Genomic DNA, 54488 nt, shown 5'->3' on the forward strand with positions numbered 1-54488 from the left:
ACAGGTTTCATCTGTGTAAACAGAGGTCAGAGTGTGAACCAAATTTCCAGATTAGAGAGGACAAGGCTACAAACAGACAGGAACTACTAAACCAATGACTGCACTACGAGACATCAGGTGGTGGGTGGGCAGGAGGTGAAGTAATTTCTGAATAAGCTCCAAAAGTAAGCAAGGCTGAGGTATTACCTCCACCCCATCTTATGTGGCAAACTGAAGATACATACCCCAACATGCTATTCTTTTCATTTTCTATGTTTATTATTCCAAGGTCAATTTGATTTGATGTGTATTCAGAATGTAGTAAGAATTCCTTCCTGGTGTTACTTATATAACTCAAATAAAAAGTTTGGGTTTAAAATTGTAGACTTTCCTTGGTTAAAAAGCATATTTGAATGACAATTCACAAGGTAACACAGCAACAGCTAATAAGCATTCTAGGAATGTTTACTTGTGACAAACTGCATCGAGGGAGAAAAGATGTAGAAAATAAAAGCACAACACATATAAGGTTTCTTCAAGTGACTAGTAGAAGGCTTTGCAGATGCTCTCTTGCATCATTCTCACTGATATACACAGCAGGTGACATGTACAAGTATGAGATTAACAATTTCACACTCTTCCTCTTCATCCTTGTATCACAAGCCTCTTTGACACACTAGAGATTCCATCATGATAAACTGATCTTTTTCGCTCCAATTTATACCATCTGAAAAATTATCTTAGGTAGCACCTGATATCAGCATTAAATGCTTGCTCTATTTTATCATCTGAGGCATGTCACTCCAGGCTTGAGATTTTTTTTTGGCAAGTTCCATCCATGAGGGCTGATCTGAAGATGAATGAACCACCTTCTTAAGTGGCTTTATATCTTCCTTGTCAACTGGCACTGAAGACTGAGCTGTGTGAAAAAACAAACAAAAATTATACATCCACTTTATAGTAGCTTGTTATGTAGCAGGATTTACCCCTATCATCAGCTTAATTGACCTGCCACCAGATGCCGTACCATTATGGGCTAGAAAATCTTTAAGGATTCTACACATGACAAGTATTTTTCACATAAAATCTCAATATCAGTGATGAAGGCTATTCTGTAGTGTGTTTGTACCAAATCGAAAGTCCACACTCCATCAGTTACAAGATTTGCTAGGATTGCTTCACAGAAGTGCTAAACAAAAAATTCAGTTAGCATCCCTAAGGCTGTTTCACACATGACACAACAGCAAACCCTTTCTTCCCCACCACCAAATGTACATCCATCAGGAAATTGCTGACTCTTGACTCTTTAGTGCCTGGACCTGTATGATACATTTATTTGCCAACAATCCTATTCACACTTCATGTTTTTATGTGTATGCTTTAAAAATTAAGTGTGTTGCAATCCTCACCTCTCCAAACAGGTGCATAACTGGGTCCACCAAACAGTTATGCACCTGTTTGTGCATAACAGAAATCTCCAATCCTGTGAAGACATAAAAGAAGCGGGAAACACTGTGTGTGTGATGACAGGGCTACACACAACCTACATCTATGTCAGTATTTGAAGTGCTTGTTTCCATACCAGAGCTGTGATGTGACAGTAAGCCTGCTTTTGGCAAAGACTCCTGCAAATCAGATTTTGTATCTTTCTTCTGTTCTTCAGAAGCGACTGTGGGTGGAAAAGGCAAGAATGCATTCCGGGCAAAATCTGTCTGTTGTCTCACAGGTTCCTAAATCAAAAAAGGGGGAGGGGAACAAGACAGCACTATATTAAATAATTCAGAGAACCTCTGTGGGGATTTAACACAACACAAGAAACTCAGCAGCAAACATAATTCGCCTACTCACCAGTGAAACAATTGTGTGGTTTATCACACATGCTTGTCCTATTTATGCTAGCTGAGTTGTAAACATTCCATAAAGTTTTAATGTTCTGTGGTTTCATAAGGCTGTAAAACTGTTTTTTACTGTGGTAAGATTTTGAATTATGCAATTAGTAGCTCTTGGAAACAGGTTGTGATCACCATAGCAAAATTATTTAAGGCCTTCTGCTTTGCTCGACTAATGAGGACAAATACAAACCAAGCCTAGCACAAATAGCTTCTCATATACTGTAATGGACAATGCTGTGCCTTTGCAGCAGTGATTCATACACTTCCTTGAGGTGATGGGTGGCTGTATTTGCATAAATCTTTTTAGCCAAAAGCAGTCTCTGGAGTAGCAATTTTCAACCAATATGCCACAGCACATTGGTGTGCCACAAATGGTCTGTAGGTGTGCCATGGGGGTTTAGGGAATGGTTATTTTTTAGTAGGACCATTGGGGGATGTGAGCCCCCTACCAGCAGCACAGTGTGCCTTGTCAATTATCAAAAAAACTGATGGTGTGCCTTGACAATTTTAGTGTCTTGTCAGTGTGCTGCAGATGAAAAAGCTTAAAATCATGGCTCTGGAGGCTCTGTGTTTGACTGGAAGAAAAGGAGGAGGAAGTTGCTTAGGCTTTCACCTTCAGCCATTTTCCTTCTCAAAATTCTGCCTTTGTCCCAGTTAGTTTCACACCCAAGTTTAACTGAACATATAAATATGTGCTTATAAGATGTGTTTATTATCTTGAAGGGGAAAGGAAGACACATGCACTTCCGAAATCAGTTGAAATTTATAATTGTTCTTGGTTATTTTCATAAGCGTGATGACTCAACTTCCTGTACAACCCAATCTGCATGGGGAAGTCTACAGGAAATTCTGCAAAACTGAAAGCTTCACTGTTTAGAATGGCCCAACGTATCAGAATGAGCCAACTTGTTTTAATATACATTAATTACTAATTTGGCCAAAGTTTGTTGCAGTCTGGAGTCTGATCCAAGGGCAAGTTCTGACATGTGTAGAAATAACTCTATGAAACTCAGGAAAATGCAGGTGGTTTTGGTTAACCCAAGTGTCACAGTGTGTGCTTTTTCACAATACGACTGCATCATTTAGTATAACAACAGTGCAATGCAGAAACTCTGCTTTTATCAGGAAAGTTTTATGGAAAGAATATGACAGGGCGAGAATTTTATAAAGCTGCACTACTATCTCATGCAAATCTAATTTTTCTGCATATGAAGTTCTAAATCTGAATTCTAGCACTGGCATTAAGAATCAAACAGAGATTATGTTTTGCATCTTTCTCCATATACTGAAAATAATTTATCTGGAAGCAAAAGGCTTTCATTCTGCCACAGTTCCTTACAAAGGTTTACTATGGTTATATAAAAAATATTTTCCTCACAAAAAGAAGATACAGTATCCAGAATTAATTTTATGCAGCAGGTTTTGATCCTGCAAATACCTGTCTATACTTTCAGTACATATGCGCCAACATGTATGTGCGATTTATGTATTCTACCCTCCCTGTTAGCAGATTCAAATTCATAGATTTTTAGAAGGAAAAGCATGCATTTTTTCTATGTACTTTCCTACAAGCTGAACCCCAATTATTGGTGGGCCTCAATTATTATGGGGGGAAAAAATTGGTGATCTCATATTTTATCTTCTTCCTCTAAAAGGACTTCACAAGCACTCCTCCTGCAGTAGATAAGCATTTATTTATCCTTTATCAAGGATCACACCAAAACTAACATCACTTAAAAATCTAAAAGACTGCAAGGATGTAGAAAGGGGAATTATGTCAGAGAGCTGTTGCCAACTGAAACAGAGAATACTGGGATGGAAAGACCAATGGTCTGTCTCAATATAATGCAGCTTCATATGTTTATAAGATTCCATATAGACTGTCCAGTAGCTGCTGTGACAGTCACTAAATAAAATTGTCTTTGACAAGACTGCTGGTAAGTTGAATGAGAAGCTTTGCAATCAACTACAATTTGCACTTTTAGTGCCGGCAAGCATATATATCCAGTAGTGGAAGCATGAGAGAGAGGGAAGATATCTATGACACCTGCAAGCAGGGTACCCTAATCTTAACAAAAGCTAATAAATAAGCCTTGACGTGTTGAACACCTTAGGATCAGCTCAATCGCCAGTGTGGCATGGCAGCCCGCACCAAACTTTGACTGAAGCACCAGAGTTCAAATCTCCACTCAGTCATGAAGTTTACTTGGTGACCCTTGGCCAGCCACCATCTCTAAGTCTAATCTGCCCTACCCAGTTGCTGAGAGGATAAAAAAAAATGGTTAGAAGACTATGTACACTGAGCTGAGCTCCTTGGGCAGGATAAAAATGTAATAAATTTGCACAGCAGCACCTAGAGCCCTGGTGCTGTTTGCCCAGCCTCCTCAGATGGGCTAAGGGCAGAGGCGGGAAAATTGAGGCAACCCATGGGCTGCTGGATTGATTGGGGCATGGCATGGCTGTTGCTGGGGCCAGCAAGGTCACCCCAGCTTCAGTCCAAGTCTTTTCAGCTAGCCCCACCTGCCCACCCTATGTCAGTCTGAGAGTAGCTGGTCACTCCATGGGGGGGGGTAGGAATTTTTGGCTGGTAACCTGATATTGCTTTTTTTTTTTTTTTACTGCCCTGGACTGGTATTTGGGCATGGTGTTATAGATGTAGTTATTCAAAGGTTTCCCTGAGTGGGGCAGGTAGCATGCTGGGAAGCGAAGTGGCTGGGAAGCCAGGAATGGGGGTGGTGTGCATGCTGAGGTAAACAAGGTCAGGGAGTGAGCCAGGACCGCTCTGACACCACTTGTCCAGGTTGGTAAGGTTGGCTGGAGAGCCCATTGGCTGGTTAAAGCAAGAGCCAGCTCATGGCTTAACCTGTGCGGGTCAGTGCTGGCCAGGTGCCTCAACCCCTTGGGGTTTGCTGGGATAGACTAACCCTGTCTCTGATGGAGTGACACCTGGAGTCAGTGTGTCATGTCTATGGGGTCCCAGGGGAGATAAATGGCTAGTGCCATTCCCCCCCCCCCCAAGCGCTTAGTGGCCAGCACACTTTGGGATTTTTACTAGCTTAATTTTTCCCTGCTGCAGGTTATTTTTATTAATTCAAAAAATTGCAATCATCCCGAGCCTCTGTCTCATGTCCTTCTTTGGGGGGGGGGGGTGTGCCTGGGTAAAAAAATAGTTTCAGAGCAGGGGTGGAGGCTGCTCTTCATTTTGGTTGAAGTCACAGAAACAGAATAAGTATAATAAGTGCATTTACAGAAGATCTTTGTGAATCAATTACACAAATGGACTAAACACAAAAGGCCATTGTAATACTGTACACAAATCAAGCATGGATTAACTGTGATCACCTCTACTTTTTCCTCCTCTCTGATTTGTTTTTCTGCATCTGCCTTATCCTGAGCCACTGGTTTCTCTTCTCTGCTAAGCTCCTGTTCCATGACTTTCTGCTTTTGTTTCGCTATGGTAATCCAGGCTGGCATTGTCTGGCTTTCAGTTTCTCTTGCAGTATCTGCAGCAATCACAGGAGGAGGCACACTTTTCTCTGTTGAGAGAATTTGGGGGAAAGAAAAGTTATTTGAGAGGAGAAATGAAGATCTTCTCTTGTTCCATTTTAGAAACATTCTCTAGGAATGTTCAGTGATGAGCAGAACTTGCCTTTTGGTACCCAGAAATAACAACTAAGGAGAAACCTCTGCACATCAGGAAATGTGCTCTGAAGACTTTTAACAAAGCCTGCCAAAGAGAACCAGACCAGAGTGTCAAAACTCAGAAACCCTTAATGAGGCCCAGAGCACAGCCAGAAGTGAGAAGAGCTAGGATGCTGCTGATCTTCCCACTGCTTTCTCTTTGAGCTTGTTGGAAGGACTCTCTCATATACCACACATATGATTCAGACTTCCTTCCAGGTCTGTGAGCAAGTAGCTAAATATAAGTAGTTAATCTTGAAGGAAGCATCAGATAACATATCAAATCCAGGGGGTATGATCCAAGGACTTATTGCCCACCGACTCTGCTAAGTTGTAAGGGATCTGGATGGGATTTCTAACAGGCTTCGCTAAATATTGATTACTGTGAGACTCAGGAGGTGGAAGAGGCTCAAATAAGCTTTACCTATGATCTGTGTCAGACGAGAGTTGAAACAAAAATGATTGGTGGAAAATTTAGTATAGATAGTGCACAATTAGCCTGCAAAATTTACTGCCACATTGCATGACCATGGGCCAGTCTTAGCAGGGTGTATCTCCCAGTGTTGTGGTAATAAAAGAGGGAATGTTAAGGAATGTTCCTTATGTATGTAACATGTTATGTAACATGTTCCTTATGTTAAGGAAGGGATAGAATCCAGCAAAGTAGAGATTGAAGGTGGGTCCGACTCCACCGTAGAATCTCTGTGGGTTAAATTACCAGGCTTGTGCAGCAATGTAATACTGGGGGCGTGCTATCGTCCTCCAGACCAGAAATCTGATGGGGACCTTGAAATGAGGAAACAGATCAGGGAGGTGACAAGGAAGGACAGGGTTGTAATCATGGGGGACTTCAATTATCCTCATATTGACTGGGTCAATTTGTGTTCTGGTCACGATAAGGAAACCGGATTTCTTGACGTGCTGAATGACTGTGGCTTAGATCAGCTAGTCAAGGAGCCCACCAGAGGACAGGTGACTCTGGATTTAATTTTGTGCGGTACGCAGGACCTGGTTAGAGATGTAAACGTTACTGAGCCATTGGGGAACAGTATCATGCTGCGATCCGTTTTGATGTGCACGTTGGGGGAAGAATACCAAGCAAATCTCTAACAAAAACCCTTGACTTCCGACGGGCGGACTTCCCTCAAATGAGGAGGCTGGTTAGAAGGAGGTTGAAAGGGAGGGTAAAAAGAGTCCAGTCTCTCCAGAGTGCATGGAGGCTGCTTAAAACAACAGTAATAGAGGCCCAGCAGAGGTGTATACCGCAAAGAAAGAAGGGTTCCACTAAATCCAGGAGAGTGCCCGCATGGCTAACCAGCCAAGTTAGAGAGGCTGTGAAGGGCAAGGAAGCTTCCTTCCGTAAATGGAAGTCTTGCCCTAATGAAGAGAATAAAAAGGAACATAAACTGTGGCAAAAGAAATGTAAGAAGGTGATAGGGGAGGCCAAGCGAGACTATGAGGAACGCATGGCCAGCAACATTAAGGGGAATAATAAAAGCTTCTTCAAATATGTTAGAAGCAGGAAACCCGCCAGAGAAGCGGTTGGCCCTCTGGATGGTGAGGGAGGGAAAGGGGAGATAAAAGGAGACTTAGAGATGGCAGAGAAATTAAATGAGTTCTTTGCATCTGTCTTCACGGCAGAAGACCTCGGGCAGATACCGCTGCCCGAACGGCCCCTCCTGACCGAGGAGTTAAGTCAGATAGAGGTTAAAAGAGAAGATGTTTCAGACCTCATTGATAAATTAAAGATCAATAAGTCACCGGGCCCTGATGGCATACACCCAAGGGTTATTAAGGAATTGAAGAATGAAGTTGCAGATCTCTTGACTAAGGTATGCAACTTGTCCCTCAAAACAGCCACGGTACCAGAAGATTGGAGGATAGCAAATGTCACGCCTATTTTTAAAAAGGGAAAGAGGGGGGACCCGGGAAACTATAGGCCGGTCAGCCTAACATCCATACCGGGTAAGATGGTGGAATGCCTCATCAAAGATAGGATCTCAAAACACATAGACGAACAGGCCTTGCTGAGGGAGAGTCAGCATGGCTTCTGTAAGGGTAAGTCTTGCCTCACCAACCTTATAGAATTCTTTGAAAAGGTCAACAGGCATGTGGATGCGGGAGAACCCGTGGACATTATATATCTGGACTTTCAGAAGGCATTTGACACGGTCCCTCACCAAAGGCTACTGAAAAAACTCCACAGTCAGGGAATTAGCGGACAGGTCCTCTCGTGGATTGAGAACTGGTTGGAGGCCAGGAAGCAGAGAGTGGGTGTCAATGGGCAATTTTCACAATGGAGAGAGGTGAAAAGCGGTGTGCCCCAAGGATCTGTCCTGGGACCGGTGCTTTTCAACCTCTTCATAAATGACCTGGAGACAGGGTTGAGCAGTGAAGTGGCTAAGTTTGCAGACGACACCAAACGTTTCCGAGTGGTAAAGACCAGAAGTGATTGTGAGGAGCTCCAGAAGGATCTCTCCAGACTGGCAGAATGGGCAGCAAAATGGCAGATGCGCTTCAATGTCAGTAAGTGTAAAGTTATGCACATTGGGGCAAAAAATCAAAACTTTAGATATAGGCTGATGGGTTCTGAGCTGTCTGTGACAGATCAGGAGAGAGATCTTGGGGTGGTGGTGGACAGGTCGATGAAAGTGTCGACCCAATGTGCGGCGGCAGTGAAGAAGGCCAATTCTATGCTTGGGATCATTAGGAAGGGTATTGAGAACAAAACGGCTAATATTATAATGCCGTTGTACAAATCGATGGTAAGGCCACACCTGGAGTATTGTGTCCAGTTCTGGTCGCCGCATCTCAAAAAAGACATAGTGGAAATGGAAAAGGTGCAAAAGAGAGCGACTAAGCTGATTACGGGGCTGGGGCACCTTCCTTATGAGGAAAGGCTACGGCGTTTGGGCCTCTTCAGCCTAGAAAAGAGACGCTTGAGGGGGGACATGATTGAGACATACAAAATTATGCAGGGGATGGACAGAGTGGATAGGGAGATGCTCTTTACACTCTCACATAATACCAGAACCAGGGGACATCCACTAAAATTGAGTGTTGGGCGGGTTAGGACAGACAAAAGAAAATATTTCTTTACTCAGCGCGTGGTCAGTCTGTGGAACTCCTTGCCACAGGATGTGGTGCTGGCGTCTAGCCTAGACGCCTTTAAAAGGGGATTGGACGAGTTTCTGGAGGAAAAATCCATTATGGGGTACAAGCCATGATGTGCATGCGCAACCTCCTGATTTTAGGAATGGGTTAAGTCAGAATGCCAGATGTAGGGGAGAGCACCAGGACGAGGTCTCTTGTTATCTGGTGTGCTCCCTGGGGCATTTGGTGGGCCGCTGTGAGATACAGGAAGCTGGACTAGATGGGCCTATGGCCTGATCCAGTGGGGCTGTTCTTATGTTCTTATGTTCTAGGGAAGGCATGGTCACTGCCCTAAGCTTCTTGGAGGAAAGTTTGAATGAATAAAAGAATAATACTATCAGAAGTTCAGGAGCACCATTAAAAACAGTAAATTGTCTCTTTAGTTCAATATGTTTCAATAGCCGGGGAGTACTATTTATACTTTTTCTTGTCCAGGCACCAAGATGCATGGGGGGGGGGGGGAGCTTCAATAAGAACAAGTACATGAGGCTGAGAAGAGGGGGAAAAAAACCACACAAAGGCTGCTATATTTTTTATTCGTTATTTGATCTGGTTCTCTTCAAAAGCATGCATGTTTATAGACTCATTTTTACATATTGCGCTTGGATTACATTTCCCATCTGATTTTTCATTCCTATGAATCTCTAACCTTAACACAGAAGCAAAGCTGCGTTGGAGTATTCCAAACACAAGCTGTAAAGCAAATATTTTTAGAATGAATGCAAATACTTTTAGAAGGAAAGGCAACACAAAATGATACTACCATTTTTAAATCCACCTTTGGAGACTTGCATTTTACTTTTATAGATGATTTGCCAAATTGCATGTTGGAAAATTTGGAGTATAGGGTTATTTTTAGCAACACTTTGTTCCTGAATGAGAACTTTAGGGTACACCGTGCAGGATCATGTTCCTTAAAAGGTGAAGAGTCTTATGGTGCCCCAGCAGAGGAAGAAGCAAATACAGTGTCCAGAATTTTTGGGAAAGGAATTGAAAAATGGCCATTAGAATAACATACCACCCCTCCTCACTGTATTCTAGTACAATTCTGGTACAAGAGCTAAACTTTTCTTTTTGTCAGCCTATTTACAAGAAGCAAATGCGGAAGACAAGAGACGGAAGACAAAGAGGTAACTACTGTCTATTTCACTACCTTGCATTTTTTTCAGTGTGACAGAATTGGATATGGCCACTGGGAAGGCAAAAAGGAAAGTAACACAGGACTCTCTCTTCCACCTACTTGCCTGTCCTAGCCCACCACTGCTTGGGAAAAGATTCAACTGCATTCATGGGTAGACCAATGCTAAATCTGCCCCATGATGGTCTTTGGCTGATACTCTGTTGCAACTGCCTCTAGAGTGAGCTATTACTCAAGAGGCAGTTGCAACAGAGTATCAGGCAGGGACCATCATGGTGATTGCTGCCAATGTCTGCAACTGCTGCAACTGTGATTGCTGCCAACATCTGATATAGGGAAGGCAAAAACTCAAGTCCCATTAGTGGAAGGCGTTCGACACGGTCCTTCACCAAAGGCTACTCAAAAAAATCCACAGTCAGGAAATTAGAGGGCAGGTCCTCTCCTGGATTGAGACTTGGTTGAAGACCAGGAAATAGAGTGGATGTCAGTGGGCAATTTTCACAATGGAGAGAGGTGAAAAGTGGTGTGCCCCAAGGATCTGTCCTGGGACCGGTGCTTTTCAACCTCTTCATAAATGACCTGGAGACGAAGGTGAGCAGTGAGGTGGTAAGTTTGCGGACGACACCAAACTTTTCCGAGTGGTGAAGACAAGAAGTGATTGTGAGGAGCTCCAGAAGGATCTCTCCAAACTGGCAGGATGGGCAGCAAAACGGCAGTTGCGTTTCAATGTAAGTAAGTGTAAAGTCATGCACATTGGGGCAAAAAATCAAAACTTCACATATAGGCTAATGGGTTCTGAGCTGTCTGTGACAGATCAGGAGAGAGATCTTGTGGTGGTGGTGAACAGGTCGATGAAAGTGTCGACCCAATGTGCGGTGGCAGTTAAGAAGGCCAATTCTATGCTTGGGATCATTAGGAAAGGTATTGAGAACAAAACAGCTAATATTATAATGCCGTTGTACAATTCTATGGTAAGGCCACACCTGGAGTATTGTGTCCAGGTCTGGTCGCCGCATCTCAAAAAAGACATAGTGGAAATGGAAAAGGTGCAAAAGAGAGTGACTAAGATGATTACGGGGCTGGGGCACCTTCATTATGAAGAAAGGCTACGGAGTTTGGGCCTCTTCAGCCTAGAAAAGAGACGCCTGAGGGGGTACATGATTGAGACATACAAAATTATGCATGGGAAGGATAAAGTGGTTAGAAAGATGCTCTTTACACTCTCACATAACACCAGAACCAGGGGACATCCACTAAAATTAAGTGTTGGGAGAGTTAGAACAGACAAGAGAAAATATTTCTTTACTCAGCGTGTGGTTGGTCTGTGGAACTCCTTGCCGCAGGATGTGGTGACGGCATCTGGCCTGGATGCCTTTAAAAGGGGATTGGACAAGTTTCTGGAGGAAAAATCCATTATGGGTTACAAGACATGATGTGTATGTGCAACCTCCTGATTTTAGAAATGGGCTAGGTCAGAATGCCAGATGCAAGAGAGGGCACCAGGATGAGGTCTCTTGTTATCTGGTGTGCTCCCTGGGGCATTTGGTGGGCTGCTGTGAGATACAGGAAGCTGGATGGGCCTATGGCCTGATCCAGTGGGGCTGTTCTTATGCCTACCTAGGGGCCTCATGAAATTCTTTTCCATCTCCATATTCAACAAACAACTGCAGTTCATGAGAAAGAAAGATGTTGTTATCTGTGTATGTTAAGTGAATGGGTGGAAGTGAAATTCATGTTTAACTGCGTAGGGTTTACTCCAGACTGTTCCTGGCTGCCACACCGCCCTACCAGCCAACAAATGCCAGGGTGGCCAGTCATGCACCATTCTACACACCAAGGCAAGGAGCACTGCATGCCTGCCAGGCCCTGTCAGTGGCACCACAGATACTGCTGGCCACAATTTTCCTCCACTGATACTTCAGGCACAAAATATGGGCCAGAAGGTATGGAGCTCTGCTTTTGAAAAATGGAAAGTATGTATGAAACCTACATATTCTTCAACACTGCCAAAGTCCTGTAAAGAAGCATTGGATAATATATCTTTATGGCCATGTTGCACTGCCAAAGCAATATACACCTTACAATGCCATTCATTACGAAGAATCATGACTACTCTGTACCAATGCTATAGTCACCTGCACTGAGCTGGGGGTTGGACTTCAAGATTTCTAGGGCTGCTTCCAACTCGAATATTCTATGGTTCTATTATTCTAATGATGGCCCAGTGCTGCAGACTATAGGATCATAATTTAACATACATGAATTTAAGATACAAAATCCTCTTGAGTTATATGGAATAAAAACTGTTTATTCAGTTGTGGGTACAACAGCAGAACAACAAGTTGTCTGTATCAATGGAAGCTCTATTTGCAAAGTACAAAAAATATTTTAAAAACATCTTAGAAGAGGCAGAGCTTTACCTCTTACATTGCATTCACAGTATTATTTACATATCCCTTAATTCTGGAGGGTAGTTGCCAACTGGCATCCAATGCACTTCAAATGGAAGCACAGAGGACTACTGTTAAAGCTCACTTCTACAGTTTATTTTTAAAGAACAGGAAGACCACATTTGCAAAAGCTTTGAGAGCTGAATGGACTTAGTGCCTCATTTTATGAACCACAGCACTGGCATGATAGTCCTCAGATACCAAGTGCAGTGACACTGATAGGATTCTGCCACAATGCTGTCTCAGTGGAAAGATGTAGGTCAGTGGTACTAAGCCAGGAACACAGCAGCACTTCTTGATGCTGTTGTGTAGGAGAGAAGAGGGCACAGCATAGCACGCTACCACTCAAGTAATAAAGAACATGGAATTGCATGCAGAAGGTCCTAAATTCAACCCATGACATTACAATTAAGAACAGCCTGTGCTAGTCTAGATGGATCAATGGCTGCATGCATTGCATGCAGAGTCCCAGTTCAATCCCTGGAATCTTCACATAGGTCAGAGCAAAATTCCTGTATGAAACCCTGAAGAACTGCTACCAGTCTATGTTGACAATACTGACCTAGATGGGCCAGCGGGCTGATTCAGTACAAGGCAGCTTCATATGGTCATCCATCACTGTGGGATCAGCTCCAGAGTGAGAACAAATCACCTATGTTCCATGAACCCTTTAGTCGTCCTGTGTATGTACAAACTTTTGTATACCCACAGTTGTATAAACAGTTCTAATGGGAATATACATGAAAGCCTGTAGAGCCTTTTTGATGTAAACAGGTCTTTTCTCACTACTGCAGCTATGCCTAAATTTACTCATTAGGTTGCCCATTATACTGGGTGAGGTGTGTTAATACACATTATTTTAGTTTAATATTTCTGAATGCATTTCATTGTTAGTCAAGTGGTGAATCACTACATGAGGTCGATCCAACAAAGTCAATAGGAAAACAAAGATCACACTCATTACGATTTATTGCTATTTTTAAATTAATATGTAGTCTTTCGAGACTGAAGGTTGCCAATACAATGTGCTAATTATTATTTCTGTCCGTTAAGCAAATAATCTTGAGGCTAAGTCTCTCTTAAAACTAAAATTATATATGTCTGATTCAGTATTATTTTGACACTTCACAAATTTAATTTCATTCTTTTAAGCATTCTTAAAGAACAGAGTGAGTAGGGTTTATACAGTCAATGAAATGACTGCAGTTGCACTCCTGTGTGAATCCCAATGAACACAAGCAGAACTTACTTCTAAGTAAACATTACAGACTTGAAAACTAAGTAAACATTACAGACTTGAACATTACAGAAAAGCAAACATGCTAAACATGCTCTAAGAGAAAAGGAAATAGAGAGATGATCCCAAGCCAAACTGTAGAACCAAATATTTCAAAACACCATCTTATCTTACTTTATCAGTCAAGATCAGTTCAAGACTAGAAGACCATTGCACAGCAGGAAGTATTTCTTGCATTTTTAAAATTTCAATTTTTAAGAACAGAATAATAAAATCCAACCTAGGGAGAAGAGTGGAGACTCTTTCAAAGTCTCTTTGTAATCAGACATAGGTGCTATTTTGCAGCCCAGCCCTACCTAAATCCTAGTGTGGTGATGCAGCTGCACCAGTGCAGCTTCCAATGCACCTCACAGGGGATTTTTGGCTGCTTTAGTTCCCTGATCCTGGGATAAGCCCCAGCAGTTGCCATGGGGAAACTTGGACCTGCATCTGGCTCGATCACTGGTACAAGCTGGAGTTGCTCTGTGAAGGCATATCAGGCCCGGGAAGGGGGTTGGATTTGGCATGTGCTGTGGACAATCCCGCCCCCTCCTGGATCTGATCCACCCTCCTCCCTGCCTAGTCACCACTCCCTTCCATCTTCCCCCTTCTTGTTCCATATTTCCCATTTAATCTTGCCTCCCTCCAACCCCCTGTGTGAGCTTACCTGTCCCAGCAGGTGTCCATGCAGCAGGTGTCCATGCAGGAAGCCTCTGTGGCCTCCCCACCATTGGGCCTGCAGCACACATTGGCAGAGGCTGCTTTGCAATAGCCATAAGCAGCCTCTGTCAACATGATGCTAAATATGCCAGTGGTGGAGGGGGTTATGATTGGGCCATTAGTGAACCAGATTATACAGTTAAAATTGCCCTTGAGGAATCATGTGAAACGAGGAAGCAATTTCCTGAGGTGCCGCCTTCATCTTACAATCAGCTCCACTGGCTTGAGCAGAACACTCTCCTCACCTTGTGGTATTTTAAACACCTTTGGAGCCTTCTGTGTTTTTATAAAATCTGCTAGTTAGACTAATTATCACTGTTTCCACCAGAACTTGACACAATGCTTGTAAGTATCTCAGCTTGATCAAAGGATTCTTACATGCATCAGATCACCAACATGCACACAAAATTTAAAGCTTTAGACCAGAGCCTTTGTATTTTATACCTTATCTATTCTTTGAACTAGGATTATAAGGAAACAAACTACATTTTTGCCACCAGTGAAATATCAAATGTCCAAGGTGACTCAGATGAATCAATCTTATCTACCTCTTTTCTCTGCTCACCATTTTTTTTTTAAACACAACTTGTTTCTATATGAATACTAGGGTTAAAAAAGAATTGTGTGCATAGAGGCCAGCTTAGCTCTGCTGAAGGAACCAAATATTTCCCTTTCCTCTAAGAGTGCACCTAGGTATGCAGAATTTGAGTAGTGAGCTCAAGGTGGAACCACATTCAACCTCTTTTTGTCAGACATACAATCTTCTCTGAAGCACTGAAGTTAGGGAAAATCCTTCATGACAATAATGAAGCTACTTCCCACAGATATTCTTTCAGGTAAAAAAAATGATTTTTTTTTTTAAAGGATGCTAAACATGTAGTTCATTAGATAAACTCACAAGGTGCTTGTGAGGAAAAAAAACAGACAACATGGTAAGAGGAGGAAAAACAAAAAAGAGGAAATCAGTGCAAGTTTCAGAAGCAAGTACACGTCATTTAAGAAGCAAAGGCAAGCTTTGCTGCCTTTGAAAGTTTTCATATTTTCTCTTCCTGGAATCAAACCATATCTACATAATCTCTAACCACATTGAGTGTTGCCAGGTGCTGCAAATCTCAGGCCTGCCCCATGCAAAATGTCTGCATACTCTTCTACCAATAGATTAATAAAAGATTGTCTGTACCTACTGTCTCTTGAATTAGAGATCAAGATAACTTGCTATATTAGATGGCAAAATGCCAGCAATAACAGGCATTCTGCCATATTGGGAGATCTAAAGGTTAAAATTAGGTGGATTGAGTAGAATTCTAGTGAACACAGGTACAGTACTTCTGTTTTTGCCGTATGACCCAGGAAATGCACTGTTGTGCCATCTAATGTCTTCATCACTAATCTTTTCAAAAGACCTAAAGTAATTTCATGCCAGAATTATGAGAGCTGGGGAAGTTTTATTTGCGTTCTGAATAAACCCAACTTTGCTTTCTCAGAGTGAATCTGCATTAGGTTAAGTTTCACTGATCTAACCTGAATGTGGGAGGTGTAATGGATGTAAGCTGACACTTGAGTAAGTACAGCTGGAATCGGACAGACAGATACAAGGATTTTATTTTGCTTTGAAATTTGTCTCCCAGCATGAACATTTGCTATATTCAAACTCGGGCTCTTTCACTGCCCAAGCTACTACAGTATAACTCCTCCTACAATTCCCTGTTTTATTTTCAGTACACTTGTGTTTTAAGTCTTCATCTGCCTGTTGGTTGGATTCATTCAGACCTTTGCCCCCTGACCACCTGGAGCAATGACTACAGTCTAGCTTCTTGGGATCTTACATGTAACTGGGGCAGAGGCTTTCAAGGATGGTCTCTCTCTGCCTAGGTTTGTCCTTGTGGTGGCAACAGAGTATCATTTTAGCTGCGGGCAAATGAGGGAAGGAGAGAGATACCAGTATGGGACCACCACCTCCCACCCCAGATAACCACAGTGCCTGAAAGCAATTTATTGTATGCAGTTATTCCAGGTCTCCTGAAGCAGCTATGCTGACACACTGTTGAAAAGTTTCACAACTTCTAATTCCTTGGAGGTCTACAGAGGAATTCTAGACCCCAAAGTAGCTTGAACTCAGGCTTTTTGTTTATAGTTAGAACTCTATTGTTTCTGGACCTTGCAAATACAAAATGCTTCCAGAAGTGCTATCACATATTTTAGCTGAAAACTTGGCCTATTTATTGAAAGCAGCCCAGAAAGTCATTCATGTGAGCCCAGAGCCCATCCAATATTCTCATATTCCCCAACTTCCCCAGGGACAGGAGGGATGGCAATAGGAAGAGGTTAGAGTTTCAGAAGCCCTAGAATAGAGGTGTCAAACCTGTTTCATTCAGATGGCCAAAGTTAGCATTAAAGGGCTGAAAATGACATCATTAAGCAGATGATGGTAAGATATAAGCACTTTGTTCTCACATAGAAATGCATTAGCTTTAAATGTCAGAAGAGAAAATGTGCAAATCTTGTTCATGTTTTCAAGATATGAGTGAGCCCAATTATCACTCTGGGAGACTCCAATTATAATGGGGACAGATAAATTGCTCCCAGGGTCCACAGTCATCCTGTAGGCCTTGTATTTGACAACCATGCCCGAGAACGTGTATGGAAACACTTTGGATATCTCCCTTTATCTGGGAATTTAATTCCACGGTTTGATTTTTATATAGCTATATCTAGAGGATGACAGAGGGGCAGAGAGTTTCTCTAGCCAATAAGTTTAAGCAATGTTTCTCAAACTGTTGGTTGGGAGCCAATTTCAGGTGGGTCCCAGAGCGTAGCAGAGGGGGGTAAAGGGGGTAATTTGTACCCAGGCCCAGGGTCAGAAAGGGGGCCCAGGAGCCAAAGGAGGGGGCCCGGAAAGTTCCTGGAACTTGACATTTTCCTATCTTACCTGAACTCGCTGCCAGCACATAATGCTGGGGCACAAACACAAGCATGCAGTGTTAACTGCTATTGCAAGCCATACACACCAAACCCAGAAAAGCATCAATGACCCTCCTTAACACAGTGTCAAATCTGGGAGGAAACAGGCCTGCTACAGTAGCTTTTTGGCATGTGGATCCCATAACCATGAAGGAGTGTATAGAAGCTCAGGGACCCAGCTGTGGGGCTACAGCTGCTGCAGAAGTTCATTTTGATCCATTCTAATGTGAGCCTAAATACAAGGATGCTAATTTTCTGCAATTGATTTTCTAAGTTTCAAAAATTTTAGAGAGACTTAGGAGGGAGTTTGGTTTTCCATATTATTTCATCTAGCTGCCAATGGTGCATGATCAGGTAGACTTGGGCTCTGCATTAAGAAGCCTAGTAGACCTGAGGTCCAAAGACTATTGTGGCTGTCAGCACTCTCCCCCACCCTATTTTGCCCCCTGTTCTGCCTGCCCCCATTGCCCCCCTTCCCCTTTGAGAAGGGGCCCAGAAGAAACTTTGTACCCCCTGCTAAAATTCCTCTCATAGGCCCTGTGGGTCCCCATTCATTTCAATATTTTATTTTTAATATATTAGACTTGATGCTACCATGGCATGTGATTGCATCTGGGGAAATATTCCAGACCTGTACATTTAACAAGCTACTATGTATATTTTAACAATGATAGAAAATGGGACTTACCCCTGAGTAAGTGTAGGTAGGATTGCAGCCTAGGATAGTTAAAAATTTTCCTGCTTGATGATGTCACTTCCAGTCATGACATCACTTCCGGTGGGTCCTGATGGATTCTCATTCTAAAAAGTGGGTCCTGGTGCTAAATGTGTGAGAACTACTGAGTTAATGTAATTACCTATACTTCTTAAACATTACCGCCAGCATACGAAATGTAAAGTTGCCAAGTTCTATTGCTGCCAGATTCAGGAAACATTAGGAAATATATCCTCTTTCCCCCTTCAACAAGCAATGTGTGGTGCACTTTACAGTTTATGTTTTGCTATTGCAATAATACCCTAATGGCAATTTTTAAAAAAATCTTTCAATTGAAATGTGTTTAGACATTCAAATGTGTCAGAGAAATCTTACCAGGCACTTCAGAGGGACTCTGTTTCTTCTCCAAAACTGGGTCTTCATTTTTTAATTCAGGGTATTTGATCGCCTTTTCTTGCTTTTCTGGGCATGTGTTACTGCCAGCAATAAGGAAGTGTTGCAAAACAGGCTTCCTCGGCAATGGAGGTTTCGTGCTACTCTGTTCAGCAGACTTTGTTTTTGTTCTGAGGTTTTCGTTTAAAAAGCCACCAATATCAGCAGTTTTCTTGATCTCTGCCTTTTCACTTTTGGGTAAAGATGAAGCCAGCTCCTTTTTCTCTAAATTAAACTCTGCACTGTATCTTTTAATCTCCTTGGATTCCTGTGAGGAGTTGTCTTTGTACTTCACTGACAAAGACGTAGACCTAAGTTTGACTTGAAAGGGGTTTTTCTCTTCACCACCTGACTGGCCAGCACTCAGCTGCTGTGGCAGACCAGTGCTGGAGTTACTCAGCACTGGTTTTGAACTCACAGTCTGGGTCAGGGTATCAATCATTGGTCTGTCTAGTGTCCTATCAGCAACCTCCGGCTCTGAAGGTGATGCCTGTTTGTTAGTGCTATTATTCTTCTCTTGAAAAGTGCTCACCTTTATATCCTCCTTCACCTCATTTCTCGAGAAGTCTTTTATTTTAGTCTGCAATACCTGCCTGCTTAACGGACTTTCGCAAACCGTTTCCCTCATGTTCACACTGCTAGTCCTTGGCCTTTCCCGAGCTGATGACACTGAAAATTTTCTCAAGGGACTGAGCTCACTTGCTTCTTTTGCTGTTTCCACACCCAAAATCAATACACCAGGTAGTGCTTGGTGACTGTCTTCCTTATTAGACACAGGCAGCTCATCAGTTGGTTTCATTTTGTCTAGAATCAAGGAAGGTCTGTCTGTCTGAGATGGTGGAGCTGCCCATGAAGTCTGAGATGCATTACTATTCTCAGAATAGGATACATTTCTAAGCTGGGAAGGACTCTTTGGTAGAAGATTGCTGGAATTAGGCAGTGAGGAAGAGCCCTTATTACAGATGTCTTCTACAAGTGCTTTAGCATCCTTCAACGCAACTTTGTCTGTGCCATCTAATGAAGGGAGACAATCATTTTTGGCCGAGTCATCAGGCAGTATGTCATCCTTTGAAGGCACATCATGAATTGGTTTTTCTTCTTGGCTTAAAATACTAAGTGACATTCCACTTAAATTCCCAGGAGATATCTTTAACGCTTCAGCCTGTGGCTTTTCCCTCTGCGACTCTTCTTCTGGAGTAAGATTCAGAGTGACGATATCTTCTTTAGGTCCAGAAGACGATGATATCATGTGTAATAATTTTTGCACAGTTTTACAGTTGTCTGAATTGTTTTTATAAGGAGGCAAATCCAATTCAGAAGCAGAGTGCAGTGTACAAGTCTTTTCATTCTGGTGGTCCAAGTTGTGCTGAATGCCTTTTGCAATTTTGGTTTGCTTGACGTACATTGCATTATTTGAGTTTTCTGTCACTTCTTGATGGCTGAAAAAGTTACTTTCATAGGTCAGTTTATCCGGCATCTCTTTCCTTTCAGGTTCATCTTCTTCATGACCGCTGCTCAAGTAATTCTGAGGCTCTGGCAGGTTTCTCTGCAAGAAACAAGTAACAGAAATTCTTACTTGTTCTCTATAAAAACAGTGCTTTCTGCTCACTGCTCAGATGAGAGAATCATTAAAGTAACAGATGCTTACCTCACCCCAAAGAAAGACCCTGCGCCAACTGTCTTAAAGTGAGCCATATATCCATTTTTACTTACTACATTTTAGAAATTATGCAACAGCCATCAGGGAAACATATCAATCTAGAAACCAGCTCTCCAAAAACAACAACTAAATGCAAAGAACAAGCAAGTTGAATGCAAAACAAAACAAAAAACTCAGTTTCATAACTTCCTAGCTCTTGTAATGCCTATTCTCTAAAGTAGCTTTGATTGCTCTTTTGAAAAAAGCCAAACCAAACCCAACACAAGTTGAGTGAATATACACATTCAGTCCATTAACTTTACAAGCTGTGAGAATATTAAATCTTTTATACTTTTATGTTCTTTTTCCTTCTTTCAAACAGAACAAATGCTTCCTGAAATGAATAAGTAATGCATTTATGAGGAGGTGTTGACTGATCTTCTGAGTGGCTTTTGTATAAATAAAAGTGTAGGATTGGCAAAATACACAGAATGATTTCATCTTTCTATAGTGCTTGCATTTCTCTTTATAATTGCAATTATTCTGCAGCAGTTTGGATGTGGAGCTTTAAAGCAAGTCTTTCCATTCTGCAGAGGTACACTTTGATCCTGGGTTGCTATGATTCTTTTACAAACCAAGTGACCATGAAACAAGCAGCCCAATCCTAATTGGGCTGCCTGTCCTGCGGGACAGCAGTGCCAAATTGGCTGCTGCTGTATCCCAAGGGGCCAGTTGGAGGTCTCTTCAGTATAATGGAACATTGGTTCTCTTACCTCGTGTCGGGCCCTAGTAGTCCCTAGAGGTCTACTCAAATCTGCACCAGCTCAATTGGTGGTGCACAACCTAGTAGATCTGTGTAGCTGTTCGAGGCATAGGAGGGGTTTAGGATCTGGTGGCAGCCTCTGTTGCCTTCCCTGTCCCCCTCTTGGCCCTGAATTGCCCTCCTACCAGCTCTCCTGTCACCCAGTTTCACCCCCTCCCCACCTTCCCTCTGCCCTGGAATGCCTCCCTGCCACTTGGTGGGGAACTTACTACACTGGCTCCCAGTGGTCATCCAACCAGCATGGTGCTCCCAGCTGCCATGACGTTCCTTATGGTATGTTTGTGACAGCCATCTCCTCATCACTGCGCAGGAGATCAGTGGGATAGGACTGAGTCATAAGGCCCCTAGTAAAGTACAAGTCAGGTTCCAGAGGTCTGTACTTATGTCAGAATGTACTTGCGTTGAAAAAAAGCTACAAACATAAATCAACAGAATGAGAGTCCACAAAAAAGAAGTAAATAGTTCCACAAAATCTGTCCCTTCTACCTTGCTCATTTTCCCCTCTTGATGGTGTCTTTTGAGAGGTATTTCATAAAGCATATTACCTGTGCTGTTATTAACAACAACAACATGATTTATTACACTTTTCAATTGTACCCCTGAACAATTCAAGATTCATGCACATTTGAAAGCATGTGGAAAAGGGTTGCAGCTTAATCCTACCCAACTCCTTTCAAGCTGATGTAGCTGCACCAACAGAGCTCATACTGCTTTCTGAGAGGGAATTCTGAACCATGAAGGCCTCCTTTTGCCCAAGGTAAGCTCTTGCAGCCCCGCTACATCTACTCAGACCTGCACTGCTTACTTTCCTGGCACAAGTCTGAGTGGACCTGGAAAGGCAGATCAAGGCTAGGAAAGGAGATAGGGTATCAGCCAATATCACCCCCATTCTGGCCTTGATCCTCCAGCCCCAATCTGTTCCCCATTCTGTCCACTCCCTGCCTCTGTCCCACCCACCCCCAGGATGACTTACCAGCAGCAGGGGACGTGAATGAACTGCTGGTACAACTGCATACAGCAGTGGCTTGGCTGCACAAAATGGTATGTTGCATTTTGCGACAGCCATAAAGGATTGTACATTGCCAGAATGTTTGTTCCAGCAGTGTAAGGCCATATTACGAGTGGGCCATCAGCCTCAAAGCACATGTATGTAAAATGTCTCAGCCTCGGATCCTGTATGGCTGGGAAAGACCTCTACCTGCAACCTTGAACATAAGAACAGCCCCACTGGATCAGGCCATAGGCCCATCTAGTCCAGCTGCCTGTATCTCACAGCAGCCCACCAAATGCCCCAGGGAGCACACCAGACAACAAGAGACCTGTGTCCTGGTGCCCTCCCCTGCATCTGGCATTCTGACACAGCCCAATTCTAAAATCAAGAGGTTGCACATACACATCATGGCTTGTAACCCGCAATGGATTTTTCCTCCAGAAACTTTCCAATCCCCATTTAAAGGCATCCAGGCCAGATGCTGTCACCACATCCTGTGGCAAGAAGTTCCACAGACTGACCACACGCTGAGTAAAGAAATATTTTCTTTTGTCAGTCCTAACTCTCCCAACACTCAATTTTAGTGGATTTCCCCTGGTTCTGGTGTTATGTGAGAGTGTAAAGAGCATCTCTCTATCCACTCTATCCTTCCCATGCATAATTGTGTATGTCTCAATCAGGCATCTCTTTTCTAGGCTGAAGAGGCCCAAACGCTGTAGCCTTTCCTCATTAGGAAGGTGCTCCAGCCCAGTAATCATCTTAGTCGCTCTCTTTTGCACCTTTTCCATTTCCACTACGTTCTTTTTGAGATGTGGTGACCAGAACTGGACGCAATACTCCAGGTGTGGCCTTACCATCCAATTGTACAATAGCATTATAATATTAGCTCTTTTGGTCTCAATACCTTTTCTAATGATCACAAGCATAGAATCGGCCTTCTTCACTGCTGCTGCACATTGGGTCGACACTTTCTTTGACCTGTCCACCACCACCCCAAGATCTCTCTCCTGATCTGTCACAGACAGCTCAGAACCCATTAGCCTATATGTGAAGTTTTGATTTTTTGCAAGCTTGGAGAGCTGGAGAGACAATAATGTGCTAGTGGACCAATATAGAGCAACTTCCAATGTTCCAGATACAACTCTCATTAAAGTACAAGAAGGATAAAAAATAAATTCAGTTCAGAGTCATTTTAGGTTACTAAAGAGGAGCAGATGATGACATTAGAACAGCAATGGAAACAAAGATTGTGCATTTTAAAAAGTTCTCTCCTTTAAAATGTGTCAGTTACCAAAGGTGGTCGTCTTATTCTGCTAGATCTCTGGTTCCGTGGTTTCACTAAAAGCTTGTGCTTGGCAGCTGAATTATTCAAGCAAGCTGAGAAATCAGGCGGAGCATCAAAGTCAGCAGGGGGCGAGAGGCTGTTGTCAGCTGTTTGCAGAGCTACAATTTTAGCACTTGACTGCTTAGGGAATAGCTGGCTTTCTGTGGAACAAGATCTCAGTGGGTTCGATGTGACCTAAACAAGAAACCCCAAGACAAAATAAGAGTGTCAGACAAAAGAATGAGATTTTGAAGTTTCTAAAGCAGTTTAAAATGTCTGTTCTATCAGTAATGGAGCCAACAACGTTCCCAAACAAACTATGCAGTGATAAGAGCTGCTCAATACTTCCACCTCGCACAAAGGTTACTCTCCATATTGGGAAAAGGCATGCACTTGGCAACTTGTACATGGCTCCATCAGAGTATCCTTCTGGCCATACACACAAATCAGAAAGCCATTATCTTCTGTCCAGGAATTATAAAGTACATGGAAAGGTTAGTGCAATGGGTAGGAGTGAGAGCACTGGAAAGCCTTCCTCCCAAAGACTTGCTCCCAGATTCCCGACCTCCCCACCTACACAACATTTATTTGTACTAAAAACTGCTATATTCAGGGAGATGCATGGATCATTACACACAATTTATGATGTCTGAAACTATCTCCCAATTTGTACGCATGTGGCTCAAAAGATACTTGCAAGAAAATGCTCAAATGTCCACACTTTTAATGACAGAAAGATCAACAGTGGAGTACAAAAGTACAAAGGAAAATAACATACCATGCTTAAAAAGCAATACAGCGTGAAGCTGCCTACACTGCTCAGAGCATAAGGCAAGGTTCAATGTACCATCACCAGCTCATTTCATTTAACAAATAGTGAAGAACATTTACACTTGGACACCAGTATCCGATCTTGCTCACATCCCTGATCCTTCTGAGCCACTGCATCTCTGCCTAGTCCTTTCTCCCATGAAACTCAAGTTGATCTCCTATCCAGACACTAATCAGCTCCACTTTTTATCCTCATTATCCATAAACCCCTGCAGATAAGGAAAACTGGATGCTTGAATCCACAATTTTATGGCCAGCCCCAAGCCAGGAGGCAGCGCCAGTCAAATGCTGCCCAGAGGTGAGCGAGATTGCTGCTCAGCAGCGCATGCTTGTGGAATGGGGGGAAGACATTCCAGCATGGGAGGGGGGTGGGATGGGGAAGGAACCAGTCTGGGAGGGTGATGGGACCAGGGGAAGCCTCCTCTACTGGATCCTATCCTCTCTGTCAGGCTGAAAAGCCTGACACAGAGGTTCTTGTCTGGGCTGGCAAAACAGCCAGCGCAGACTTGAGAAGCCCCATTGCAGGGCATGCACCATTACACAGGGGTTCTTGGTGCCCACGGGGTACAGTGGTTGCCATTTTGGAGCTACAATTCTTCCAAGTACTGGGAAGCTTAGAATTGGGCTGCCTGTCCCATTAAACTTAATGGAACTTAGGTTTGTGCATTATGATTTCTTTAATCAGCTAACAGTTCTATTATATATCAGATACATTTTCAAAATTATTCATAGCATTCAAACTAGCCCTTCTAAATGTAATTTAAATGAAACCTTTCAAAACCATAGAACTGACAGAGAGCAACCCCCCACCCCTACTAGTGCACTGTCTCTTCCATTATCTACTCTTCTGCTATCTAATTTGAGCAGGATCAGTGACGGGGATTTTATGTTACTAAAATGACAGGGATGTTATGTTCTTAAAACATTCTTCATCTTCAAGAGCAGTGGAACACTGACTGTTTATGGAGAAGGGTAGCCTTTGTAGCTGCACATCAATTATGGCCCAACGAGCCAAACAAATCAACAGCAACCGCAGAGTTATAGCTGCTGTAAACTACTAAAGATCAGTGGTTTATGCTGTAGAAATTTACACTATGAAAACCTGACACATTCTACATTCACCATGCTTTGTGAGAGGTAAACATAACCTGTATGAATGCTTAAGGTATCCAAAAAGTCCTGTAAACTAGCTTCAGATCTGCTAGTTACACCTCTGAGAGCACAACCCTAACTTTGCACTGGACCCGTGCAAGTCCTGGGGGGGGTCGCAAACATCTGTAAAGCACACTTTCGCCTCATGTGTCAGCTGGGCCAGCACAAGGACATGCACTGGCTCCATGCCAACAGACTGTGGTAAGTTTGCACCAGCTGAGCTCGGCTGGCATAGAGGTCTGGGGGGCAAGGGGAGGGTGGGGAGGAGGTGCTCTGGGGCAAGGGGAGGTCAGGTGGTAGGCAGGCCCATAGGCAGGCAGTGGGAGAGCAGGGCGGGGGGCAGAACCTGGCACTTGTGCTGGATCCTGACCCATTCCCAGGCAGCATGACGCTGAGCTGCTCGGATCTGCGCCACCTCCTTAGGTGGCACAGATCCAAGTAGACCCACTGGGGCCACTGCAGACTGACCTGGGATAAAGGGAAGCAATTCCCCTTGCCCCAGGCTGAGCTGTTTTCAGCCCCAAATTTGCACTGCATATGGGGCAGCCATGCTGGCCTCTCCATTCCAGCACAAGTTAGGATTGCGCTGTGAGTGACTTTGGAATCCTTGAGAAAAAAAAGAGGCCCCAAGTTTGCAGTTCTCCATCAAGCTGTCAGTCTTATCTCTTCCAACAGTAATTCCAGGCTCTCTAACCTATTGCTTTTGTTGGTGATGTGTGTGTGCCTGAATTATAGGCAGGAATGGTTTCATTTACCTAGATGTATTTTGTATAATTATATTCATCCAAAACACAGTTGTTTGCAGCTAACAGTTTTATTACTGCATTTTCTTTAATTCAGTATACCTTCTATTATTGCTCTTAGTATATTAATCTCAATAAATTACTTTTGAATTGAATGAGTCACTTTCTATCACTTTCTTATAATGGCAATTTGTGGGTATGTGCATTGAAACAAAAAACTACAAGATCCCTAGACAGGCATGTTTTGGGACACACGTAAATGCTCAGTACATGTGTTTCCAAAGCATGTATGAATACCACTGCAGTGGCAATGGAAGTACCAGTCCAAGCACTTTTGCATTATGTTCCAGAATGGCTTCTGTCTCTGACCAGTCCTGGGGCTGGGCATTTGGGGTGATTTAAGCTAGACTCCCCCAAATCTACAGGCAATCCCGGACAGAGTGTGGTGCATGCAATCCGAATCAAAATCAAAGTGGACACCCCAATATTAAAGCTCCCACAGCCCTTGCTGAAGTTTCAGCCTGCTTAACATTTTCCCCCAGTATAATTTAAAAGAAGAAGAAAACCTAGGCCAGTGCATGTATTTGAAGTAACATAAGCTTTGGTCCCAAGTTATCATTTGCATGTGTAAAATTATTCAGTTTCATGCCGCTGTGAAGTTCAAGTCCTCTTTGGCATGCCCCCACTTGGAAACTGAGGGAAACTGTTTACCAGGAAGCAATGATTTGCAGGTTTGAAGCTGTGCACAATGAACCAGAGTATTCAAGGAGAAATTGTGTAAAACGTGTTCATAGTTATACTCTGAAACCACACTGGGTCTTAGAGTACACTTTGTACATCTAGTATAAGGAACAACTTAGATCTTTTATTTCCTTTCTGTATATCACTTCCTTTCTACCTCATCTCCAGGGGGAAAAAAACCCATTTTTTTCTTTGCACTCTCCATACTTGCCTTCTGTATGCCTAAAATATCTCTAGCTCTTTTCCAGCTGAGAAAGACTAAATGGGCACCTTTTCAGGGCTACTAAAACCACTGTTCAATCAGTAGCATATATGCCAACAGACTGAAGATAGACACCTATTATACACTCCGACTTCAAGCACTGGAGGGAACACTGACTGGGCAATTATTCTGGCTCATACAGGCTGGCTGACTAAATTCAGGCCCAGATCTCTCAAACAACAAGAAAAATTATCAGTAAAGCATTTCAGCTTAGATTCCTAGGAGACTGAACCATGGAGGAGTATTTGGAGACAAAAAAGGTGACTGCTGTTCCTCACATTGCCTGTCTGGTCACATGACCCTGAGCACATGACTCAGTCCTCCTTTAGGAGTAACTTTTCAGTCAAAAAGTTGAAAGAGCAGGGTGAGGGCAGTGATGAGGGACTTCGACTCTTTCTGTTGTGACTTACTCCATCAAAAAGTAACATCTGACCAAGATTGTCTCTAATTCTGGAGGCTAAATTCATTGGTGGTTGAAATCTCAACAGCAGGATAAAATGTGTTAAATAACAGTGTAATCCGATGCTGGTCATTGTGGTCAATGGGTCTTGCTCTCCAGTAAGTGCATATAGGACTGCAGCCTAAAGACCCAATCCTATCCAACTTCCCAGCTCCGGTGTAGCCACAGTGCAGTCCCGTGGTAAGGGAACACATGTTCCCATACCTTAAGAAGGCCCCTGTGACTGCCCCTCCACCACAGGATGCAGCACACACCCCACTGGCACAGCTGCACTAGCACTGGAAAATTGGGTAGGATTGGACCCTCAGACTCTCCCAATATCTAAAAATGACTCTACTTGAACTACTCGAGAGTTAACAAATGCCTTTCATGAATATCTCTTAGGAAAAAAATAATAATTCAACCTCTACTTTCATAACATTTAGCTCTATACCAAGGATCTCAATATATACACAAGGATCCCACAGCTGCAACACTTGCTCTTTGTTGTTGCCATTATGTATCATTTTCTTGGTCTTTAATATATGCATACATAGGATTAAGTTTACCTGTTCTTCTTCTTCACTGCCTGTTCCAGCTAAACTCAAAGAGCTAAGATGCTTGTGAGAATCAGAGAACTGTGGGGTGGAACGAGGAGAAGGTTCAGTGACGGATGACAAAATGAGATGAGATACACACAGAAGCTATATGCTATACAAAAGTACACACAGGCTACAAGCAGAGAATCTCTACAGAGTTATAAGAATTAGTAGGGATCCTGAAAATATAAAGATGGAGGGGAAGGAATACTGTTTAAGAAAAGTTAATGAAAAATAACATTAAATGACTGCACATTTCTTAAGTTGCAGAAGAGTATCAACAGGCAAAGATTGGTCATCGTTTTGCTCTTAATCATTGTTGTAATTGCTTTGATATTTTTCAGCCACTGCTACTATATCTCAGTTCAATGCATCCCTAAAGAATCTGCTACAATAAATAAAGCTTTTCCAAATAATATTCTACAGAGAGGCATCTTAGAACTTTCTGATCCTTACAGCTGTCACTTTACGTTTGTGCATCCCCCCCCCCAAATAACTTTCTTTTGACAGCGTCAGGTTTGACATATTGTTTCAAATCACTTGGTTATGCAGTTTTGTTAAATGCTTCACCAACTTTTCTCTGAATGGTTATTTACTACAAAATTTAGAGTACTGGGAAGTTAATTTAACTGACAAACACAAAGAAACAAAATTACTGTTTTCACCTTTCATTCAAAGTAATGATTGGAAATGATATGCCCAGTGTATTTTACCTTTGCTGTACTGGAATTTAGAATTTCCTGTAGTAAAGATGTTTCCGGTGGACTTCTGGGTAACCCATCATCCTCAGAACTCATCCCAGCATCATCTACTCTTTTTGAAGGAGTTCCAAATGGGGATGACACTCCTAATTTCCAGTTCTGCTGAAGTTTCAACTACAATAAAAAAGGTTGAGTACACTGAGCATTGCAGTGTACACTGTGCACTGCACACTGAGTATTGCATTGTATATCCCTTTTTATCCAAGGGCTAGATCCTTAATATATATATATTTTTTCTACATGAGCATTCCTGAATTTTTCCAGATATGTGCTTGTATGGAGAAACATAATGTATGAACCACAATTCCCATAACCACATTGGATCTTTGATTACCCACAATAAGGCAATCAGAATGTAGGTTGTGTTGTTGAGATGCAAGTTATGTGACAGAGTGGGATTTGAAACAATACTTACCTTATCACCTGAGTTACACATTTCTGTTGACTGCACTGCTGTCAAGTTTCTTAGGGACAAAAAAAATACCTGAACGTTGACTTTTAATCTGAGCCTGATGGTTTGTCTGGTAGCTAAAGACTGGAGTTCAGACAGCTTAGGGGGAGACAACAAGAACAGCTGCTAACTATGCTGTGGTACACTAGTTTATATATTATGTTTTTCCACGTAAATGGAAAGCCAAGGAAGACTAAGACGGCCTGCAAAGACAAAAGATGCATGCACTCTAGGGACCAATTTGTCTCAGTCCTGGTTAGTAAGAGATTCTGGTAAGATATGTCATGAGGGCAGGGTAAGTGCAAGAGATTAGGATCAGGCTAGGTAGCTCTTGGTGGACTTACTATCACAAGCTGGCTACAAAGCAATTCAGAAAAGCAGCTAAGAATGTTGCTCCAGCAATTGTCTGGAGCCAACTGAGAGCTTTAATAGTCCTGCAGTCAGGGTGTGTTCTCTAGCTTGCCCCCCCCCCCACAAGTTGTTCCAACTTAAGGGGCCATGCCCTATTCCTCCCTCTGGTGAGGTTCAGGAGTCTCCTGATGCACCTAGTTGGAGGATAGTAGTGGCAGGGTATTCCCCTACACCTTGGTGGGTCTCAAGAAGAGGAAAGTCCATAGTCAGAGGAGCAGGGCAGGGTTAACTATTTGGTTGATGTAGGTATTGACACCTGGGGCTCCCCTCCTATGGAAGCCTCCAGGAAGGAAGGCATTTCTGAAGTACTTTCTGGGCATGGTGTCTGCCCTCAGTCTCCTCCATTATCCAAGTCTTAATGGTCCAAGCTCAGGACCATGACAAAGCCCTTACTATGCCATCCCAAAATGTACATTCTAGCTTTGATTCCACAAAGCAAGATACCTATGCTCTTTGTAACCTGGTATTTGGGTTCATTCTGGTGACTAGATACTTCCTACAGTTAAATTATGGGCACCCTACTAATAACTGCTAAACATGCTCTACACCAGTGCCATGTGTGTTACTAACAGACATGAGAAACAAAAAAGTTGCTCAAATACATTTAAAATTTAGAAATGAAGGTGAATGTTTTTAACTGTACTGCATGCATTTTAAATTACCTGCAAAGCCCTAATCCGATTGGAAACATTTTCCTGAGAAAACACTCGGCTTGGTCTAGCAGGTTCTTGTGCAGCCTCTGATATAAAAATGCTGTCATGTGACAGTGCTCTGCTTCCCATATTTGTGCGGATCCTAGGAGAATACGAGAAGCTAGTAAAAATGAGGCACAAGCATTTCACAAATTCTAATGGAATATGTATGCTTCATTGAAATGAATCTTATTTCAAAGCCTACCTTAAATGCAAGACAAAAGAATGAAAATCATGGCCGAAGCAGAGCCACTCACCTGTAAGATTATCCCTAATGATCACCTGAAGCATCATATTTTAGGGACAGCAACCACCTTTCAATACCACTTGGACAAGGGATGCAGATGCAGTGAGGAATCCAAAGTATGTTTCCCAGAATCCTTCATTAGACCACAGAAAATCCCCAGATCCCCAGAAAATCCCCAGATCAGAGGAACAATTCTGATCGTGGTCACAGCAGCAGCCCATGTGGCAGTGGGCAGACAAAGCACAACCTTGGAACCCAACATACTCGACAATGTTGAAAAGGATTCAAAGATTCACATCTCTAAGCAGGAGGATGCAAAGCATCTTGACTGGCCCAAAGTCAAATTGTGGCTGAGAGCAGGAGGATGTACATCTCTGTCTTGCTCCAAAAGCATCTTCTACCCCTTCTTTCCCACACCAATCTGCCCAATTCCTCATTACACCCCACTTCTGAGAACTCCCTGTTTTATGGCTTCCCAGATTCCACTGAACCTTCTCCCAAGTTCTACCTAAGTGTCTCTCCAAGCGATATATGCCAAAAATGTGCAATTTCTCAGTTGTTTTGAGGTAGAAGGAGTCAAGTATCTTTAGCCTAGCTATCACATTTGCAGGAAGACTATTAATCTTTGCAGGGAGACTATTTCTCCCAGCACTCAGAATGTAAACTTTCCTTACAGATATTATACAAGAGCACTCAGACCAAGCAATGTCCTCTTCTTTAATGAGGACTGGAGGGTAGAACTATCAGGAACCATCCCCTACAATTAGTAAATAAAGATACAATTTGGTGAGGAGTATACCAAGTGGTGATGTTGCCATTCTTAGAAATGGCACTGCAATGCTGTTCAATACTTTCAAAAAATAAATACAATTCTTCACTGAACTCACTGCCTTCACTAATAGCATACATTAGATTGATCAAAAATAAAAACTGGAACCAAATGAAACATTCCTTCGTTAATTAAGATGCTACTGAAATGAATGCAAAGGAAACAAATGGGAACTATTATACTCTGTTTGCAACAACTGCTGTAAATATGCTTGACAATAGGTGGAAAAGGAAGTTCTGGAGGTCTGTTTAAAAAGGCAGAAAAAATATGATGTGCAACTGCAATGTATTTGGGGTAATTCAGAATAGTTTAATTGAAATCTCTGAAATGTAGAGAATTTCTCCAGAAAATACTTATCTGGGATGTGTGAAACCCTCCTAAAGGAATTTAGGTTTGGCTTAGAGAGGACAAAATGTACTCTAGACAGCATTTTCCTGCTCAAAGTTGGTGGCTGGTGGCCCTGAAGGCCTCTTCCAAGTCTATGATTCTTATCAAGACTCTTCTGGCCTCTCCAGGGCATTTCACCCTGGAGGAAGAACTTCTAAGCATTTGCTTTGAATTTCATGTTAGGTAAAATCCTGGGGATGCTTGGAGCCCTCAAAGACATTTTTGCTTCTCTGAAAATTTCTCCACCCAAAGGCCAACCCTCAAGTTCATTCCTAACTCTGCTTTAAATGACATTTTTGGAGTAATTCTTACTACAGCAGTACCCACTGGCACATTTTACAAAACTGCAAGTAAAACTACAAAACCTGAAGAAAATTGCAGCAGCTCTTCTGTACATCTGATATTTTGCTTTTTTAATGTTGATACTTTGATGTCAAAGACTTTCCAAATTGTAAGCTGATGCTCTTGAAGCAAAAGAGTTTAAAGCTGCAGTTTGGCATCCTCTTGTGGCAATATTGTGCAACGCAGCCTTAAATAGCTTTGATAGGGAGTGTGGAGGGACACTATCACCCAGTGCCCATTTGAAAAAAAGTGGTGCTGGGGTTCAGACCAGTATATGAAAGAAGACCAATATTGATCAGTCTGAACAATGTTAAGTTTTGCATAGTATGCTTTTAATAATTATGCTCTTTTAAAAGGAAATATTGCATATTGTCCATGATCTTTAGCCCTGGTATACCAGTTATCTGAATGATACAACAGACACATCACATGATTCAGGTTTTGCAAGCGGACAATAAAAGCTTGTACTTAAAAGAAGTTCACAGATCTGCCCTTGTAAGGCAAGTCAGGTTAAGGCATAGTGACTTTTCCAAAGTCACCAAGTGGGCAAAGACATGAGCCTTCCTGATACACAATTAGTTGACTGTTTTTATAGACTGAAATTCCCAAGGGAAGCTTGAGCCTGCAATCAGAGTTCCCTTGGGCAAGGCACCTGGTACTTCAAAAATAGCGAATTCCTTGTTTAGTGAACAAAATTCAGGACAATTTTAAGACTTACTCAAGTTCATCTTCAGAATCATCATCTATGTGCATTGACAGAGAGGCAGTGACATCGCTTGTGGACTGGCAGAGTTTCAGACTTCCACTTTCTGAAGATAATGTCTCTTTCCTTTTCCTTTTTCCAAAGAACTTTTTAAAAGTTTTGAACTTTGACTTTTTCTTTCCTAATGCATAAATATTAAGGAAACACCTGTGATTATTTCTGAGCAGTGCTTTTCATCAGGACTGTGCATGTGTGCGTGCGCCCAGGTAGCAAAATGCAGTTTCTCCCAACTCTTTCTTCCACCAGTGCTTTCTTGAACCAACATGTCTTCTACATCTACACTAAAGGCTAAGGTAATTAATTAAGGTAATTAATTAATTACCTAAGGTAATTAAGTCAAAAATAATTTGTAATGAAACCTTACTACTGTTCTCCTTATTTATGGATGGAAATGAGAATCTAAATAATAAAGAATTGGTAGAAATCTTTATGGGAGCTAGGAGAGAAGAGATTGCATGTAACTGGAAGGATATAATGGGACTTTCTTTTCAAAGGTAGTTAAGTAGAATGTGGAAAATTACATTAATAGACTACAAGGGCTAGAATTTTGATAGGTGAAATAAAAACAGATAATTTTATAAAAATTTGGTTCCCCTTGTTGATCTTGGATATGGAAATAGATACTGAGATAAACTGTAGAGGAAATTTATTAACATACAGGATGAGCCTCATTATTCATGAGGGTTCCGTTCCCAAAACTCACATGGGTGGCAAAAATCACATTAAAGCAAATCCATTAAAAAAAACAATGTGCCTTTGCTAGGTGATTTAAAAACATCCTTGCTGACCTTTGTGATGTAAGACAGAGCAGTTAGGCAGACAATCCATCAATCAGTCTCTCTCCTGGCACTTACAAAGGCTTCACTCTGAGCCAATAACCTCTCCCTTCCCCGGAGCAAAGTGCTGGAAAAGAATGGAAAGTGATTATCTTCCTTTCACGTGCTCAGAGGAAAGGAGGGAGTCACTTGCCTTGAAGTGAAGCAGTTCTAAGTGCCTGGAGAGAGAATGATTGATGGATTGTCAGCTGTCTCTCGCATTAGCGAGGCTACTTTTAAACAACTTTTTTCCTTTAATTTAAACAGCCCTTCTCGTTGTGTTGAGACAAAACCACGGGTGAAAAATCCGTGGATAATTACGTTATACCTGTATTGGTCTTCTGTTTATTAAGTGTATAAAATGTTATATATGGGGGTGTACCTTGTTATTTTGGTACAGTTTTTGGAAAAGAATGTAATATGGATGTTGTAGAATAGATGGAAAGGTTGGAAGATAAGTATTTGATTGTACTTATTGTTACAAATTGTTATTGTCTAATAATAATTAAATAAAAATTAAAGAAAAAATCTACACTAATGGCCAAGTAATACTACTGTTTTTGCCAATGGATTACTATGATACAAGACATGTTGGAAAAAAACAAAAGTTAATACACACTTATGCAATAAAAGTTATTTAATTATTTCTTTAGTTGCTGACACATACATCCAAATTTTAAGGAATAAGACTGTGAAGTATACCATATAGACTTGTGTATGAGTCAAGAAATTTAGGTCTTAAAATTGATTCTAAAAACCTCAGTCAACTTATATACAAGTGTGTATAGTAAATCTGGTAATGAACTTGCTCTTAGAGCAACTCTTTCAAAGAAAAAAAGGGAGGCAAGAGGCAGAGAGAGGCCCGTGAGCGAGAGACACACACACATTACAAAAGTACCCACCTCTGTTTTTTTGAGCTGTACAGAATGTGTTTGCAACTATACCAGCCTGGTTTGGTTGAAGGGAGGGAAAAAACCTGTAAGCCAGTGGTTCCAAAAGTTTTCCGACTGACGGCTCTCTTGGCCTACTGGACCATTGGCCAAGGCTCCCCATTAGGGCTATAATCCTACACATCAGTGTTTCTCAAACTGTGGGTCAGGACCCACTAGATGGGTCGCAAGCCAATTTCAGGTGGGTCCCATTCCTTTCAATATTTTATTTTTAATATATGAGACTTGAATATATGAGTCACACGGTATGTGACTGCATTTGGGGAAATGTTACAGACCTGTACTTTTAACAAACTAGTATGTATTTTCTTTTAACAATTATAGTAAATGGGACTTACTCCTGGGTAAGTGTGTGTGGGATTGCAGCCTAGGATTGTTAAAAATTTTCCTCTTGATGATGTCAAATTCTGGCCATGACATCATGTCTAGTGGGTCCTGAGATTCTCATTCTCAAAAGTGGGTCCCGGTGCTAAATGTGTGAGAACCACTGCTATACATTGTATATGGCAGTGGGTTTTTCGTGAGGATTCCATGGCTCCCCAGCTGGTTTCCACGGTTCCCTGGAGAGCCACAGCTCACAGTTTGAGAACTCCTGCTGTAAGCTTAAGCAGCATCAGGGTTCGATGCAGCTACACCAGGCTTGGTAAGTTGAAGGGAAAGAATAAGCCTGAATGGAATGGAAATTATGTGGCATGGCCCTCCTGGAGTTGCCTGCAGAGAGGCAATAACTTCCCCCAAACTTGACTTATCATAAGAAATGTCTTAATTTAAAATTAATTTAATCTTAAACATACAATTTTAACAATATGGATGTGGGGTCCAAGGGAAGTCAAGCAGGGACATAAATCTTCAGGGCCTAGGCACTCCTGGCCTATGCTGTCTGGGCTTGACCTGCTCTGTCCCACCAAGAAAGTGCCTGAGGAAAATGCGCTTCAGAGGTTCAGTGGGAAAGGAATTATTCACACCCTGGCCCTACTTTAACTGGACTGGTCAGCCTGCTTCCCAAGAAGGGCATCCCTTCTACCTTTTGGCTAGAGGATGGGCAATTCTCCTCAGTTACCCTGTGCTTCTCTGAGGGGGCCAACCAGCACTCATCCCAGGCTTGGGGCTTTTATATTCCAGCCTGGCCTCATCAGACCCCATAAGCTTCCCCACCCCCACCCCGCAGTGAAGACATCTTGTGCTGTGCCTGCTTGGCTGCATGCACACTATTCTTCTCAGTGCTTGCTGGGCATGCTGCCAGCCCCTGCATGTTTAATGAGTGGACAACCCAGGGAGGGCACTGGACCCTGGTATGTCTGAGCCCAAACAATGCATTAATCAATTTCATACAAATAGGCTAAACTGGATACAGGCTGGTTGCAGACATCTAGCAGGTAAAATTTGGACATGAAAAATGCAGATTGTCCAAGATTGATTCCCATAAATCTAGGACTGTATAAAATATATCAAATTGGGTTTGACAGTTCTCAGATAACTACAGCGTTCTCGCTCTCTCTCCCCCTCTCACCCCATTCCTCACAAAAGAAGAAAAAGTTTTGAAGATATGAACCAGAAATAAAAGGAAAATCAACCCAATTTGTGAATGATCAAGTTCACTCACATATTCAAACCCATGTTCTTATGAGAAACATCTAGTAGCCATTCATTAAGCAAATTATTGGTAAATCTGATCTCTGCTGATAGTACTAAAACATTTCCTATAGCAGGTCTGAATCTGGCCATAAGTTATCTTTCATATGAGAATTGCAGTGTGCCCTGTTTGTTTTAACATAAGGAAAAGGAAAGCTAGGGAAACATTTCTAGAATAAACCAGGGCTACAGTGTTTGGCTAATTAGATACATTAGTCAAATAAAACAAGTTGGATTAAAAAGGTGCCTCCAGTTAATTGGGCACCAGATTTTTAAAAAAAACATTAATATGTTACAAAAAAACCACAGAAAGTAAGCGTCATTTTGGAAGAGGCTTTCCTTCTTCTCTCTCACGCACAAGAGAGTGCACCTCTTCTAAAATGGTGCCTACTGTGAAATATGCAGCATTATCTAAAAACAAAGTATACATTTTTCTTCAGAACTACTTTATATATACACATTTATGCATATTTGGCTGATTCACTGACATTATAACATTTATGATTTGGCTAAGATTTCTTCAGTTGGATGGCAGATCTAGAATAAGCACAGCTAGATATTGTAAATGCCTAGAAGAATCTGCATTCAACATATTCCATAGCCATAAATTAGGTTCTCTCGAATATACAGTTAAAGATTACCTGAACTTTCCTCACCAAATCCTTCAGTTTCTTGTACTTTGGTATCCATTGCTCTTATGGAACTCATATGGCAATCACTAAAATTGATAATAAAAAGCATAATTAAGCCAATTAAGTATATCACCAGTATGTAATATACCCTTATATAATAACTATTACCTCTAAAGCCTTAAGGCACAGAAAATTTGAAGCAGCTCATCAATTTTGTAGAGTGAGCAGGTTCAAGGCAATGCCATTTAGCTAAGTTATGTCCATTTCTGCTCCCAGTAAAATAGTTTCCATAATCCAAACTAATAATCCAAACCAAAAATTTCCACGTGCTGAAGCACATTTACATTTGTATTGGACAGAAGCTATCACAAGCTAGCATATTTCCTAGAAAGTTCAGAAGATTGATGGGGGGGGGATAACAAAACTATAACACCGACAATTTTGCAGGATTTATATATCTTATGAATTTGCATGGCACGGATAGAGGCCCTTCGACCTTCTTGGATAATTTCAACCTAGAGATTCATAGGAGTGTTAGCATCATGTTGATGCAAATACTGCACAAGTATTATTGCAAAATGAAACAACTTTATGCCATTTGAATCTGTTCAGAACATAGTGAGTTTGTGGAAACACTCTCAGGTTTTACCCATATCTGGCAAACAGATCCCATAGTGCTGATTGGACCTTCCTGGCAGTATCCCATACAGCCCACTTGGACCACTTTCCTACTCAACTTGGTTTCAAATGCTGTAAAACAATGGTTCCAAATGATAGGTCATGACCTGGGTGGTGGGTTTTTCACAATCCACTATTTTTCTAGTGTTGGAGAAGGAAAAATAGCTCAATTTCTGTGCTGCCTCTACCAATATTAGCAGAGGGGTAGCAGCACCTCCCTCTCTCAGTTACTGTATGGCAATGATACTCTTGGAAACTCGCCAAAATTTAAGTCTGAACATCTTTTGAAAGTTTCATAAATTTGTTCAGAGTGGCTCTCTTTCAAGGGTCAGGATTTAGCTAGTAGAGAAGTAGTGACCTCAAATTTTAATGTGGTGAATTTTTATTCTGTGCACTCAATTTTCCATTATTGCAAACTTTCAAGATTCAATAGATATAAATTTGAGTAGTCAAATAAGTCTTAAAACAAGACACTTTGAAAGGATATTTTAATTTTTCTCCAACCCATCATAAAGTTACACTATCCATACTCAGCTTTCGGATTTAGCCAAGATCAACTTGTTTGCCAGTTTGAGGCTTATCATGCTTGTTCATGAATGAAAGCAGTGATCAATGCAGCAAAAGGTCAGCAGTTCCTCAATGTTGCTATGCTTCTGAAAACAAATTAAAACCAAGGCATTCAGGTATGCTCTCGTCATCTTGGTGACTAATGATCACAAGGGGAAAACACCCTTTCTACATAGACATTGCTTCTGCAGAAAGCAATTTGTTTGTTCAGGCTTATCATCTGCTATAAAGAGCTCTGGGTAAGCAATTGCTTATTAAACCGTAACAATCCTGGTTCCCAAGGCTTGCAGCAAAGTAGAACATTGCAACATACTGTATAGTGCAGACATCACTATAGTGCAAGTCCAGTGCAGGGTTAAGAGATTGACAGTGGGCACTGGAACTGCATTTACACTTCCATCAGACAACAAAGACTTTCTAAAGATTTTCTTGTGACATTTAGACAAGATATGAACCAGGAGCTTCTAAAATGGTTCAGATTCTGACTGCAATCCTATGTACACTTCCTTAGAGACAAGCCTCACAGAACACAATAGAGCTTAACTTTTGAGTAGACATGCACTGCTAGCACTCCTAAGGAAGAAGTAATAGGATACTGTAGTACTTTGGAATTCTTTCAATATCAATACTGAGCAGTGCCAAGAAATAAGTTTCACAAGTTACACCAGAAATGTGGCAAGTTACTATAAATAACGCAGGTGAAAAAGTATATACTGAAAAAGTATATCGGCTTGGTGAAAAAATTATATACTGTATCAGCTTGGCACATACAATTATAGTTGAAATCTAAAGAGCTCTGTTGTGGTTAAATAATGCCTTCTTGTTGTGCATTCATTTCTCAGCTCACTCCACATCTGGCCTCCTGTACATGGCTGCTTACTCTACAGAAGGTTCTAACCTGCAGTCGCCTTGGAAACACTGTAAAAAGAAGTCACCTTTGCAGCCATAGTGCTCATGCTCCTTAGTCATCCTAGCAACAAGTCACTATGCCACAGCAATAAGAAACTGTGCAGCACTTGGCCTGAACGGAACCCCAAGAAAAAATGCATGCACCATCCCCAGCATTCTTCAGACCTCTCCACTCTCCAGAGCTCCAACTGCAGACAGCAGTAGCTTACCCCATGGACACGGACTATTCAGGAAATGAAACCCCAGTCAGTACAATCTCAGCCCACTTAAATCTCCCCAGGCAACAGAGGCCTGTTATAGTTAAACTAACTGCTATGTGGCAAATGCATTCCACATTCCCACATTTCATAGACTCCCGAAGAAACTAGTGCAAAGCTGAACAGGTTGGAGCTTAATAACCTGTAACTCTCTACATAGAGCATTTCTGTGCTACATCATTCTCCCAAGCCTTCAAATAAAACTGGACTTTTTCTTCCCCTGAATAGACTTTGCAGAGGATATTCTAGAAGTCCAAATATGTTCTGTATCTTTGAATAAACCCAAGCCTGTCATGTTAATTGAGGAAAATCAAGTTATTTTGATGGAAAATTTGGATTGCTGGAAAAAAAAATAGCACCTATGATGTTAGGAAAATTGCTAGCAAAAGTGGACATCACATAACTGAGTATCAACATCTTTGGTCTGACAGAGGCGTTCAGCATTTCAATTGTCAGCTCAAGCACTACATGTAGGCAAAACTACAAGCAAGCTGGCCTTAGGATACCAACTGACTTTGAATGCACAATTTTCTCAAAAAACTGTAAAAAGAGAAAACACGCAAGCTTTACAAACTTTTGCTTAACAGCAGACCCAAGACATTACAAAAAGTCCAAGAATGAGAAAAAGAATTAAGAACTTCACTACATGGAAACTGTTTGCAGTATATATGGCATCGTGGATCTGGGCATTCAATTCATATTATTAGGCAACTGAATGAAGCATAATAAAGTAATTTCCAGTGTAGAGAACTTGAGTTAGGTGACTCAAACTCAAGTCATGAAAATGGTGATTTTGGATGACTCTGCGACTTGTGCATGTGGAAGACTCTGAAAAAGACTCGAGTCAGGGCTCCCCTTATTCGCCACTTGTCCCCACATATGCTGACTCGAGTCTGTCTGTGTCTGGGGGTGCTTGCTTACTGTTTCTGCAGCATGGAAAACCTCATGGGATACGCATTCTGACCGGCAAGTTCCAGCAGGGAGGCAGGAAAGGGTTCATGTGAGCAGGAGCAGGGAGGCAGAACTGGGCTCTCTTTTCCTATCACTGATAGGAAAGAAGGAATGAATGATCATTGGGCAAAGGATGGGCAGTCTGATATTTCCACACACATAGCCCGGCAGCAGCCCCGTTATTTCCACAGTGGGCTTTTTAAAGTGGGAGGGCCAACTCAAGTCAATTCCATTAGAGTCACTAAAGGGTGACCCAGAGACTTGGAAAGTGCCCCCATTATGACGCTTTTTCGAGTCGAATTGTGGACTCAGTGCCTCATCTCGAGTCAAGTCATGCTGGGTTTTCATCCCTGGTAATTTCTAGATGGTATCTTATACCTTGGAGAATCAAGATTACGGATTTGGGCCTAAGACTAATTTGGAAGAGTGCAGAGCCAAGAGAGCATATACAAATAGATTGTACTGCTGCCCACAAATTAGACTATATTTGCTAAGAATATGGAGAATGATCCAAGAGATAACAGAATATTTGCTACCACTTGTTCCAGAAATACTACTTCTGTGAAACATTCAGGTGGCTATTCCTTGCAAAGAACAAGACCTAGTTCACCAATCAATTGCTGCAAAAAATGTATGCCTAACAGTTGGAATGAATTAGTAGTCTTAGGAATATAAAACCAATTGCTAAGATTTTAGGACACTGCAGGAATGGAGATAATTACACTATATGTGAAGATAAGCTGAAGTCCAGATGAGTAACTTTTGAAAGTTATGTGGTATAAGAGCTAATTTAAAAAATAAAAAGTTAATAATAAATAAATAATTTTGTAAAAAAAAATTTAAGTTACATAGTGTAAGAGTAGACAAGGGAATAGTAAGTTGGCCACAGTGCCTAGTGGTTTGTGACAAGTACCCACCTCTCTGCTCCCTTTTCCACAGTTTTAACTGTGTAAACTGAGAAGAGGTCGTTCTTACTGTCATTACCTAAAGTTAGAATCCAAGTAGAAGGAAGCTGCCTTGGAAAAAAACCTCTCTTCCAGGTTATTAGATAACCCCAAAATCCAGGGATTTCCTTAAAAGCAAACAGTAATGGAACATTGGTTGGTCAAGAGTTGCAGTAACCCACCCAAGTGAACTTACACCAGGAATGTGATCCAGTAAAAATCAGGGATGGGCAAGTCAAGCGTGGCTTGACTCAAGGTGAGTCAGGAGTTTCTGCCCCCCGCTACTTGAAAACAAATCCTAACTGGCGGACATTTCAAGTCACCCAGAGTGTTTTGGCAACTCGAAAAGACTTGAGTCACGGGTGTTTCCCTTAAAAAAGCCAGCTGCAGCTCCACAGAAAAAAACAGGGCTGCTGCCAGGGTATATGTGTGTGTGTGTTGGAATTCTCTTTAACCACTCCCCTGATGTCCCCATCCCATCTGTAAACAAGGCTGGAGGGGGGGATGCACTGTGTGAGAGCAGGGACAGAAGAGGCAAGAGGGAGGAGGGTCACACACAACAGCTGGGAGGATTACCAGTATGACCCAATCCTTTGTAGCTCTACTCAGAAATAGTCCCATTTGCACTAGTTGTTCAATGAGGCTTCTTCCTCCCAAGTAACAACAGAGCCCACAAGAAGCATGAGGCTGGAAAATGTGATCATCATGAACCGCCTCCCCCCTCCCCCCGGCTTCTGTGCCCCCTTCCTCCTCCTCCCTGGTTCTCCGCCACTTCGAAGGCAAGAACCCCCTTGAGCTCCTCCTTCTGCCCTCCCTCATCCAAAGGAAGAAAAAAAATCAGACTGCCCACCCTTCATGCAACGAACATCAGTTCCTTTAGAGATGGGTAAGAGAGTCCACTCCCGCCTCCCCCCTCCTGCTCAATGCAAAAGCAAAACATTAACCCTTCCCTTCCTCCTGGCTGGAACTTCTCTGCTTCTTGCCTGGTCTGAATGATGACCCCACAAGGTCTTTCGCACTGCAAAAAAAGTAAGCAAGCACACCCAGACAAGACAGACTTGAATCTGCATGTGTGGGGACTGAATGCCGAGTCAGTGGCTTCAGACTAGAGTCAATGCCCGAGTCATTGACACAGGTGACTCGAGTCTGCACGAGTCAGCAAGGAACACATGTTTTTGTGACTCAGACTCAAGTCACATGACTCAAGTTCCCATCCCTGGTAAAAATATAAGATGTTTATTAAAAAGCTGCCAAATACCAAAACGATGGAGGGAAAAATGCAGAGATAAAAAACTAAGGCACTGTTAATTCCAGTAAGAAGAGAAAGGAAGTGGTAGCAAAGATTGGCAAGTGACAAAAAAACAACAACCACACACACAATTTGACACACCTTTCCTGGAAAACTTCTCTACTCTACTTTCTCATTTTAATTCCAGATAAAACCAGGGATAAGACCAGTTTGTTGTAAAGAGAATTGACAATATTGAGGCCCACCTGTCTAAATTGGCTTTTAGCAGCTCCAGGGGAATGGCAGCAGGACCAGAAGCTTTCCCTGACTTTGAAAGGTAAATTAGGTCCTTTTACTCCTCAGATGTCACATGGGGCCATTCTGAGAGGTCAGATATTGTGGTGAAGTTATCAATTATGGGTGGGACAGAGTTGTCATAAAAAACAGTGAAGAAGTGTTGAATCGCTTTTTATAACCTGTGGGTATAACCCTTCTTTATCTGTGGGATACAATGCTTGGGATCACCTGAACCACTTGAATTTCCCATTCAGTCAGGTGAACCTTATGGTCCAATGGGCTAGCTAAGATCCTGGTTCTTTGTTAACTAGTGGGGATGAAGAAGGTGGGGTTGAAAAAGTCAATAACAAAGGAATAATGGTTACTACATCTGGATGACTCAGTAGCACTTTCAGGATGCTGAGACATCCTGACAGAGACATCTATCAAAGACAGAAGTCTTTGATGTGATAGAAAGTCTTTGATGTGATAGAAAGGTCCAAAACAGATTTAAAAACAGAGGGATTCGGGATTTTCATTGCACATGGTCAAACCTATGGCTTTAATGCCATAATTAATTATGTTAAAAGGGATCTGATTTCTTTTGTTTTCTTACAATTTGAGACACTTGTAAGTACCTTGGTTCCATCTTAAGTTTAGTTAGTCATGTACCAGGGAAGTTAGGATACAACCATTCATGAAACCTTTTTCATAAAAATGAAACATTGTTCAAAACAAACTTTTTAGCTAAAACATTCAACCTGTGCACACGCACACACTTTAAAATTCATTTCTTAATTTAAAATAAAAGAGAAAATATATATTTCTAGTTATTCATAAATAAGGCAAATTAGCAGTTAAATAATTAAATCAATAGTACATTTTTTTAAATTGGAAGGAAGCCATCGCCCAAACAGGTATGTTCCTTTTAAGAACTCTTCTTTTATAACAGGACACTACAACCATTTTACATAAAAGTCAATTAATCCAGTATGTTTATACACTGTGTTTGTTAAGAATAACAAAAGAAATAACTATGTAAGCAAACTCCCTACCCACCTGATATTTATGAAAACCAATACAGGCACAATTCAGAGGAAAGTTAGGCACACCTAAATGCCTTTTAAACTATGGGGAATTCAGCCCACATTCATGTCAATGAGATATAGGCACACCTAACATTTTCTGGACTACACCCAATACCACTGTTGCATGTTAGCAAGAGTTAGCTAGCATAATCTCTTGTTAAATGAAGCAAGATACAAGCCAGGAAGTCCTATGAGAAGCACAAAAACTGTGGTCATAATGAGGACTATTATAAGACCTCCCTATGCCTGAGGAGATGTCAAATGCTGCTTCCCCTGACTTGGCAATGTGCCACCTTGGGCCCTCCAACTTCCTGGACTGGAAAAGGAAGAGGGGAATGGACCAGAGGAGGAAATGTGGAGGAGAGGAGCCTGGAGACCCTACCAGGCCTCTCTCGCCCACACTTTCTCTTCTGCTGTGTCCCCCTCTCTTTTTTTTTCCAATCCAGGGAGTTGGTGGAAAAGCAGCAGTGCAGGCAAGTTGGTAGAACTAGGTGATTTCCCACCAATCCAGTGACTGAGGCAATTGCTTTGGTTGGTCCTGACCATACCAGTGTGGTAAATGAGTGGTAAGAAAGGCAGAAACGTTCAAGAACTAAAAGGACAGGTGACGTAGAGTACAGTTGACAAAATCAATTCTCCTCTGTTGACAAGATACTGAGCACATGGTGCCTTTTGTCATAAGGCTTTATTTACAAATGTATAGGTTAATAGGAAACAAGTATGCACAGAAGCAATGCCAGTTTCCAAAAAGATCAGTCTAGCACTGTAACAGCCCAAACCAATGCAATCAGCTGTGCAGCCATTTTCTGGATTTTTGAAATTATAGCTTTAAAAAAAAATTTCATTAAAATGAAGTGTTATAAATGAAATATTATTCATTTTCAAACTGTCATTTAAATTTTTTTATTTTATTTTTATTTTAATGAATTGTTTTAGAGACTCTTCCCCCCCAACACAAAGACAAAAGTACATAGTTATTCAAAAATAAAGCTTCTAACATCAACAAAACCGACTTTGCTGATGTAAACTAACTTTGGTGAAAACTAACTCACAGCCCAATCCTGAGGTGCCCAGTGCGCGCGGCTGTGGCGGCGCCAAGAACGGCTGCTGCCGCAACCTGTGCACCTCATCCTGCCGCAGGCAGCGCCTCGGGAGAAGGGAACTTTAGTACCCTTCTCCCAAGTAAGGGAAGCAGCCCCGCAATGGGACTACTCTCTTTATGGTAAAAAGCAAAAACGGTAAAAGCGTTCATGAAGGGCACCGAGCTGCACACAAACGACTTGGATCTGATGGAGTGGAGCTCCACGGGACTCACCTCCCTCCCTCCCCCCCAGCATGCCTCCTGCCCTCCCTCTCTCTGCCCCTGCCACCCCATCACGCCTCCTCCCCGCCCTCTCTCCACTCTCCGCCTGCCTCCTCCCTCCCCGGAACGCCTCCTCCCTGGCCCCTCCCCACCCCCACTCACCATGCCGTGGCTCTGCGGTCCGTGAGACAGCTGAGCAGCAGAGGATGGGCGCCTGCCCAGCACTAGCCCAGCACCGGCCAGCGCTGGGCTAGCACGGGCACTGGCCTAGCAGTAAGGCTCACAGACATGCCTTATTATGGCACGTTTGCAACAGTGCACTCCAGCGGAAAGCTAGTGCGCCAAGCTCAGGATTGGGCTCTCACTCAGGAACCTTCTATTTCTTACTCTTGCAGGGTGTGCATTCACCTTCTCTAGCACAGAAGTGCCTAGCTCCCATTATTTAAATGAAAAACAGGTTCTTCAAATTTAGCAAAAGTTTGGTTTCTCTGCCATCTATTACCCATGCATATCACACAGTGCATATCACACAGTGCATATCACCTTTCAAAGGTTAAGATGCAGTTAGGGCATGCTTTGACTGATCATTTGGATAAGCGCTCATTGTACAAGAACGAAGAAAACTTCTGGTATGTATTTCATGATTTTGGCACTCATTAATAAAGTAAAAAAATCAGCTTATGAAACCATACTATTGAATTTTTTCCAGTCATCATAGAGATCTAGTCATAAGTAAACAAAATCTTAAGAAGCAAGAATTAAATGCACTTTTAAGGTTAGAAATTCCAAAAGATTACTGCAGCTAACCGATATAGATTTGCCAAATAATAAATTGCAGTAAATGTTCAATTTAATGAATCCCGATTAGACTTCATAAATAGAATCACAGTCACTAGTCATATTTATTTTTCACATTTTATACCACCTTTCTTTCAAGGAACTAAGGGCAATGTACATTGGTTCCTTCCGTTCTTGTGTTCTCACAACAACACTGTGAGGTAGATTAGACTGAGAGAAAGTGATTAGTCCAAGGTCACCGAGGAAGCTTCATGGCTAAGTAAGGATTTGAACTTATGTATTGTGCATGTGCATATATGTGACATGTGCACAGCTCTCAATGCATTTGATTAAGTTTACTTTTTGAATTAAAAGACACCCCTTCTCACCTATTAGTCCACTACATCGAGGGTTTACTGCAGTGGAACCATTACTATACAATCTTCTGTGAAGGGCACAAAGATCAGTTGCTACCAATCACAAGTTTTTCATTAAATTAAATTCTACAACAGATTAACCAGGAAAGTACAAAGGTTGTTTTCTGTTCTGCATAAATGGAAGAAGCAAGCAAAAGTGTTAAAACTACCTGACAGAACCGAGTACTGCACAACACAGCAATGTTTGCACTGCTCGGTGTTGCTTGCCTGAGTAACCAAGAAACCCATTGGACACACTAAGAAGTTAGCCTTTCCTTAGTTAAGAAGGAATTTTCTCCCCAGCTGCTTACCTGAACACATTGTTGTTTTTGCCAAATTCAGTACCATATGAAGAACTACAGGCATTTCAAGAGAAATTCCTCACCTTGCCAAATATCTCTATGCCGTAACAGATAACGAATGCTGGCACATCATCTAGCTCACTTGAAAAGGATTCTGAAATAAATGTTGATTCCATCCAATTTAAGAGGCACGGCCCACTTCTCATAAACAGTCAGGCATGATATGCTACTGTGTTCCTTCCAACCGTGTATGCACAGAATTGCCTTAGGCCCTGCAAATGATCCTGGTATATGCCTTTGAATGAAAGGAGAAAGCACCACTATTCCTGAGTTGCTAGGAAACAGGAAGGGAGTTCCTGACCTGAATACTTAGAAGAGTTTGATGTTGCCCAGGAAGCTTAAGGTCTTCCCAGTTCCCTGACAATAAAGGATATAAACCTACACATACAAAAAACCTTAGACAACAAAATCCAAACTTGTTAACGTGTCCTTGGGCAAAAGAAAGAGATAACTATTAGTCAGGGATTTGTTAGAGAGAGAAAGGAGATTCCCAAAGAGAATATTATTTTCTAGGACAAGGTGTAGTTGTGCACACTTTTAGCCATATTGTATTAATTGTGCACTTAAGCCTAGCACCCTTATTCTAAAACAAGACAGCAATGACCTTTGCTGGAGAACTGTTCAGCAAAGGCGCCAACTCCTATTGTCCCAAGTAACCTGCTAGCAACTTCTACTCATAGTTCCACACATGCCATTCCTTCTTTCCCCCACCCCCCTTTAGCTCCTTCTGGATTAGTAGTTGGTTGGTTTGGGACCAGGGATCTCTATTTGCTGACTCCTATACTAAACAGATTAACTTGAAAGCAAGTCTAATGGATTTTAATTGAGCCCATTTCAATGCATTACACCTGGACTTAGATCCCAGTCTTAACCAACTCTCCAAGCATTGATACAGCCATGCCAACTGGGACTGTGCCAACTGGGCATGCAAATCCTGTGGTGGGGGAATAGTCATGGAAGCCTCCTCAAGGTAAGAGAACATTAATTCTCTTACCTTAGGGTAAGCCTCCACTTCTCCAATGGGTCTTCTTGGATCTATCCCAGTTATTTTGCTGGTGTAAATCCAAGAAGTGTAAGGGAGAGGGAAGGGGAGAGAAAACTGGGACAAGATCCCGCTGCATACATGGCAGTACTGTTGGGTACCACACCTTCCCTCTCCAACCAGAAATTCCCCCCGTTCCTCCCCCTCTCCACCCTTGACACGCCTGCACTCCTGCAGGTAGCCATTAGTTGCAGCTGATCAGTGACACCACTGCCATTTGCTGCAGTTGGTGCTGCTGGCGGTGTGCTGCGCCTGCTATGCATACTGCCATATGACCATATGACCATTTGAGTTCCATTGTCATAAACCTAATGTTTGGATTGGGCTGTTGGGATTGGACCATAAGCGTACTTAAGTTTGTAGTCTTTCATTAGCATCAAGAGACAGTCACGCTGTTGTAAATAAGTGGCCAACAGTATATGGAGCACACTGCTGGCTGCCATTTTTGAGGCACCACCTTTTCGTAGCAGCAGCGGCTGGCAATCCACTCTAGCTTCATGCTATAGCACGATAAGGGATAGGACTGGGCTCTTACTATTTATTTTCTGCATATATGTTCTACGCTTCCTCCAAGGAGCTCAGAGTGGCAATACATGGCTCCTCTCCTTTTTTCTTACTCACAACAACCCTGTGACATAGAGTCAGAGATAATCACTAGCCCAGAGTCATCTGGTAAGCTTCATGGATGGTGGGAATTTGAACCTGGGTTTTCCTGGTCTAAGTTCGGTAGTCTAACCACAGCACCATACTGGCTCTAGCTGAACTGAACCCAATGGAATTTACTTCTGCCTTATGCCTTAGTCGAGTCAGGTTTAGGATTGCACTGCAAAAATTCCTTGGAGCAATGCAGAGAACTGAAGGACAACCCCCCTTATAGTTTAAGCACACACTCAAAAACCCACTCCTTCACAAAACGTTTGTTCATTATGCTGGATCTGCCTTCAACAGTGGAGTAATGTCCTGGCATATGGTTTGTGTTCATCCTCTGGCACAACGCCCTAAAAGTCCCTGGCTAACATTTGTTTGCTGGGCAGGGCACCCAGCTTTAGCACTGGAGCATTACCATTACTTCAATTCAGAAGTCTGTAATATTAGATGAAATGTCATCTTCTAGTAGCTGCTAAAGTAATATAGTAAATAGCATAAAGTTGGCCCTGAATCTTCATGGAACAATAATTAAAATCTGGTGTGCCAAAGTCTAAACAAATACAGGTAGAAGCAAAATAAAGTAAGTAAAAAACATACTGAAAAGGGTTTTTTAAATATTCAGTTGGCGAACTGAATTGAAAGGGACACTTCTACAGTAATTAAGATGCGACTCTGAGCACATATATCACTAATTAATTATTGAGAAATCTCATTGGAGTTTGGATCCCAAGTGAGTTGTGTGGTGCATCGATTCCCCAAGTGATGAAATGTAACCAGGCAACACTGCCATTTTTGCTTTAGACTATTGTTGTTATGACTTGGAAAGAAAGAACAGGCAGCCTCTCAATTGCCACAAGAAAAGCACTGAAAATCTGCCAAAGCCAAGTGGCCTAATTAAAAGATTCCATTGTTCCAATGCTTAATAGGGCAGATCTTACACAGGAATTTAATAGAACGTGCTGCCTCTCTTCAATATGGTACTTACGTCTCACAAAATCAGTTTTCTGATTTTCCACTTTATAGGCAAAGTAAATGAAATTTACCTAACACAAGAAGTGCAGGGTAATGAATTATTCATCAACACACTGAGACAGACATAGGGCTTCTTTGACTGTGAAATGCTAAATTTTGGGGGAAATTACTGTATAGCCAAGAATTCCTACATTTTAAAAAAAATCTAACCATGTTAGACACAACTTCTAATGTATTAAAAGAAACATGGTGATGCAGTATTAGCCACAATGGTACAGATTTGGATGTTTCCATGTGCTAGTGTAGCGTTTTCAATATTCCATGGGGGCATACAATTTTGAAGTGACCCAAAGTTGGGTAGGTGGCAGGTGTGCAGGGGGTGGAGCCACGTTCCAGTACTTAGATCCTAATCCCACTTCTGGGCAGCCTGGGGCAGCTCGGGTTGCTCGGATTTGCACCACTTCTTTTGGTAGCGCAGTTCTGAGAAGCCCCATTGGGGCTGCTGTAACACAGGATAAGGGGAAGTGATTCCCCTTGCCCCAGGCTGTGCCACTTTTGGCCCCAACTCTGCCTTGGATGCAGGGCAGGACCACTGGCCTGCCTGCTCCAGGGCAGGTTAGGATTGGGTTGCCCAATGCCTATCTTCACAGTAAGTCTCCAGGGTTTTCTCATTCTCATGCACACTCACCTGGATTTAAGCCCCACTGAATACAATAGCAAACATTCAGAGGATTACACTGTTATACCCTAGCACTGTCCCCCAAATGAGAAAGTCACAGTATGTATGATCAAGCTTACAGTGTTCACTTACAACCTAATCCTGAGCTGCCCGGGGCACCCAGCCTCAGCGGCACCGAGAACGGCTAAATCCTGTGCGCCTTGGGATACCACAGGTGGCGCCTAAGGGAAGCAGTCCCACAATGGAGTAAAGCAGTTTATGTAGGGCGCTGAACCCTGCATGAACGGACAGCCTCCTGCCTACCGCTCCCTCCCCCTGGCACGCCTCCCGCCTGCCCTCTCCCCACCCCCGCCTCTCCATCACACCTCACCCTACCCGCTCTCCGCCCTCTGCTGGCCTCCCCCTTCCCCAGAACGCCTCCTTCCCACCCCCCTCCCAAGCCCACTTACTGTGCCACAGCTTGGCAGTCCATGAGACCGCTGAGCAGCGGAAGCTGTGTGCCCGCCCTGCGCTAGTCTGGTGCGAGCCAACACTGTGCTAGCACAGGCGGTAGCCCGGCAGTAAGTGTCGCAGACATGCCTTACTTTTGCTTTCAGGCTGCAAGTACAAAGGAAAAACACAGCACTGAGTAAACAGCCATTCAAAAATGAAATGTAGAAACCGAGGTAACCTTACGGCAACCGAGGTAACCGAGGAAACCTTACGGCATGTTTGCGACAGTGCATGACAGCACGAAGCTGTGGCGCTGAGCTCAGGATTGGGCCCTTAATTTCCCAAATATCTTACCTTAGATCACAAATACTACACAGCCTGATTTATTATTTTAGACACACTGTGATCCTAATCAACCAGTAAAGCAAAACAAAGAAATCGGAATAGGTACTAAATCACCATGATTTAGTTTGCTGTGCACACCCATGACAAAACATTTATTATGTCTAATAGGATTCTTTCACCACTGACTGAGGTTAAAGAATTTGCTTGTTTTAACCCTTCCTGTAATATGGTATGACTACAGTGCTCAGTGTTCTAGGGCTCAGCTCTGACAAAAAATATCTAAGTTCCTTTGAATTTCATAATAATGACTCAAAGACAGAACTATATAATAATGCTGCTGCACCGAGACAAGATACTGTAATCATGCAGACAGATATAGGGAGTGAGATATTGCAAGCCATAGGGGAGCATTAATACATTAAGGCTGCAATCCTAACCACACTTTCTTGACAGTAAGCCCCATTGAACAAAGTAGGACTTACTTCTGAGTAGACCTGGTTAGGACTGTGGTAGGACTTATGTGTAAGAAAAAGTGGATCCTGAATGAAGGTTAACTCCAATCATAGAACAACAAACACAGCCACCTTTTTACCACTACCAAATAAAAAGGAGGAAGGAACTATATCACTTTCTACTGTAGGTTAAACTTAAAACGGATTTTGATCAAGTCCTCCTACAGCTGTCATCTACTCTCTTTAAAAAGCAAACACAGATAAAATTTTACAGTCTAAGGGTCCAATCCTACCCAACGTTCCAGCGCTAATGCAGCTGCAATGTAGTATCAAGGTAAGGGAACAAATATTCCTTTACCTTGAGGAGACCACCATGATTGCCATCCCATTGTAAGATGCAGCGCAGGCCCCTTTGGCATGGCTACATCAGCACTGAAAAGTTGGATAGGATTGGGCCCCCAATTTTCTAATTATGATTAATGTGACCAAAAACTAAGACCAAAGGAACATTCTTATGTTATGCAGCACCTTTCTGTGTGATAATTGCTTTGTCCTAGTAGTAGACACCCAAAAGAGAGTCATATTTTACCTACAGGCAAGACTTTGGAATTACACTGGCTCTCTGTGTTATGGACATCTCAGTAATGAAAAACTGTGTTGGCACTTTCGCACAGATGCAATATATCTTCCAGTGGTGCAGCAGTGTTGGGCTGACAAGGACCAGGTTTTTCAAGTTAAGTACAACTGCTGGATTGTACTGGATTGGGCCATACTAACCCTTACTTAAGTATAGGGACCGTACTTCAGTATGGGTCTAAATTCAGGATTGGATCAGTGCATGGAGAAATTTAAAACAGAACAAAGTTTGCTGTGTAAAAATGTTTCACTGTTGTAAAATGTTTTTTGGCAGCTGCATCAGTGGAAGGGAGCAGTTTAGGTAGGACTAGTGTATTTACGGTATGTCAATATTCAGTGATTGGCCTTAAAGGGACATTTTGCATACTGTTATATAAGCCAACTCCTACAACTATCACATAAACTTCTCCACACAGTTCTACTGTATGTTATATGCTCTTATGCTAAATCAAGAAGTAGTGGTTGTCCACATCAGCCTAACATCCTAGGCCTACCTGGAACGCCAGTGCCATAGCATAACATTATAGTGGTGTACAATGCTCAACCCTAAATATTGCTTTGACAAAGCAATTGCTTATGGGAGGGGAAATTAAACCCAAATTCACAACAACAGGCAGGGCAGAGTCAAATTATGACATGAATTTTAAATGTTTTAAGAGCAAAATAAACAATTTTCATACTTGGCACAAATAGTCTATATAGCTGTCACTATACATTATGGAGACAATCTAATTTGGAAAACAACAACATTTATTTTGTTTTCACACCATTTATACAATGAAGCAGTCTTAAATTTAAGTCAGTATGGTGTTTTAAGAAGAAAACCTGCAAAAGTTCTCAAAAAGAATTATAGCTTAGTAAAATTGCCACAAAAAAGTCTCAAAATTAATTCCTAAAACCCATACTCTACATCAGTGGTTCTCAAACGTTTTAGAAGTCCTAGAAGCTGCTGCCCAATTTATAAGTGTCAAGGGGTGTGCCTATAATGGTGATTGGGCAACAGTGCTCTCTCCCCAGTAGTGGCTTGTTTAACCCTGATGCACTTATCTGCCCTGCCAGTTTCATGAACTGCCAAAAATTGGGTGATGACTCACTGTTGGGTCCCAAATCCACAGTTTCAGAACTGCTGCTCTAGGTTATATCCTTACTTTCCTTACTTAGGTTATATCCTTACTTAGGTTATATCAGGGGTGGCCAACCTTTCAACTTTAGGGTTCCTGTCTTTAACAATTGTGTAGAAAAGGGAATTTCAGCAGGCGTAGCTTGTCATTTCACAGAGGACAAGCTGTGCCTGCTGAAATTCCCTCTTCTACACAAATATTAAAAGTCCAGGAGCCCTAAAGATGAAGGGTTGCCACCCATGTTCTACTAGAAAAGCTACCTTTTCTTTTTCTTGAACAAACCCGTTAAAAGCATACACAGTTAAAAAAAAAGGCCATAAACTAGATTCTAGCCTGCTTCAAATGTCACAGAAAACCAATAAAGAATGAGCCTCAGTCCCCTCTCCCTTTTCATATATGAGAAGGCAGCAAGTGAAAGCGTCTACTTTCAAACTGAAGTAAACTATAGTTCTATGTTATATGTAAACTCAAAGAACTGTAGCTTAGCTCAGTCTAAAGTTAGGTAAAACAAACTAGGATAAAATTGTGTTTTCAGATTCTGGTTTGACCCAACTTCTTTGTAATGGCATTATTTTGTACATTCAGGGAAGAAGCAGAAATCAGTGGATTAGGCTTAAAGAGCTGCACTGACAGTTTGAAGGCACCTCAGGTTAGAAGTCAACGGGGAATGCAGAGTCCCAAGTAGCTAGTGCATGCATTTCCTTGAGGAATTAAGCTGTTCAATTACTGAATATGAATTCCTAATGTTAGGTTCATGCATTGCTTCCCTCATCTGGTTTGTTACATTTTGGTTTAATCTGCAAGTCTGTGATCTGCTCCTGCTCACATAGGTATCACTTTTGGAAAATGCACCATTCAGGATGCTGTCCCCCTGGATCTGTGCCTGACAGCTGATCGACACACATCATGCAGAATGAGGTACTAGAATTCTGGACTGCACCACTTCATATAATACATTAAGGGCGCAATCCTAACCCCTTATGTCAGTGCTTTCTAGCACTGACGTAAGGGCAATGCAGCTCTGAGGTAAGGGAACAAATATTCCCTTACTTTGAGGAGGCCTCTGTGAGTGACACCCAACTGCAGGATGCAGCACATGTCCCATTGGAACTGCTATGCCAGTGCCAGAAATCACTGACATAAGGGGTTAGGATTGCACCCTAAGAGTTTTTGAATGCTTCCAAGTGGATGAAAAACTTCATGCATGTAGTAAATAAGCGACACAGGAAGGCTTCTGTACTAAACCTCTCTCACTACATAAAGATACTTTCTCCACTTACAGTCAAAAGTGATACAGTCCAGAATTCTACTGCATGAGTCTAGCATAGTGGTGGCGAACCTATGTGGCCACAGTGGTGGCAAGACAGGGCACGCAAGGCAGCCTGGGGAGGGGCGCTGAAGCTGTGTGTCCCTTTAAAGGAAACGGAGGCTTTTCCGGTGTGTTGGGAGGGTAGGCTGCTTCCCTCCACCCCCTGCACTCACTGCCCTCCTCTCCCTTCACCCCCACCTGCCCCACATTTGTTTCAGTTTTCAATTTTGCCCATTCTGCAAG

At 42.2% G+C, this 54488-nt stretch overlaps 1 protein-coding gene across 1 annotated transcript; it reads right to left on the reverse strand.

The window, feature by feature from the left end:
* Positions 1–755: 755 nt before the first annotated feature.
* CRACDL (CRACD like) lies at positions 756–36929 on the reverse strand. The gene is made up of 10 exons (XM_066619281.1): positions 36863–36929; positions 32780–32945; positions 30227–30359; positions 28655–28816; positions 27912–27980; positions 23142–23369; positions 18341–19943; positions 5214–5407; positions 1562–1709; positions 756–898 (listed from the first exon to the last, which is right to left on the reverse strand). Exons 1-10 carry the CDS (start codon positions 36927–36929, stop codon positions 756–758), a joined length of 2913 nt encoding a protein of 970 aa, XP_066475378.1.
* Positions 36930–54488: the final 17559 nt, after the last annotated feature.

This window comes from Tiliqua scincoides, chromosome 3 (genome assembly GCF_035046505.1).
Source record: "Tiliqua scincoides isolate rTilSci1 chromosome 3, rTilSci1.hap2, whole genome shotgun sequence".
Classification (NCBI taxonomy): Eukaryota; Metazoa; Chordata; class Lepidosauria; order Squamata; family Scincidae; genus Tiliqua; species Tiliqua scincoides.

Coding starts and splice junctions, on each gene's coding strand:
- CRACDL (XM_066619281.1), bottom strand. CDS start 36,929: ATGAGTTCCATAAGAGCAATGGATACCAAAGTACAAGAAACTGAAGGA. Junction 27,981..28,654: donor TAAATTCCAGTACAGCAAAG/GTAAAATACACT, acceptor TCCACCCCACAG/TTCTCTGATTCTCACAAGCA. Junction 5,408..18,340: donor GAGTCCCTCTGAAGTGCCTG/GTAAGATTTCTC, acceptor TTCTCTCAACAG/AGAAAAGTGTGCCTCCTCCT.